Source organism: Diadema antillarum, unplaced genomic scaffold (genome assembly GCF_040938485.1).
Source record: "Diadema antillarum isolate AM-2024a unplaced genomic scaffold, OU_Dant_1.0 seq00000546_RagTag, whole genome shotgun sequence".
NCBI lineage: Eukaryota > Metazoa > Echinodermata > Echinoidea > Diadematoida > Diadematidae > Diadema > Diadema antillarum.
This window is the reverse complement of record NW_027271492.1, coordinates 2,072,525-2,144,613: the sequence shown is the minus strand read 5'-3', so window position 1 is coordinate 2,144,613 and position 72,089 is coordinate 2,072,525. Positions and strand designations below refer to the sequence as shown.

The 72,089-nt window shown below is 38.9% G+C and overlaps 2 protein-coding genes across 2 annotated transcripts; both read right to left on the bottom strand.

Moving 5' to 3' along the window:
• Nucleotides 1-14,983: 14,983 nt before the first annotated feature.
• On the bottom strand, nucleotides 14,984-18,331 carry LOC139734772 (uncharacterized). The gene is made up of 2 exons (XM_071645566.1): nucleotides 18,003-18,331; nucleotides 14,984-16,639 (listed from the first exon to the last, which is right to left on the bottom strand). The coding sequence occupies exon 2, from the start codon at nucleotides 16,538-16,540 to the stop codon at nucleotides 14,984-14,986; it is 1,557 nt and encodes a 518-aa protein (XP_071501667.1). The 5' UTR covers nucleotides 16,541-16,639; nucleotides 18,003-18,331.
• Nucleotides 18,332-35,946: 17,615 nt separating this feature from the next.
• Nucleotides 35,947-70,906, bottom strand: LOC139734771 (uncharacterized). The gene is made up of 14 exons (XM_071645565.1): nucleotides 70,555-70,906; nucleotides 68,568-68,816; nucleotides 67,895-68,001; nucleotides 64,697-64,788; nucleotides 62,909-62,938; nucleotides 61,132-61,224; nucleotides 54,750-54,866; nucleotides 54,298-54,339; nucleotides 52,999-53,517; nucleotides 52,352-52,527; nucleotides 51,626-51,782; nucleotides 50,840-51,115; nucleotides 38,796-38,992; nucleotides 35,947-36,000 (listed from the first exon to the last, which is right to left on the bottom strand). Exons 1-14 carry the CDS (start codon nucleotides 70,750-70,752, stop codon nucleotides 35,947-35,949), a joined length of 2,307 nt encoding a protein of 768 aa, XP_071501666.1. The 5' UTR covers nucleotides 70,753-70,906.
• Nucleotides 70,907-72,089: the final 1,183 nt, after the last annotated feature.

The window sequence follows — 72,089 nt, the reverse complement described above, 5'->3', positions numbered from 1 at the left end:
CATTTTGGTCAGGCTGTGATAATCATCCATCTTTCCTACAACACTATTAAAGTCACTGAAATCAGTCCAGATAAAATGACTATAATTACGCATATTCTATATGTGCGTATTTTGAGTGGTGTGTATGTTGTGTGTTTCTGTTTTGTTGTAGGTCCATGGTGTTATACACGAAATAGTGTAAAGGGTCATACCCATGATAACTATACATTCAATCTTTCATCTCTCAATTAAACAATAAACAAAAACTTTATTGTTTCAATGTTGGACGATATATATATATATATATATATATATATATATATATATATATATATATATATATATATATAAACAGTGTATATATGATTTAGGTCGTTAGCTGGATGCATAGCAAATATGTGGCCAAACGGGCATGTGGCAACACTTAGCGTACTCTGTCATGTCTGTAATGTAGCAGATCGGCAGAGATACAGTTCGACATCTCCTATCTTTTGTTTTTTTGTATTTCCGACCAATGGGATAGATGCTTGTGACGTAACGTTAATTCGCAGATGGTTTCACGGAAGTTAGATCATTTCTGCTAATCATGTTTGATGGTGGAATTGGTGAGCGGAACGTTTGTCACCCACCTTCCCATGATCGTTGTGCGTGAGTGTGTATTATTTTGCTTGTTGTTTAATGTAAATTGTGTATGTGTGTCCTCTCCTAGCATGCCTAAGAGAATAAGCAAGCTGTTTACATCTGGCCCTGTCTACTCGTAGCATCTTACCTGTTACGTACTTCTACACGTATACGTATTATTTGGCCTCTGTATGGGTCATGGTCTGTTGTTGAAGGCATATATTAACCACTTGCAGATGAAACAAAAACCCAACATTAGTGCTTTAAAATAGTTCTAAAATGTGAGTTAGGGATAGAAACAACCACTGTAAAAATTTGAATTGTTAGATGTACAAAATGAGAACAACAGTTATGATCAAATTGTTTCCAGAATAAACCGTCTACAGTTACGGTTTATTGAGAAAAACATTTCCTTATATGAAGGCTTTATTGCGAAAATTTTATTTGGAATGATATTTTGTGGTACAACAGATCTACGCATATGCATCAAATGTGATATCTTAAAATGTTTTTAAATCACTGATCTCAAAGGTAAACAAGACCTTTGATCATAAACGAGGGAAATTTATGTGCTAATTGCAGTCTCACCTGACCTTTGCTAAAGGCGCTGTCGCTGTATTAATTACGAGAGGAGCAGGCAAACGGACGTTTATACTCTAGACTATTGATACAAACCACCTGCAAAGACCTGGACCCATGCTTAAGGGCCTTTGCATAAGGCTAAGTTTCATCTGAAACGCGACATCAAACCTGCTGTTTGCTAACTGCCGACCTGCTTAAACTGACCCTCTGTCCAGTTTGCTTGTCATATAGCGATGAAGCTTTTTTTGCCCAGAGTCTGATTGCAGTTTTGCGAACTAGACTGCAGTAATCCAAAGGACGAGCAAACGGTCATAAATGCAGATAACTGATGACTTAAGAAACTTCATAGCAGCACTTTTTTCTCTCCCCAGTAAACCCTGATGAAATTTTACGAAGGGATATTGATATCAAGGGGAAAACAGCAAGTACGAAATTAAGTTTTGTCGAGAGGAAATTTACTTGACCTTTTCATTATGATATGATTTGACATGTCTATAATGTTAGCTTGATACATAAAGGGATATTGAGTGCGATATGCTATGAAATTATCCACTCAGAGACATCCGTATAGAAATCATTGTAAGCATTCATTGCATTATGAGAACTGTATAAGTGAAAGAATGTCTTTTTGATTTAAAAAAAGAAAACTTCTTTTTGCTTCGAGCATCATATGATGCTATAGACAAAACCACATTTACCTGCTTAAGTCTACCAGTACGACCTCCTGTCTGTAAGCTATATTATCGTTGACGTTCACAGACCTTGGGCCTCAAGGAGTTAAAACAGTTATTGCACTCATCATTACCACCATTTTCTTTTCTGAGTTCTCAAAGTCTAATGCAGGATGGTGACTGCAATGGGCAATCAGCAATGCGAGTGTCTCTTGCGGCATTTTACTCACAAAAAGTGTAATAGAAAACATAAAAGTGATCAAACCAGCAAAGAAAAGGTCATGCTTTGCCTCAGAGTTCATTCTGTTTGATGTTGTGACAGTGAGAAGCATGCCGAGTCAAAATAAAGTATCTGAAAAGTGAATCACAGCATGATCGTGCCTAGAAACAGGGATTTATCGAAGTTTGTATTTCACGTTTTTTATTCAGCACCGACACTAGTGACAATCACGCAACATGCAATTTGCATATCATAGTAGTTATGACAATTTATATTTACTATCATATACAATGATCGAACGTGGATGCACTTTACGACTGGATGCTTCTTTTAAAGAGTGAATCATCGTTGAGGGCGATATAGTGAACGATGTGAACGATCGATGTCATCAATCGGGTGCAATGTCACGCTCAGCTCCGACCTGATGATATCAGCAGCTAACATGTCAGTATTCTCTTTTTCTCTTGTTAGCCGAAGATGTTGATGCATGACTTCCTGGAATGTTGTTCGTGATTGTTCAGATAGCTTTCCAATCGTGCGTTGTTTTGTTTCAGCTTGGTTATCTCATCCTCTATGTCCTTCCCTTATTGTCTTTTTTTTTTGTCGAGTTTTTGTTTCAGGTCAAAGACTTCCCCTTGAATGGCTTCCACTTTCGTAGTTCACCAGCTTTGTTTGTGTGTTTGTTTGTTTGTTTGTTTATTTGTCTGTTTGTTTGTTTGTTTGTCTTTATTGCGTTGCAGATAATGGACTCCAGCAGGCAAGTAAATTGATGACAGTGATAACGATGATGAAATTAGTAATAATGATGATACGATTAATAATAATCATGATGATAATGATGATAATAATAATAATAATAACAACAACGACAATAATAATAATAATAATAAGAATAATAATAATAATAATAATAAGAAGAAGAAGACTGTCAGTATCAATGATGATAATAGGCATGAATTTCTTGTGGTATTCTAAATAGCGCCTCTTATTAAGTCTTCATGCTCTACTACAGGGCCCTACCATTACATTTACCCTAGAATTTAACTAAACTTCTGGGTCAAGAAGACCATGGCTGGGGAAACATAATTTAGTTTATGGAATAATTTTAAATTTGATTATCGTCATCATCCTGGTATCATATAAACTTGATTGAAACTTGCTAATGCATTATTTTTCGATGCATCGTGCCACTTCACATCTGAAGCTCATACCATAGGGGCATCCTTTGCCTGATTAATTGAGAGATACCAATCTGACTCAGTGTTAGGTTCTGAGAGGAGACAACGATTAATGATTGCAATGATTGCAGCCAAACTGGAAAGGAGTAGGGATGATTAAATTTTTGTCGTCAGCTGTTGGAAAGTAATTATAAAGTATGTGAATTTGCGTGTCGAGAGGGGGGCTGAGTTTTCGATCCTTTGACAGCAGAATCTTCTTCAGAGGCAAAATGAAGAGGCCTGTTCGTTGTGACTTCCGAAAGACATATTTTCTTCGTTTGTTTCATTTATTTTCATTTCTAACAAAGAATGTAAGTGTACAAAACATATTTTGCAAAAAAAAAGCAATATACATATTCTACATAGATCAAATGTAATATTAACACATCTTCATTGTTTTGTCAACTTTTCGACTTGTGAAGTTTCAAGCACAATAGGCTTCGGCGTGTGAGTGGAGGGATGTATACCTACTGATGTTTGTGTGCGTGTGTGTGTGTGTGTGTGTGTGTGTGTGTGTGTGTGATAGTTGAGAACCAGTTCCTTCTAAGTTGTGTAGAGTTCAATAAAAAATAAGACACAAACCGACCATGAGATAAGAACAGAAGACCAATGGTCAATTTGGACTCTTGCTGCTTTGGTACCGTTACGAGATGTTGTTTGTCCATGGCGTTGTCATTTCGTTTTGTTTTACCCTGGCTAGGAGCTTGCATTTTCAGTTGGTGTAGGGCCTACTCTCTTGTAACGCAATATCGCAATGCCTGTTGGAGTAGCGAACAAGAAAGCAAAGCGACAGCGGTATTAGTAATGTCGTTGCGGAGAAATATGAAGTTGATGATTTGGTTTAAGTTTTGATCATACGTAAGACTTTATACAAGGGAAATAAACTGTGTGTGTGTGTGTGTGGGGGGGGGGGGTATCTTCCCTAGCCCTCACGGAATTTACGTTGATGGGACCTGATTACGGTCAGCAGAGTGGAGATAACGCAGCGTATAAGTCAACACGTTTGTTGAGGGCAAACAACCTTTCAACCCCAGTACCAACACGTAACACGAAGATATAGGAATAGGTTTGGAACAAGTGTGTGTCTATGACAGCACGCTGGTTCCATCTCTTGCCTTCGCTAGTAGAGAGGTCGAGAAATGTCTAACTCTACAGACGGATCCATGACAGTCAAAACTTGTACTGTTTCGACTGTTTGAGGTTCAGTCTCATTGTGTTGGACTTCAGGTAAATATTCAGCAGCAGGTTGAAGTATGAGTATGCTGAACTAAAATGGCTGGTTGTCTTTTCCAGGACAATTCAAGGAGAAGGCCTCGTACTTCGAGGTTGAGGTAGCATGAATCAGACGTAAACATGGCTACCCTGACCTACTAATGCATCACGATTAAGCTCGCAGCATTTTAAACAATGGCTCGAGATGGACGAACAGTACAAGGAATGCCCTATCGACGACCACCGAGGCACGAGCACAAGGGATGGCATAACCTTCGGTGCAAGTCCTTTCTCACCATCACGTTTGGCGCTCTGCTTATGATTGTGTCGCCAATCGCCAAAGCTCCGGCTCTGATCATTGTGGGCATATGCGTCATCATGACGGGACTCGCCCTCCTCTTCATGGACTATGTGGCGAGGAATATGTACAAGGACCGGACGGCGTCGGTGGAGGGAGACGGCATATATCGAAGTTGGGACCGCCTTCATCGAAACCGGCGTGCACGTCGGCATCGAGCGTCGTCTAGGGCCGAGCCTAGCACGCCGCGAGCGACCACCGAGGAAACGAACAGCGGAGACAATCCTCCGACGTACGCAGCGAGTATCAGCGTTGAGGAATTGATGCGGTATGTTCCCATGGTCCTTTGAGTATTTCTCCCATTTTGTAATGTATGTGTTCTATACATGTTTCTTTGTATCTAGCGTTTCAGTGTAACAGTGTATAGATCATATGAAATCATCTGAAATGCCCTTTTCTTCACAGTCGTGACAGTACCATTACTGAAAAGAAAATAGTGAGAAAAACAAACAAACTAACACATTTCCGGCCAAGCACTGTCAAAACGTGTCCAGAATGTGCTGCATAAAGGCCTAAAATTGTTTGTTTTATACACCTCTTTTGACCGTTTTTTAAAGCTCCATTTCTGGTCGCTTAAGAATTGCCCAGGGAGCAGTTGGAATCTTCCTTTTTAATGTAACGGTTATCTAACCAAGGAGGTGTGAGAGAGATCTCACACCTCCCTAATCTTAACACAGCCACAAGTGGTCAGGCGGTGACTGATATGCGTGTTAATAGATTAGTCGCTTTCTTCTTACACTGCAATCCCTGCACCGTAGTGTTCAATATATTTTAGGTGAGGAAAAGACAAACGAACAAAGTGAGAAGTATTTCATTGATATCGAACATAAACTATGTAAGGTAATTAATAAAAATAAGAAAAACTTTATAGGAAAAAACTTTTAAAGAAAAGTTGTATAAGAAGAAGCACAAGCAAGCACCTTTTGCAAATGTTGGGAGGAGGTGATGATGATGACGAGGTTTCATATACTTATTGGCAATGCATAAGCATATAAATCTTCACTAAATTTAATATTCCTTTTATGGGGGATGGAATGCGAACATAAGAATAGAAAATGAAATATTGTACACCACGTATTAGATTTGTGCTATTTATCTGGCAGTGGCGACTTTTATTAGATATATGATATTGCGAAATAAGCAAATCATGATACTTCGTGCAATGAAACAGTGTGGGTATTTTGAGTTGAAGACGTCATTCCTTGATAGGTGATTTTACACAATGTTACGATCAATGTCACTGTTCTGTGAAAACTGATTAATTACTTTAATGTCTTACTTTTTTCATCTTATGTCTGATTTTGATTTTATTTTAAATACCCACAACAGGGTATCTATTGTCTTCATAATTACATAATTTCATAATTAATGACAGTTTCATAGATATCAAAAAGAAAAGTTTACAAACAATTTACAGAATATACATCATTTGCTTTGGTAAATTATACCATTGCGTTTTACAATTCAAATCTTCGTCAATTCTATCATGGATGTTTCTTTCGAATATAATTTGTAAATTGGATTCACAACAATCTTTTCCTGTTCTATTTGTTGATAGTATCTGTACATGTACCAAAAAAATGTCAAAAGCAAATCTAATTCAATCTCTTTATGAGCTTTATCTAATTCAATCTCTTTATGAGCTTTAAGTAAATGCATTCCTGTTATTTCAAAACAGCATCACATGTGAGTTTACCTGTTGCTGTCAAATAAAAAAAAAGACTTATGCAACTTCGTACATCTGACTTTTTTACATTTATCACAATCACCTTGAACACAGTGTTGTGTTGGACACTTCGCTGTTTGATTTTAAAATGTTTTATTGTAAACCTTGAATCATCTGTATATGACGAATCCGTTCTTGCAAAACACTTCTATTTGTATCATGTGTATCGTGTTAATAAGGATCTCCTGAGAAACCCTTTTCAAAATCATCGTATACTCACGCAAATCTACGAATATCTCAAAGGAGAGCTGACTGGAAGAATTACTAGATTCACTCAAATCATGACGAGCAGGCATGGAATCAGTCTGTTTCTGTGAAGATTGTACTTAATTGTACTTAGTTGTATTTTATCCGCACGGGCCTGCGGAAGAACAGTCTCCGGACTGAAGTATGTGCCGTGCTTAAATAAAAATGAATTAAATTAAATTGAATTAAAGTTGTTGTTTTTTTTTTCAAACGAACATAGTTGCTTTTCTAACCATAATAGTAATTGGTCTACAATATACAAGCATGACTGTATGTGCACCTCCCAGTTCTTTTTTTTCTTAAACATAACTTTGTACTTTGCCAGTATGCATGTATTATCTTTATTTGTTATCTATCATGTATTTTTTCAAAGAGTCGAATGTATATATGCCTATGATACAATTCCTGACTTATCATGTAATGTTTTGTTGGAAAAAAAAGAGTGAAAATGTATTGAATTGAATTGAATCATGACGAGGTGGCGTGTAATCAGTCAGTTTGTATGGAGATTGTACTTATTTGAAATCAAGTTATTTTTCAAACGAGCATAATTGATTTTGCATTGTTTAAATATCCAAATAGCAACGTTCCCCCTCCCACCCCCCCCCCCCCCCCCAAAAAAAAAACAACAAACAAACAGTAATCGTGAAATACAAAAAGTATAGAAGTTCACGTAGCAGAATAACAACAATCCTTTTACCTTTTATCTACTTAAGGTGTCCGGAACCTTCTGATTGGACATTCTTACCATCAGAGCCGCCTCCTGTGTACTTTCCACCAATCACGTCCATAGACAGCGACGACGCCCCCGAGCCTATCGACGACCCGATACTCACTGACCAATCAGAACGTCCCGTCTTCACCGTGAGTAGGCAAATCAGCGCGCTCACTTTCACATTGCCGTCGTACGAGGAGGCTACGACAACAGACATTGGAGGTGCAGAAAGTGGCATCCTCCCACGTCGCGGTGAAATAAGCTCGCCCAGTTTTACTGCAAGTGCGGACGTTGCAACCGCCGAGGTTGCCTCTCCTGGCCCTGACACTTACCGAACTGCGGGTACGGAGGAGGCCGTTTCTGTGGTTGAACTGAATATCGCTAGGTCTTCCGATCATGTCGCTCAAGGACCCGATATTACTTCCGAACCGAGGGCGCGAGATACTACTGACAGAGAAACTTCAGATACGTTTCAATTACCTGGTGTTGTAGCCGTCGTGATTCCAGATGAATGATCTGACCGCGAACTTGAACCAGAGACTTCCATTTGCCTTAGATATCTGCTACTGAATTTATAAATTTTACATCTTCCTGTCTACATTGTCATGACTTTATCGGTGACTGATGATTTTAACGTGTTGATTATGTGGTCACTGTTACTTACAATACTTATCTGTGATGCTCATTTTCGCTCTCTGGCCACGTATTTAGATAGCGTTTATTCCGAACATGAAATAATGAATTTTGAAAGTTGATAGGAGCTGTCTATTTTTCTATCCAGGCAATATTTTCTTCTTTTTGTTGTGCTGTAAGTTCCGAGACATCATTTGTTTTTTGTTGAGTGCATCTATTGACCAACTGATCATTTAAAACGTCATCCAAGGACAGGATTGTTATGTGGTCGCCTTAGCAAATTTATGTCCTTCAGATGAAATATCCATGTCAAAACAAATATGTCACAAAAAGAAAAAAAAATGTGTCCTTTCTGAAAGTGAACATATACCTAGAAACACTTGACTTTGATCGCTTTAAAAAAAAAAAGGTTAGCGCCATATCTAAACATCTAAAGTAAGTCCATCATTAGATATAGCGAAACAAATCCTTTACAGTGTTACCTCACTTGAAATGTAATAAAGGATATTCTTGATATTATGATTGATATATATCACATTATTTTCTCATTAATTTCTGTGTTTCCTACCAGGTTTTATCGCAAATGTCTCAAATTAACAAGAAAGGAGTTAACTCGTTTTGCGACCAGACCCCTCATATCGAAAGTTCTGCTTGTTTGTTAGTTTATTTGTGGCTCTCCTCTTTGGCCCAAATTTACGAACGTGGTACAAATGAAACCATGGTTTAAACCATGGACAAAAACCATGGAGCGCCAAGTGTCGCACGGAATATTTCGTTACGAAATTGGTCATCTCGTCGACAAAATGACCGTTTCATTAAGGAAATTATCATTTCGTGGACGAAATGTTCATTTAGTTACAAAATGTTGTCATTTCGTTAAAAATAATCATTTCATCGACGAAATGACTGATTTCGTAACGAAGTATTCCATGCGACACTTGGCGCTCCATGGTTTTTGTCCATGGTTTAAACCATGGTTTAATTCGTGAATTCGGACCCGAATGTTTGCATTCAACATACATAATTACTAGCGTGACAGGCGCTGTGTGTATACTTTGACTGCATGGACGGTCATCAAGGGCATTCTGTAGGTCGTTCGTCCTCATCCTTTCGTCGGCGTGAAAAATAAGGCATCCCACGCTCTTTATAGAGGTAGAAACCGTCATTTTCACCGAGCATTCCATTCGAGAAAAGATCTATTATAGCATACAGTAACACCTCAATAGGTATAATACGTAAATAACCACAAATTCATATTAGTAACATGGAAACATGCAACTTATGCTCAGTCGCTAGGGAGGACTGTTCAAATGTATTTTTTAAATATATTAGTACAGGTCGTGTACATCAACAAATGATTGACAGATGAGGTACGAGTTAGAATCTTTGAATAGGTGTTTGTTTTTTTAGCAAATCCAAGCAATCTAAAAAAAAAAAAACAGTAGAAAATTACTTTGAAATATATGGAACGTGTTGAGATATTCGTTTTGCCACAAACGTGATGCTGAGGGTATCATGATCAACTCAAGTCAACATGCGCTTGCACTGCATAGGTCCTTACGACTAATGGAATACGCTGGAACTGACTTGACAGAAACTTCCTGGTTAAAAGAAAAGCCGCCCTCTTTGCCACCATTCCGTTTATTCTATTACCAGTCGGCGGTAGAGGGCGTTCAGAAATTCTCATTAACCCAGACGTGTTCCAGTATTGAAGTTCGTATGTACACTATTATCCTCTATTAAAAGTTGCGCAAGAATCTTCTGTTGTGTAAAAATATGGAGAGTTAGAGATAAAGGGTAGTCTTATTGTGCTCATCATGACACTCTTTGAACTGAAATCATCAATAATCCAGGCTCTTTCAAGAGCCCATGGGTTTTGACACTATTGTCTTATTACTGTCATTTTCAAAACATGCAGTGCGTGATGCTTATTGTCAGACTCATTGGGAAACATTCCAAGAAAAATAAAAACTCTCCTTATTCAGCCGCATCTCCTTATTTTACGTCTGTATGCCTGCCAGTGTAAAAATTAATGCTTTTGCATCACTGCGCAATATCTGTGACAGTTATCCAGGGTAGTATCATGTATTGCAATATTATGTATTCATGTATTCGCACACTGATGAGATATGCTTTGACAACGCATTGAATGAGCTTCACCAAAGCATCTTCATAATATACGATCATATTGATCAATGCAACTTATACATGTATTTGTCTGTGTATACGTCATCGCCGTCTAAGGGCTTACATAAAGGAAACAATGAAAAACGTGGATTGCAATATAATTATTTGTTCATTGATCTATTTATCGAGTTATGTAGATATACTCGAGCAGGTATGCACCACGGCACCACTTGGGATATGATCACAACAGTATAAACAAACACACACACCCAAACACACATTCTCTCTCTCACACACACACGCACATACAATATACACAATATATATATATATATATATATATATATATATATATATACATATATATTATATTATATATAGTATATATATATATTATATACATAACACATTTACATATATACTGTATATATACACACACGTGTATATATATATATATATATATATATATATATATACATAGCAGCCATGAAAACTCACTTCGCAGGTGCGAGAGAATGAAAGAATTATTCTTACAAATAAAAGTTGAACTTATTACAAAATAAATGACCGCAGAACACGAACGGACAAGTGTGAATGAATTGAATCAATAACTTGTTGATTAACTGTTTCATACATTATGCAGACTACATGTCTAAAAGACGAGGAAGGTCGTAAAGGGAAGAACCAAATCTAGACCACAACGTCAAGAAGAGTCATAATTTTCTTATGATTTAATATCCTGTGAGCGATACTTTCATTCGTTCAACATATCGACACAAATGAGCAAAGCAGCAATAAGCTGCAAATTTGCTCCTCAAGTAAATGAAGGCACTCCCAGCGCAATCGTATTTGTAGGGATCACTCAAAATAAGTACTTATCATCCCAACTAACGGGCGTAGATCATTTCTGTTGTTTTTTTCTTTTTTGGGGGGGGGGGGGGCGAGGGGGGCGAGGGAGGGACAGACATGTTTACAGGATTAAAGGATTACTAATTGCTCATATGCTCTTACTCATAAAAGTATGTACATATTATTACATTTTATGTGTATGATATATATATCCCACATCATACTATATGATATATAAAGAGTAAAAACAGTCGTATAAAGGAGCTAAAAAATTAATACAATTTTTTGGCTCTTGCGGAGTTATTATACGACTGTTTATACTCTTGATAACTATTTATTACACACCGACGCTGAACTTTCATATTTTGATTAATACATATATATATGTATATATATATATATATATATATATATATATATATATATTATATTATATATACACACACACATATTTGCGCGTGTGTGTGTTTGTGCGGTGTGTATACAACCACTTTCTTATCAGTGAGATATTCCGTATATAGATAATACCGATTTCTATTTTAGCACATTTTTAACATATCATAATGATTGAAGCGCACTTAAGAGAAAAATCAGTTTCCCACTTCTTGCTGCTGTTACGTGAAAATCAGGAACATATTTGTAAAGAACTTAGATTGTGGCACATGTCAGTACAAGTGAGATGTATTGTGTAACAATGCTTGTTACACTAATCATTCCGTGCTGTGCAGAATGGGAAACACTGCACCACAATATCATAGTGTGCTTTTCTTCAAAACTTGTCGAAGATTATACGATATGAATCAATATTACTGTATGTACACCATTTATTTTTCCTGCCAAAATATATAGTCATAATAAGTCACTATTTATACATCATCAGTATAATCAAATTTATAAGAATATAATTGCAAACTATGACACCCGCGTTAAACATATTGGGAACGAGTTGATATAGGATTCCTAGATTCTCGTTCATATAGAGATGTACTGGGAAAGTGATATGAAACTATGCAAAAAGTGAAGATAAACAGAATTATTACCACATTATCTATGTCAACAAAAATACCATGAATATTCACAGTGCACAGGTGGAAAGTGCGTATAATAGAGAGCACTTCACACAGTCAGGTGGATAGATTAAATGGATGAATAAAGATGTAGTACATATTTTGTATCTGTGGCCAGCCAACAGTTTGCACCAATATTCAGATGCGTTATAAGCTGTACAGGAATTGCTTTTTGATGACGGTTGAATTTTGTCCCTTTCAACCACGAAACCTTACATTGCCGCTTAGAGTCCTTAACCCGTTTAAGACTAGTCCCGAGCATATTTCGGCAGGTGCCAATGGGAAGTGTGTGTTAAAGGAAAATCTGCTCGTCCTCAACGGGTTAACGTGTATGTTGCTTCATTTTATTTCACCTGTCCCGCGAGCGACACTATGTCCGTGGTCTGCACCGCTCGCACTGAGTACGTATCAATAATGTATGTATACGGTCTCCTCGCGAACAACCACAACTACATGGCTGTGTATGCTACATACAAACTACATTCGTGTGAGCAGAGTGTATGGTCTACACTGCGCGGTCTCTGTTTCAAATAGTCATACCTCTATCATAACAGTCCTTCATGAGTCAAAATACTTGTATAAATTATGGGAACCGACCATGCATGAAGAAAGGAAACGTGTACAAAAAAGAAAGGTGTAAATTATGAATACCATGCACACAATAACGCCACCTTGGTCTGTTGAAATAATGCCTGTTCCTTTGGATTTCAGAACAATGGCAAATCCTATTATAGAAACTCCTGTTTATCTTATCAAAGCATGGAATTCGTATTCTTTGCAGATTTGCATCGATGATTTTGAACAAACTCTTTCCATGTTTTTCGGATTTTGGTTCCCTTTTTCACCCCGACAAAAGAAACCAGCCCCCTCCGACATGTGCCTGGTCTACCACCGGAATCTAGATTTGAAACAAACCTCTCAAAAATGGTGTTGTTTTTTTTTTTCCGGTACAATTACCGTTACATAAATCTCAGATATATCAATCATTTTTATTTTTACACGAGAGTGGTAAATGCATAGTAACAATTATTATAAAGATGTGAGGTAAAATTCATCAGGCACTACGTTTACTATATAATATTATAATGTCTACTGCTGTACAATGTAACTTTGAAATAATATGAATCATCTTATTCACAAAAATCTTGATCCTATCCGAGATATTTGACAAGTATATAGGTGGGTGTTACCCTCAATGTTTTGTGTGACCACAATAAAAGATTAAAGCTCAACCAACATTGTTAAAACGAAGCAAAAATAATTATGGCAACATATCTCTCATGTGAAAGTGAAATTGAAGTGATATAGTCATGTTGTACTCCGGAAACTAATGATAGCTCGGTCACAGTAATGGTTCTCATTTTAGTTTCTTTTTTTCTTACTCTTTTTTTATCACATAGGCATACCCCGATTTTCTTATTTGGCACCATTACATCATCTGGTCTTATCTTCTATCCGTTCTCCGTTTCTTTTTCACAAACACTGATTACTCGGGGCTTACAGCCAAACAAGCTAGCTTTCATGTAGGTCCCGTCATCATGGTCATACTTCTCTTTGATCGACCCCATTTAGATTTCGATCAGTTATCATTACATGTAATTACTGTGTTATCACCATGTATATTGTTTGTGTTCGCCACATTGTTTACAAGGTAAAAGAAATTGTATGATTTCTGTTATAATGTTCATAAATGAGAAGTATGGAAATAAATGAATTGAATTGAAATTGAAATTGCTCATCTTTGACAATGTTAGTCTAATACAATATTGTGATTCAGAAACAAGGCCCATACCTGTATACTGGTAGATTAAACATAATCATGATACACATCAGTACACACTTAAAATTTACATGATATAATGGTAATATTGGCATATTAATGCATAAATTGATGTTTCGTACATGGTATCAATGATGGTTATGAGGCATATACATTATGGTTAAATAATAAACACACAAACACACACACATACACACACATACACACAACTGACAGACTCAACAAATCTGCAGCATCGAGTTAAAAACCAAATGCGCTAAAATGTTTAGCATATCTAAAAAAAAGTTTAGTAAATCCTGGACACATTTTGACCCTTTTCCTCGTGAGGATTGACGCGTAAAACGACCGACATCCATTTTCATTCATTTTGCAAAGTTGTCTTGAAACAAGTGCCGAAGGAAGTGGTAATTGTCCAGAAGATCTTTTAACGTTTCACGTTTACTTGACGAATTAAGCCTCATATCTTGTATACTACAAAAGTATCAGAAGCATTAATGTTTAATCATGTTTTACATATAAATAACCGTAAACACGAACGAAATAGGGAAATTAATGCATAGCTGATGTGGTAGGTGCTATTATAGACAGGGATTCAGCCAGAGAGTGACAAAGTTTGTTTGAAAGGTCAAGGCTTACAAACTCATTTCACATTGATAAAATATACATGTTGTAATGATTACAGCGAAGAGTACTAGTAATGTTTTAGCGCATCGTGTGCAGAAACAATTGAGATTACCTTCTTTTTCTCTTCACGGAGGAGCGATAGTGATAAACAATCTGATGTTGGCTACAAAGGCCAAATCAGACATCTCATCATTACACCACCGGTGTGTCTTTGGAAGAGAAGAGGATGGACACGAAGGAGAATAAGGAGGAGGAGGAGGAGAAGGAGGAGGTGGAGGAAGAGGAGGAGGAGGAGAAGGAGGAGGAGGAGGATGTGCAAGAGAGGGAAGACGAGGAGGAAGACGAGGGGAAAAAAACTAGTACAAGTACTCATTAGGAGTAGTTTTTGCGAGACTTGTAAAGGTGAGCTGTGAGGGCATCCCATTAGGCAACGAGTTTCCGCCATTCGGTATGTCACGTGGGTTGTCCACATCAGTCTCGGGAGTAATATCTTGTTCGAGAAATTCTTCAGTCGAGAACGGATCTGGTTGGCTTTGATATTCCATCATGGGGTCTGGTCGCTGGCTTCCTCTCCCGTCGGGCAACGTCTGCCACTCTCCCGAGTCTCCAATTCCTTTCCTTCCGATGTCGTCAAATCGGTCGAAAGAGGAAGGGTACTGATCTTCCTGAGAAGACTGGAGGCACCTATGACAGACGAAAATGCCACCAGTCGCAAACAAAAGCAAGCCAACCACAACTCCACCTAGAAGAAGACCACTCGTCGGCCACACTTCGGGTCTGAGGAATAAGAGGGCAACGAAAGCCGCGACAGAGGCGGCTACAACCAAGATGCCGAAAATTGTCAAACAGATCCCTACTGGTGTGGCGGCGCTTGACTTCTTCGAGGGTTGTATGTAGCGAGGGGGTCGCTGACGTACTTTGATGTGGTCTCGAGAATAGACAATGTCTGGCTGGTGGCGTGGTGGTATCGTAGTACGGGACTTGGGAATATCCGTCTGCATCGGCTGTTGAGTGATCAAGGGAACTTTACGGACTCCGTTTCTTTGTCTGTCCAAAGAGGATTGTGGAAGATGACCGTTCATATATCCGTTCCCTACGGGCTGCTGACGGCCACTCGTAGGCTGTCTGTCCAGGGGCACGTGCTGGCGACCACTGTGGTATCCGTTCGCCATTTGGCGTTGCTGAGTACCAGTAGGCTGTCTTCCCAAAGGTCGACGAACATCGTTATGCTGTCCAGTCAGAGAGCCCAGTTGTCGAGTTCCATTTGCTCGTCTCTCCAAGGAGTACTGTTGGCGACCACCATAAGTTGGTCCCTCTTGGTAAGGATGTTGTTGTTGTTGTTGTTGCTGCTGCTGCTGCTGCTGCCTATATCGCTGCTGCTGTTGCTCTTGTTGATGTGCAGTCGCACTTTGTAGAGGTTGGTGTGGTTGCGCTTGGTCCAGGAACAAGGCGAAATCCACCAGGGAATTCGTGCGCCTCATGGGTTCTCCTCTGGTCGGCCCTTGGCCGTATCTGTCCATGAGAGACAAGCCGCGTCTCTGCTCCTGAGGAGGTTCATTGTCGAAGTAATTCCGAGGAGCCCGGCGAGGGGATGGGACAGGTTCTGGACTCATCACGTCATCCTCCTGAATAGGATCGAACACTGTCTGCTGGACAGGCTGCAGGCTCGGAACGAACCCTTGCGACACACGGCTGTTCAAAGCCTGCGTGAGTTGCTCCCGCACTGAACTCTTCGATTGGCGATCAACCATGGGAAAGGTCCCAAAATCCCTGCCTCCTGTGGGGATTGGACTGATGTGCTTGAAGGGGGAATCATTCGTGTTGTAGCGCCTGGAGTTGCCGTTCAAGAGCTGGGAGTTCTGCTGCCCCTGCTTTCCAAACGGCCAGTGACTGAAAGGTTGTTCTAGCGCCATAGCGGTCTGGTTCTCTCTTGATCTGATTGGCAAGGATGGAAGTTACTCCTGCGCAAGCCAACGGCGGAAGGACGGTGGAGACGTCGACGTCGGTTAACCCTGTAAGATCACGACATGAACGAAAGCGTAAATGATTTCCTGACACAGTGCCCCTGTAATCAGTCATCACATTAATTAGAAAATAAACGAAGTCAACATACAACGAAATCGTGTTCTGAAAAAGAGTGTCGACAAATAACAAGTCAACCAACATTTTCAAAAGGTGATTCGTACGAGGATGTTAAAGTGACTGTACAGTACTGGTTGAGGTGGGGATTCATGTTTTGAACATTCCTAAGTCAGCTAATGAGAAACCTCTTATGAAATATGAAAGAGCATGTAATTTTAAGCAGGATTCAATGTTTATGTGATGAAAATTGGCTTTCAAATGGCTAAGATATCAAAAAAGTGATAACAAAAGGTGACAGGCCACGCCTTTTATTAGGATTTCATTGTTTCACTTTGTTTTTGGATATCTCAGCCATTTCAAAACCGATTTTTATCAAATAAACTTTTGATACCCCTTAGAATTGCATGCTCTTTGACATCTCATAGAGTGATTTCTGAATATCTCGGAAAACATTAAAAGCTAAATCTTCACCTCGACCAGAACTGTACACACCCTTCAAGCCACTTTTTTTTTTCACCAACAGAAAGTAACACTACCACTGGACCTACTTTACAAAAGTACAAACGAGTTCATCAATACTGACCCGAGTAAGATGCGCACCAGACACTGCTCATGGCAGTGTGATCAAACCAGAATTAAACGAACGTATGATTTTCTGGTATCTTCTCCAACTTCCGTCTTTCCCCCTACATTCTCCTGACTGGTTGTTCATATTTAGTCAGTCGTATTGGTATACAGTCAGAGTATGTACACATTTTTTTTTTTTTCAGGAAAGATTCATTGCGGTGGTATGACCCCGAAAAATCTCTCTATTGTCGTGGCTCCATTGTCTCCCGTTCGTATGCGTAGTTGAATCTTCATAACACGCAGTCTTTTTACCAAACAGTAACCGTTGTTTTTAAAACTCCTATGGAAGGATGTCACGACTAAATGTAAAGAGTAATCATCAAAAGTTGTGTTTATTGTTACATGCACATAACATGTGATTATTTATGAAGAAGGGCATATGAATTTCCACACACAAATATGATCCTAATTACATAATATATAAACAAAAGTATTCATACCATAAATCCGTCATTCGTGTTTGATTATATTTTCTTCGGAATGAGTGAAATTGTCGATTTCGATGTTAATGTCGATGCCAATGATAATCCTGTGAAGTGAATACCACTGTGCCCAGTTTTAGAACGGTCGAAATGAAGGCGTGGTCCTTTGTGCCTATGTCGAAAGCGTGAAAGTTTATAAGCATTAATTAAGAATAAGCAGCATTTCAATCATAATATGACTCACCGATTGGGCTGAGGAAAGTTGTCCGATGGTGTTTGATGAATAATGTTTGTTTTCCGTGATCACATAGTTGCCTTTTCTCTCGTCGGATTAGAGTGAAGATAACTCCTGGCCATCATTACAGAAGAGTAAGGAAGAAGGCGTTCCCGATAAAGAATACGAAATGTACCAGTTAATCAAACTCTCTGGTCCGTGATCTCCTCCTCCCTTTTCATGGTTCCACGCAAAAGTTCATATAGGAAGAACCTACGTTTGAAACTTGAACTGGTAAATTCCTGAAAACACGATGCCCTTGTCTTCTTCTGTTAGCAATATTACAACTCTGTAATATACTTTTTGCCATAAAGGTGTACACGCATAACGCTGTTGGAAGGTATTACGCGATGAACACCGTGGCATTGACTTGATAGGGTACAGCACTGCACCCGCGCGCACCGTTGGTTGGGAATGGGTTGCGTGATTCTCGAATGCATTGAACTGAAAAACGAGACGGGCAGATACCCATTCATTGTCGAGTTATGACGAATGTCGGAATTTCATCTTTTATTCTCAGGCCCCGCCTTGAGATCGACGTACTATTTGGGCTGAACGGAGGGTACAAAGGTCTGTCGGTGGCAAATGAAGCGAGGACAGCATTTGTCAGAAGATTTGCGAGTAAATAAAACAATATTTTGCTCACTCTGTTTCATTACAACCTATACACATACATACATACACACGCTCACACACACACACACACACGCATACACATGATGAATATTTCAGATCTAAAAATAATGATCATCTTAAGTTTTTTCATACTTTACCAAGATTTTTTTTCACGGAGTCGAGGCCCAGAACACTCTTATCAAATATCGTTTTCGATTTGCAATTGATGGGCGTCATAATTAGATGTGTGTTCTAATTGATATTACTCGTATCCGGGCAATTACCCCGAGAGGGCAATTACCCCCCGGCTAAATACTGGTTAGTGGTAAGCTTAGAGTAACGATTAGGGTTAGGGTTAGGGTTAGGGTTAGGAGTTTGAGTTAGGGATAGGATTAGGTTCAGGATTAGGATTAGGATTAGGGCCAGGGGAAGGGTGCGGGGTAATTGCCCAGGGGGTAATTGCCCTAGACCCGATATTACTGTATACCACTCAAGTTTTTTTCCTTTTAGTTTGCAATTTAACAGAATATATTATGCAAACGAAAATAAAAGCAACCGTAAAATTATATCGCGAATCCTATTCAGAAGCGGGACTTTAAAACTAACGAAAAAAAAAAAATCCGCATGTAATCATTCCAAACTTCTCTTCAATTTGGGACCGCAGTAGCCCAAGCACTGATCCAGTCAGGTTCACTCCACCACTTCGATTGGAAGTTCCCCCACACATAAAAATTCTTTAACTTATGAATAATCATAATGATTTATAATGATGTTAAGAACACACGCATGTGAGTGATTAGAGTGCATCATCTTAAACTACGATTTCTGTAGCGATGTGACCGCAGAAAACATGAACAAAAGTGCTCAATAAGAAAGAAGACTGATCTTTTATCCTGGCACAGATGCAAGACGCTTGTACAACAGAATAAAATAAAAGTAAACAGAAGCTACACAACACATCAAGACTTTACAAACACCCACCCACAGACACTTTTTTTGTTTATCAATAATCTTTATTTGATTTCTATAATTTCACATGACAAAAACATTCATCTTGAATGTATAAAAACAATATTGATCAACTAAAAAGAATGATAGAATAGATAAGTACACCCACACACACCAACACCCAGACACACCTACACGAGCACACATACACTCACTCACTCACACACACACACACACACACACACACACACACACACACACACACGCACACACACACATGGACATAAAGAAATAAATCATACACAAAACAAAAATAAGAAAAGCTGGGCCGGAAACGTGGAAAAAACAATAGAAACTGACTGCTATAAAGAGCAGTCAGCCGAGAAGTATGTTTGGTATATCACTGTTAATATTTAGAGGTAACGAATCAATTTATTCTGGCAAAAGAGCAGGCCCAGAGGCCTCTCATGGTAGACCCCCGACCACCTTGACGCCCGTCATTCTTTCCCTTAGAGGGAACATCACCCAGGAAAAACATGACAGGTTTGTTTAATCAGCGCCTTTCCCGAGAAAGACTTAAACATAAAAGGAACAAAATAAAACCAAACAATCATGCCATAAATAAAACACACAAAGTAAGACCGACAAGTTATGCAACAGGAAACAGAATCCTGTCAAGATGACAGAAGAAATTTAACACGAACAAACAAACAAGCAAACAAAAAACAAACACCTTCGAGCAACGGAATGATACTATTCACAAGTTACATAATACCACAAAATATCATTCCTTTATGAGTATTATTTAGGTTTAGCAACATTATCATCTGCACTCATATCGTATTCCCTCACATGGGCTGCGCAACGTTTTCATGGGAGTAAAATGTTACCCTCTCACTTCCCCCCCCCCCTCTCTCTCTCTCTTTCGACGGAAAGAATGTGCCGAATCCTCATGGGTTTTTTTCTTTTAATTTTTTCGATTTTCTTGAAGAGCCCATCCACCGCCACCCCCCCCCCTTTCAGCTGCCCCTGCTCCATGCCGTTCCATTGTTGTTACTGTTAGATCAAGGTATGTTATCAATATACATCAAACTATAATCAATGATGAAAAGAAGGCCAGATTCTTAGAATACTCAGAACATTTTCAGTGGCTTTGCGGACAAAAGAGACTACTGCATCTGATTAGCGTTGCATAATGAACATCTTGCACAGGAATTGCTGAAATGGCGTCAAAGGGTAAATTGATAACAGAAACGAAATAAAGCTGCAAACCATACAAGGAACTAACGTTAATAGATAATTCACAATGCAATTAAAGCCTGGGTCATTATTTCATTTTTTTTTTCATTCCAACAGAACATTGAATGGAAATTTCGATACACATGTACAGCATACTAGTACACTATCGTGTGGATCGCACAGTGCGAGGAGGGCTAGTGAAAGGTTTCACAGATCTTGATGTCTGTCCATCGAGACCATTCATTCATTCATTCATTCATTCATTCATTCATTCATTCATTCATTCATTCATTCATTCATTCATTTTCCATTTCCAACAGAAACATATAAATATTTTACATCATTGAACTGTGATGAGAAAAGAGATCACTTTCTTCCCTCGGTGATCTTCCTTTCATCATCCTTTGGCAAATACAAAAAAAAAAATAGAAAACAACGAAAAGATATCGAAAAGATACATTCCGTGGGGCTCAAAGCGATATTTTCCTCACTATAGTATGAAGTGTAAAGAGAATCAAAGTGGAAAAGAGCAAAGAAAATGATTAGATCTGCTCGTCCATCACGCTCTAACCACAGTAAAATTTGCAGAACGCTGTCTAGATTCTGGTCTCAACCCTTAGCATTATCATAATAGATTGATATTGATGAAGAGTAATACATTAACTGGCCACAGCACAAACATCTAATGCATGTGCTCCATACGCACAGCACTATACCTTACATATTTTCCTATCATGTACAGGTACTATTGCAAAAATTTACCTCTTGTGTGAGGCACACCGGAGTTCAATTCCCCATGAGGTCGTCAGCCCATTCATGCCATGCTCGTCCTGACAATCTCTTGCTTCTTTGTTGAATAAAATGTACTGCCTTTTATGATTTATAATAACCATATGCATGGCTCGACACTAACTTTTTTGTTTGGTGGCCCGATGGGGCCACCAAAATCCTAAATTTCAAATTTTTGGTGGCCCGAGAGAAAAATTTGGTGTCCTGAAAAAAAAACCAATAAAAAACATTAAAAGTCGTTTTTTCTTAATGAGTCAAATATTTAAGATTTATGATAGTAAGAATTAGAAGTTGGACATATCTACTCGTAAATAAACTTCAACAAACTTGCAACACTCACTCTCGGGCATTCATTCAGTCCTTTTCATCCATCCTCTGAACAAATTTAACTGCTAATTTCCGGCGCAAAAAGTTACGAATTTATTGACATACTTTTCAAAAAATTTTGGTGGCCCGAGGCGGGCCACCAAATTTGCCCTTTTTTGAAATTTGGTGGCCCGACTTTCATTTTTGGTGGCCCCGGGCCACCGGGCCACCATTAGTGTCGAACCCTGCCATATGTGACCCTGCACCACAAAACAAACAAAAAGTCGCCAGACATGAAATTTTATTTAAGAACAAATTCTGAAAGAGCAGACTTTTAGCTTTGAAATGATGTATAACTCATATCAAATGGACTCTTCTAACCTATCTAAATATTGGAAAGAAGGCACACACTCAGGAAAAGTGTGAACTGAGAAAAGAGGCTCTGAAGTACAGTGTCTATTCAAGCGCTTAATCTTTACCAAGCCGTGCTGGCTGTGCAATGAATGGGACAAAAAACAGGATGTGAACAACAATGAAGGGATTTGTAGATTAAATTGAAATTGATCATGCCTTATTAACACATTCTGTCCTTAATTAATGCCAACTTTCAAAGCAGTGGCGCTATCCTTTCAAAAGTTACAGGACTTGAAAGTTAAGAGTGTGTACAAGGTTTTTAAGAAATGAAAACGGGACTGTAAAGACACAATTAATCACACTACTCTGCCAAATAATGTTCTAGAAAAAAGGCTAAAAAGCACACTTTCCTGTCCGTTTTATTATCCCAAATTTTAGCATAATGTTGAAGAAGAATTGCTCTTTCAAAAAATATGAAAAAGTCAACATTGGCTCGGTTGACCCATTTCACCTATTTTCAGTCCTCACACAAAATCAGTGTGTGCGACTTTTTTTTTCGTTTTGTGGTGCACGGTCACATTATGCTGGAGTACATATGAGATTGTACTTTTCTTTAGTTCCATGTAATTCAATTACGCTTTGCTAAAATCTTTACAATAGAGTAATACATTATTTCGTTTTAATTTGTGAGGCATTGAAGACAATCTTTGTTTGACGATGCGCGGACTTCTGTATTGTTTGTTGCCTGTTCTACTAATGGCAAGGAACTTCAACGCATGTATGCAATATGGCTGCTTTTCTACATAGTGGGAATCTTAATATCTTAGAGCGTCATAATGCATGGCTTGCCCGACGTAACAATTTACGGAATTCATGTTCAAACAAAGAATGAACTCGCGTAGACCAAAAGTGACCAGAATGGTCCGTCAACTTGCTGGGAAAGGATCACTTTCTTTGTTTTTCATTGCATGCCTTAACAAACTTTTTTCTGTTAATCTTGCCAGAATACCAGGCCTGTTGTCAGGTGGATGTGCTGACAAACATTTACAATAACACGAATAATCATTGCATCACAGATAAAAAACCATTATGCCTGTTGGTACAAATTATCCATTTTCTGCTTATGCACAAAGTGAAACTAAGAACTGGCTTATACTGTATCGATAATGGACACTGATATAACGAATTCGACATTCCTATACATTAATGTCTTATCTCCTACTTTCTTTCCAAACTTTGTTCATTGTGTTACTGTACCTAGAGAGAAGATTACAAAAGTAAAAAGAAACCAACAATACTACTGAATAATGTTATAAAGGGTTCTTGGGCGACTTCAGCTAACACTCTTGCACACGAGTAACATTGCACAAATTGATAACCTTACGAAAGTGCGGTGTTGAGTGGAAGCATTACTTGACGCCAGTGCTCGAGTGACACTTACAGCGTTGAATACAGTGAAGGTCTAAAATAACAGTGATAATCAGAGTGTACATGCTTATGTAGGTAAAGGCATAAATGGATAGTTGCCCCCCCCCCCCCCCCCAAAAAAAAAAAAAAAAGAAAGGAAGAAAGAAAGAAAGAAAGAAACAAAAACAAATTTCATCGCATCCTGTTCGGATAGTACGTTCAGTGGTTCAATATAGCCAACTTGTGTCTGGAAGTGTCATCCCGAGTTTCTTGCAAACTTGTGGAAGCGCGTTCGTGTAAATATTGGCACGTTCAAGTCCGTCGTTTGTGGATAGGCTCTGCATGTTTTATCTCGCGCCCTGGGCAAATTTGCCAAATATTGCAACAAAAGGTAAGTTAATGCTAGCGATTATTGCAAGTTTTTGTGCGTCTCTCGTTCATGGTAGTGTGTCAGGTTGCATGTTTTGATTTTTTTCTTAGGGTGGGGTTGCACTTTACAATTTGTGTATTTACAAGTTATGTGAGTGTATATACTCTCTTTTTTCCCTCCATATACCTGCTCTGTCTATTACAAATATTCATACGAACGAGTGATACACACATGTATGTTGATCATTGACGCTCACAATGGCAAATCGTGATTCAAAGAATTTGTCTTTAAGGCACACAGCGAGTTTAAATAGTGTTCAGACATTTTGAAGTGTCTCTTCTTCGTACGTTACACAGCACACAACAGCGCTATATGCAACCGTACAGCACCTTGTATACAATGTAGAAGTCGCATATGAACAAGCAACGTGAACATGGCAAGAGTTTCTTGATGAAAACTGAAGATGAAGACCTCATTCTTTCTAGATGCACTTCGATACCATGTTAACATCTATTTCTAATATTCAAAATACACCAACTACGGTGATATTAATATAAAGCATTTGTTGATGCCATGCATCTGCAGTCACTCGGTAACATTTATCCTTGTGAACTTTGGAGTACTATTGTGGTAATAATGTCCTTTCTGGTCTGTTCTGACAACCGATCAAGGCTCAACTTCTTCCAGCCAATCATATCGTCCGCTATTTATATCTTTATAAAAACTATGGCTTCTGCTGGCTCGACGTTCCTCGAGCCCGAAGGTGATATCGATGAAGCGTCAGTTCGCGTGAATATTCACAAGGATAATTGACGGGGAGCGTCGGGTATGGCCAGCACAGCTCTTCCCACTGAAATGTCAATGGACCTATGATGAATATTGAGAAAGCACAAGGGAACGTTTTACCACCAAACGATGCAGAATGGGTGAGTTTCTTCAAATGAGAATTAATTTCACCTAATTTCTTAACGGAAAGGAATGCTCAAGTCGCCACGATGATGGCTGTCTGTCAGTTTATCTTTGAATGTAATCATCTTAACCCTATAAAGCCCAAGGGGGGGGGGGGCACATTGTGCCCCCCTACCATATTTTCGTTTGCCACTTCCACACCCTTTACTCGATTTCAACCAAATTTGGTGACTTTTCCTAGAATCTTATTGCAAACATTTTTTATATATAATTTAGCTATGTCCGATATTGCTGGTTGCCATGGCAACCGTAAACTGACAACCATGTTCGTCAGATTTTGCATGATTTTCTGTTCCAATTTCAGTTAACAGTATGATAATGGATGAAATGGGGGTTTTCTTGGCTGCAATTTGCTGGAGGACCAAAATGTGAAGTAATAATGGTTGTGAATTACCCTGAAATGCTCTTCTTATTATTTCTTTTATTTTTATACGACATAGGCATCAAACAATAGATATAATAGAAATAATTGAAAATATAGCATTTTTCAAAGACTACCATTTTATTTTGGGTTATTTTCACACAAGCTTTGCCTATAATATCATTAGTTCATCATATTATCAATCTGCAAACTCAAAATTTCAATATTTTGGAAATATGAAATGTTATAGCAATACATGTACCCATTCCAAGCAGTACATCATAGGTTTCATATATTTCTTTATATTGTAATGAATAGCGCCCCCACATGTTGACCTTGAGAAATTTCAACCATTACATATAGTGAAGGTTGACTTGCTTTTCCTTTGTGGTAAATATGAAAATGATTGATATAAAATACAAATATATATACTGGGGATAAAGAAATAAAAAGAAAAAACATGATTTTAGCATATTTTTTATGTATTTCTTTATATTTTGGTAAATAGCGCCCTCAGTGGATGACCTTGAGAAATTTCAAATGTCGGGTCATGTAGAGTATCAGTTGCTCTATCCATGTGCCAAATATGACGGTCATAAATAATATAATAAAGAAGTTATACAGCCCCCTTGGGCCTGGAAGGGGTCAAAATAGCTTGGGCTTTATAGGGTTAAAGGTAAGAACTTTGGTCATGTGACTGACATCATTTTTTTTTTAATCCATCAAGTCCTCGGGCACTTTTGCTATATAAGTTATAATTTTGTCCTCTTTCAGTTCAACTTAACTCAAATTTATTATTTCTTTATTCTATATTTATCACAATAACATAAACTTCACCACTTCTTAATACAAAGGAATAATGAAGATTATATATTATAACAACAGCGAAACATAATAATAATGAAACATTGTAATAAATCATCAAAGCATATTCAAATCAAATTGGTAACTCGTAAACTTACTGCACAGAAAGAATAAAGAAACAGATAAATTTGGCATATTTATGGATCAGTTTTACATCTAGAGATTTCCTTTTCACAATTCTGTAACAAAAAGTAATGAGGGTATTTAACCAAATATGGTCTCATATCATTCAGTATTTATGATAATGTTATCTTCTGAAATGAAACAATAAGTAACTGTAAATGGTGGCAATTGTAACAAAACAAAAAGATACAGTGTCAAACGACAGAAATATGAGTTCTGTTACTTAAAGGACAAGTCCACCTTCATATACATGTGGATTGAGTGAATGCAGCAATATTAGTAGAACACATCGGTGAGAGTTTGAGGAAAATCGGACAATCCGTTCAAAAGTTATGAATTTTTGAAGTGTCTGCTCAGTCACTGCTGGATGAGAAGACTACTACAGCTGATGATGCCACATGCGTACAACAGTATAAGGAAAATATAAAGAGAATTTCACAAAATGTTACTTTTTGAAGAAAAAAATATGCACATTTCCTCAACTTGTCACTGACGTATGTTAGGGGTAATATTATTCCCCCTGCCTTCTGAAAGAGGGAAGTCAAGCATTCTCTTATTATGCGAGAAAAGTGACAATATGTTGAATTTTCTTTATATTTTCTTTATATCGTTGTACACATGTGACATCATCAGTTGTAGTAGTCTTCTCATCCAGCCGTGACTGAGCAGAAACTTCAAAAATTCATAACTTTTGAACGGATTGTCCGATTTTCCTCAAACTCTCACTGATGTGTTCTACTAATATTGCTGCATTCACTCAATCCACATGTCTAAGAAGGTGAACTTGTCCTTTAATAGGTTAATAAACTGACTAACACTTACCTCATAGACAGCTGACATTCGAGACAACCTGATTTGAGGCTCCTCGTGGACGTATGCATCGTTTCTACCACCTGCCGTAGCAACCTCTCCTCCACCGGAGTCGTCACCGAACTCGAAAATCCGCATCTTCTTCAGCTTGTAGACGCAGAGAAACAGGGTACTGCCCAGAAACACTATAGCCGCGATGACGAACACGGGTATGCCAACGGGGAGGAGGTTGAACGTGCTCGGGAAGCCTACTGCACCCATGATTACGAGGGCGAGGCCGACAAAGAACAAGGGGGCCGATATCAGGAAAGCCACGCTGATGATGGACCAGGCTCGTTTCGTGGCGTCCTGCTCACTCGTTATGGATGCATCGTCTGCAAGCAAATCTCCGTGGTTGCTAGGAGACGCGGCTGCGACTCTCCGCGGAGCAATCTCTTCACGTGTGTGTGGAACAGGTTGGTGATCGTCGCCATTTGACTGCGTATTCAGTGACAAGTCTGTAAATTTGTTGTCTACTGGTTGTGAGATGCCATTCTCTTCAGTTTGTGAAATCGTGTCTGGATCTCTGGGCGCTGTTTCCTCCGAGGAAGAGGACTGTGGTGATTCCTGGTCGCTATCCATATTGATGATGCAAAATACCACACGAAACTAAGCGTCTGGGAGCTGGAGTTATCCTTGGATCAATTGCAACCCTACCAATGACAATTACCAAGAAAACAAGAATTTTATCAAAATCACGCCAATTAATAAAGCATAAAGTTAAAGGTTATACAAAGGAAAAGCTGATAATGTATACATGACAGATGAATTTAGCCTCGTGTAATAGATGTCATAATCACATGATCGTGTAAGTAAGACCTCAGCAGGAATTGATTTCTACATTTCTTAGCATGGCATGGCCTAAAAGTAACATGCTTGTTAATCATGCGAACTCATCACACTCCATTCTCAAATCAATAGTTAAAGGTATTGACAGCGAACCAAAAACAAAAAATAATGGTGAGTTATGTGCATAAGGTGGATCATATAACATTGCGTCCTGAGGACCTGAATTAAGGGCCTAAATCACTTGAGTGACGTCACTCAAGTACTAGAATTCCATATGCTTTGGGACATGAAGCGAAATCATGTCCTTTTCAATGAAACCAAGTACAGGAGTCAAATTTGGGATTTCGCCGTGAATTAAAGCAAACAGAATTTCAACAACCAAGAAAAAAAAGAATTGTATTTTTTTTTTTGGGGGGGGGGGGGGAGTTTCTCTCTTTCTCCTTAATTGTTTAACAGCTTCACTTTTCACTCCTTCGTCTTATCCAGCACACGTTGATACCTCCACACACAATCGGTTCCGTCTGATTATTCACTTGCTTTCAAATTGCCTTGGCGGTATCGCATTCTCGTCTGCACAGGGATTCTTTCTCATGCAAATTCATTGTACAAACATGATGTGGAATATGGTACAACCTTTCGTTTATGCATACATTGTGCATTTTCGAGTACAGGTCGAGCTAATACCTAAACACGTGAAGCTTGATTTTTAGGAGTATCAATAGCACTATCATCAAATAACTTATTCGAGTATATCATACACAATGACTGTCTTTGAAACACAAAGTAAATCTCCATGTAATAATAGAAGAAACTTACAGCATAGTGCCCATGATACTTACTATTCTGTAGTGATAAACATGTAATGGTCATTATGTTGACCAGTAGATGTTGCTACTTTGCAGTCGCTATTACCAGCTTTATTTCTCTTCTTTTTTTTTTAACAAAATACATCGTCATATCTCATTGAAGTTTATCTATAATGTGCTATCTTAGGTAAATAGGCAAAAAATGTTGGAAACTTTGAATCGAATCAGCTTCCTACCCGCCTTGCTACCAGAGTTGAGGAGACTTTTAACTTTTTTTTTGCTACCTTATTTCTTTCCAGACCACATTAATCATACTTCTAGTTGTAATATGGTAGCGTATTCTGTACTAATACGTAATACTTTATTGAAACTTCCTGAAGCGGTTTCTTTTCAATTCGTTCCTGGAGAATCAACATGCATGATTAAGATTATGTTTTATCCTTCAGGATTCCAGATTCCAGTACAGTAAATTAAAATGGAGTAAAATGGAGAATTAAAAATAATATTAAATGGAAAAGAAATTAAGATATTCAGCAACATGAACTCTCTTGTCTCTCCACGAGTTTCAGAATTTGGACAACACAAGCCTTAGGATCAGTACGTCATTTAGATGCCTATAGAGCCGATTGTAGGGTATAGAAATGTAAATGATATCATCATATACCCTTTGCAAGCTACGAGCTACGTATCGGATTACCACTCACCTACAATGTCATGAATGTAGCAAAGCGTTGGAAGAACACGAGTGTTGAATGTGAATTGAGTTTTCGTACCTCTATGTAACAGGTGCAGCTAACGTTGCAGGGTCCAGGCATTTCGATGTTCATTACAGACTGCTTATAGCAACAACGTGCACGTTCAATGCCTGAAGGACAACATCGCAGCTCCACGCGGGAGGTACCACTTTTATTTTTTCCCAGCGTACGTTCGAGACGAGACTATCACAATGCCAAATGTCAATAAAGGTTTGTCATCACGGTACGATTCACGACAATAGAAGCGCTGTGACGCCACAATAGGGAGGAGTCGTTTGAACTGATTAAGAGGACACGGGGCCAAGAATCTATTAAAGCAAGATGTCCGCGAGAAATTCTCCATCTCCTTAGCTTAATACAGCTGATGCGGAGATGTATGCCTGTATTCATGTGACGTACGCGTATTGATATGTGATTACTATAGAATTCTGCTTGATTCATACGAATCACTCCGTTCAGAGTTGAGGTAGTCGGTGACAATAATCATTATATTCATGGACAGTAAAGAACGAAGCAGAGAATAATCTATGTCATTGTTGTTTCTTTGGTATGACAAGAACAGCGACGACCTTTAAGAGTGTAGGGGAAAATAGTGTTGGCAGGGAGATGAAGTACGTCAACGTTTACCTATGTACATATTAGTGAAAATATGTTGTTGATAGGTAATTATTATGTCCTGCGATTAAGCGCGTATTATCACACTTTTTCTACTGAAGGCTTTAGTACGAGTTTCACGCAGGTATCACTTATTATAGTGACACACACACACACACACACACACGCATAATAGCACAATGCAGATACTATAAGTAATGCATGTACATCATGCATGTACATCATGCATGTATACATCCATCTATTCATGCATACCTTTAAATATGACTGCAATTGAATGCTGCACACCTACACATAATAATTTCTACTATGATTCCCTATTCGTATCCAATCCCTTAGCCCCACCCCGGTTTCAGCTACTGCATGCCTATTGTGATTCAAGATCTTATCTCGTCTGTAGTTGATCGACTCTCGCCCATAACGATAAAATCTTCGAGTAAAATATTGGAGAGGAAGAGAATTTGTGTATAGTGTGTGACGGCGAACAATGCCAATAATTTGAGAAATGACCTCAGCCGTCTGCTTTACCTATCCACATCATACAGATATTTCATGAATAATTCCGTGCGGCAAAGGCTTCTGTTATAAAACGAAACTTTATTAAAAAGCCTCAAGTCAAAAGGCCATTCGCATATTTCTTTTCTAATCTCACAAAAGACAAAACCTTGGGTAGTTCGTAAGAAATGGGCTGATTACATAATTCAAGTCATCATTTCCATCGTCTCGTAACCATGGGAACTACATAGAATAGGGTAGGGTAAATGCATAGCTGGTACTGAAAATTGCATTTTTCTTCTGATTGCAGTGGCGATAATAAAAGAAGAAAAGCAGCAATTCCATGGTCCTATTTACATCGGGTCACCTGTCCGCTGTAACCACTGTTATCCGACATGACCCTTCTCTCATTTTTTATTATTATCTTCTTCTTTTTTGAGGGGGAAGGGGGAGGGGGGGGGGGGCGAACACTTAAACCAGGTATATACAGAGCAAGAGCGACGGACGGTTAAAAATTTGGGATTTCTCTCCCAGTAAATACATTCCGAGGCTTGGAATCGAGCATAAGTATGATTATGTCAAGTAGGAAATCAACTTGATAGTTTATCAAGATATCCCCAGTGTACTTAAATTGATTCAAATCGGCGTATCGTTAACGGCGTTCACAGGGAGTCATCAGGCAGGACAGGCATTGGAACAAAATACTTTACAAGAGAGAAGAAAGATCTTATTGCATTAACGTATTGTATCATCGGTTGCCAAAGGGTCAAGCTTATAGCTTATCATTGGCAACCGTTCTGTATGGTAATTCATAACAAATGTATTGTAATTGTGTCACAAATGTATTTGTAATCAAAATTGTTGAAATTGTTGAAACTAGCTATAATGAGTTTCATATTTGTATATTATCATGTTTGATTATGTTGAAAAAAAAATTAAATGATGTCATACGGAGAATGAATAAATCAAATCAAATCAAATCAAAATCAAATCAAAACATGACAAACTTGTTACCATTGGTTAGTACATGGTGTCTCAGGACTGTTCCCAGCTGATGCTTTGAGGTGTAGTTTGGTATCAGCTTGTGACAGATGGTATTATACAAATGATGCACAGGATAGAGTGCGTTAGTGTAGGCGTATAGTGCACTCGAGGGTATTTACACACTCTTAAAACATCCGAGTCAGAACTGACCCGGAACTGGGTCCATTGGGGTCATACACCGTTCCGGGTCAGAAATGACAAGGAATGGGGTCAGATATGACCCATTCAGAGTCATGAATTGGGTCAGGGTGACCCCATTCGGGGTCTTCATGACCAAATTCCAAGTCATTTTTGACCCGGAACGGTGTGTGACCCCAACGGACCCAGTTCCGGGTCAGTTCTGACTCGGAATTTTTTAGAGTGCAATCGTGAAACATGCACGAGGCGAAGCCGAGTGCATGTTGCACTACATTGTAAATACCCGAGAGTGAGCTACGCCTCCACTAACGCCACGAAATAATCCTGTGCATCATTTGTTTTATAGAATGGGTCGAAAATTCGAAAACTAACAGCATTTTTCAGCGTTTTTCACGTACCTTTGTGGGTCAAGACGTCCGAAGATGTTCGTCCCAAACATTTACGCACGTCGCACTCGGAAATCCCGCACATACAGTATAAGTATGATGGGGGGGGGGGGGGGGGGGGGGTGGGTTTCCGGACACTTAAGTTCCCGCATGAAAACTTACTTATTTTACATAGAATATGCACCCTTGATATACCTTAAAGACTTGATATAGACTCCTCATATAGGCCTACTAGACAACATACTCTGAAAACGGCGTGAGAATTAACCTGCTAAATCGTTGGATTTGCCCTTCAAAGTGACTCCATGTACGCGTCCGGTCCCACAACGCTTGGTCTACTGTACTGTACAAAGTGTACGTATATAAGAGTATACGTACGCCACACATGCTATGCACAAGGGAAGAAAGGCCGGCCGGCCGGCAGCCCGAACTAGAAGTTGTTTACAGGATTGACAGCGCGTATGCATGCAATTCAAAGGAGCCGCCGCGCGCACAGACGATCGGCAATAGGATTTAACACGCAGTGCAATGGGACTAGAATAAAGGAAGCACATGTGACTCATTTCAGCGCTTCCTATTGGCTACATTCTTGAACCCATTTTATAAAATGTAAATAACGATAAGGCTCATTTTCAAATTGCATGTTCACAGTATGCCGCTTCACGTAAACCAATGCCCTTAAGGATGGATGGTGAAAAACGAAAACACAAAGGGCCGCGTAATCTTAATGGCAATTTGTGTTGTGTAGGAAGCTATACAAAAGAGTGAGATGAGTAATTTAAAAAAAAAAATAAATGTATCAATGATATTTCAAATAATATGGCTCCTTTTCCACAGGGAAAGCAAAGTTCGATGAACGTGACTTTCCTGTTTGTTTTGAAAGTAAAGCGGAACAAATAAACCATGAATAGATACAAAGAATATGCGAAACAAAATAAATATAGAAAGTTGACATTTCCTCATACAACTTCGTTGAAACCAAGATTTAACCCTGAAGATGTCACACTCCAGTTTCGGTTATCCTATCTCAGACAGGTCAGATTCTTCAGATTGCTGTATGCTTGTTTTTATCTATGCAGCATCGTTATTATTAAATTTCCTTAAGTTGCTTTTATTAAAACAAATTGTAAAAAAGAAGTATAAAAAAGTAGAAAGCGCTTAAAAATATTAATGTAAATCATTCTGGAAATATTCTTCTTACGTATTATTATCATAGACGTATAAGCTTTAGCCTTAATCAACAAGGGGCTCTCACGGTAATAGATCAAAATGAGAACATGACGATTAGTCTTACAAAAATGATCAGTTTCCTCAAAAGTTGCCATTTTTCCAATGGAAGTGATTGGATGTAAAATTCCCGATAAATTTCTCTTGGCTGGTTTCTGCAATCAAAAGATGGTTCAACCCGTCGATCCGTCGCCAGAAATGAACGGCTTAAAATGTAGTTAAAGTCATCTTTTGTATCATGATCAATGAATGAGCTTTACAGCAGGTATGTCAGAAACGTCATTATGCCCCAGTCACATAGACATCCCGGATCACCCCGGACCACCCCGGATCTGATCCGGGGTGATCCGGGAGGGATCCGTGTTGACGCCTTGGACATCCTTGGATATCCGTGTACAAACTGGTGTATGTCCATGTAGATCCGGGGACATCCGGGAGGCCAACACGGCAACTTTTGGAGGTCAAAAACATCCAGCATCATCCGGGGATTGCCGTGTTGGCAATCCGGGGTGGTCCGTGTGGCTGCCGTGTAGCTGCCGTGTTGATCCGTGTAGATGCCATGTTTGTCCGTGTAGACGCCGCGCTCTTCTGGCCTTATCCGTGTAGCTGCCGTGTTGATACAGGGTGTACAGTCATACCAACGCGGTCAATCGTGGTCAAAAGTATCCCGGATCTCCCCGGATCTCCCCGGAGGATCACCGTGTAGATCCTTGAGCATCCGTGTTTATATGTGACTAGGGCATTATTATACTCATGCCCAATTACCACTAATTTCCGAGACTCGCACCGTATTTTGGAAAAAAAATATCATCATATTAAGTCTCATCTCTATGGAACACTTATCAGGGATGGGTTTTCCCCGGCTCTCTCTCCCTTCTCCCCCACCCTCTCTCCCTCCCTCTCTCTCTCTCTCTCTCTCTCTCTCTCTCTCTCTCTCAGTACTAACAATGCTGATACAAAATCACCAACATGGTAACCATTGCGCTCCGAACTAAAACTCATTAAACAAAAGTGACATTAAACCCACCAAATTCCAAGAACTCGATATATCCTTCATCAAAATAAATTTTAAATGGGCTATTAATAGATTTTTAAAATTTTATTGTTTTATTATTATTATCATTACCATTACTGTTATTATTATTATCATACTTAATATTATTATTATTAGTAGTAGTAGCAGTATCATTCTTCTTCTCATTATCATTATCATTATTATTATCATTATCATTATCATTATCATTATTAAGATTATTATTATTATTATTATTATTATCATCATCATCATCATCATCATCATCATCATCATCATCATCAATATAATCAGAGTTCTTACCCACAGACAAAAACTAACCGGAAAAAAAAATAGCCAAAATTCAGCGAGCTGTGGGCTTTCATCGAGAGGGAAATAGCCCACAACACTGGATTCATCGCATCATAAGGTGAGTATAGAAGATCCACTCAACAGATTTCTGGCTTTGTATCAACACGATATGGGACGGACGGACGGATAACCAGAAAGCAAAAGTGCTTCTGGCACCCTTCCAGCATTTGAGGCGATGCGGAAGCATTCTATTCCTTTGTCATGTTTGTTGCAAGCGACTTTAAAGGTCCAGTTTACCTTTGGGAGCAGTGATTTAAAAAAAAAACACATAGAAATTCAAGATATCACATTTGATGCATATGTGCATTCTGTTGTATCACAAAACATCCTACCATATTTATATATTTTTTTTCGCAATAAAGCCTAAAATATAAGGAGATATCAGTATTTTTCTTTAAAAACCATAACTGTAGACGGTTTGGTCTGGAAACATTTTTATTATAACTATTGTTCACATTTTGTGTATCTAACAATACTTAACATTAATACGGATTCAAATTTTTACAGTGGTTGTTTCTATCCCTACCTCACATTTTAGAACTATCTTAAAGGGATCGTACAGTTTTGGTTGAGACCTAATCTCAGGTTTCTAACAGTTTTTGGTGAGATAATGCGAAACCTCTTATGAAATATGAAAGAGCATGTAATTCTATGAGGAATTCAACGTTTATTTGATCAAAATTGGTTTTGAAATGGCTGAGATATCCAAAAAAGTGCGATTCTAATAAAGTGTGGGACCCACACTTTATTACGATCGCTTTGTTTTACTTTGTTTTTGGATGTTTCAGTCATTCCAAACCGGATTTTCATCAAATAAACCTTGAATTCCTCTTAAAATGGTATGCTCTGTACTACATCAGAAGTGTTTTCTTGGTATCTCGCAAAAAGTTAAAAGCCCAATTCTCATCTCCACCAATACTGTACCATCCCTTTAAAGCATTAATGCTGGGTTTTTGTTTTATCTGCAATGGTAAACTATGCCTTTAAATTGTGAACTGGAGAATGCGTCACAATGTACTAAATTGACATACTGTTGCGCTCGTCCGGGAGCAGGGTAAGTCATTATACAATCCGTTGGGTGTCAAGTGACCGCAGTCTTCATCGCCGCTGTTGCTCGGCTCTCCGTTGCCCCAAGCTGGACAAAGGAAAAAAAAACCCGAATCAACATGAAAAGATTTCATCATGCAGTAATAAATGAAATACAAGAATATAATATAAGCCGCTGTAGGGTAGATAATAGATGGGTGAATCTAGTACTCAATAAACAAGGAGAAAATGACTAGGAAATCAGAGTAGAGTCTCGCCGAAAAAATTATCCCCCCCCCCCCCCAAAAAAAAAAAAGAATATATATATATATATATATATATATATATATATATATATATATTCACCATATCAAAGGAAATTGTCGGCACTATATTGCAGTGTCAAAAACATTTCATTTCCAACAAAAGTACAAATTACAATTTGATTTTCATACATATGCATACACGAAATCAATGCAGCTCATTTCTATACTAAAGAATAGTAAAGAATAGTTTAAGAGAATGCAATCATGATAGGCAAATTGTAACTGAATTTTATTAAGGAAAAGTTGTCAGAAATGGAGGGAACTGCTGAAAAGCCTGGCTTGTAGAATGCAGTCCCCTCATGAGCAGTAACTAATGGGCAAATGAAACAATGAAACGATGAAACGATATGCGGGAGATATAGAATAAAATTATATGCACACAACCGCACACAAAGACAGACACTGTAACCAGGGGACCGTTTCATGAAACTTTTTGTCAGTGATTTACACTGACAACTGTTAAAAGCTACTGAAATCCTTGCGTCTGATTGGCTGATAGCAAATTTGTCGGGGAAAATCTCCGACGAACTCGTTGATGAAACGCCCCCAGGTCTCTAGGATAGAGGATACGCAGTTTTCTAGTAATAGGGAGCTTTAGATTTTCGCGACGGGGACGTTCAGATGGGGGGGGGGGGGGGGGGGACCTGGTTTGAGCATGCGCAAAATAGCTTATCAGACGCACGCCTGAGTTTTTCACTACGCGTCCTGGGCTATTTTTGCGTCCTGGGCTATTTTTACGTCCGCTCAGTTCACGACGTAGAGAGCTACTTGATGCACCGATCATACTAACTATGGGGCGCCATTTATTTTTTATACGTTGCGTCTCAGCGTAATCTAAAGCTACTTTTCAGCACGATGCAGGGAAGAGGAGAACGTCCAGCTCAAGCGTCGTCTCAAACGTCCGCGCAGCAAATCTAAAGCTCCCTAATATAAAGCGGATATGCATTGAAAGAAGAAACATTCTTTCTGTTGATAATGCGCATTACTCACATTTTAGTCACTATTCTTAAAAGAATTGTCAACTATGTTAAGAATGGTGTCGACAAAAAGACGAATGTATCAAGGGGTAGAATCGAAATTCTCTCCAACCTGCAGCATCCAGCAAATAATATTCAGATAAAGATTTGGACCCATTTCCGGCAAAAAAAAAATAAATAAATAAATGAAGATTTTTCTTTGTTTGCTTGTTTAATGTTATCATCACATCAATCATTTAAAAGATAAAACGCCTTAAAGAATAACCATTCGATAATCAGCAAACGATGAATGATGATAAATTGAAACACTTTGTTAATGACGGGATAGCTTGTACTTAAGACACATCATTTGTGAATAACTCTGTTCTTGAATGATCCCGCTTACGGACAAATTGAGAATGAAAATTTTAAGACAATATATACGTATGGAATTTATATCATCAAGATATTATCAGGAGTTAGAATAAAACATGATATTTCTGATTAATCTGATTAATGTTTTGATATTCCAGGATGCTAGGATCCCTTTCTCTGGTTAGCCAAAATCATTTCTCTCTTCTTTTTTTTTCTTTTTTATAGAAGGGGCTTTATCATGTAGATCTATATATTCCTTTATTTGCCATTGGCTGGGGAAGTCACAATGTGACGTCCCCACCTTTTCAATGTCATTGAGAAGGCGCAAAGTTGGTAAATCATTCCAAGAAAGCTCACATCTTATGCCACGATACGACACTTTTCTAAAATATCGCAATAATTTCAAGAAAACCAGAATTCGATTCAAGTCAGTTCAATTCAATTTCATTCAATTCAATTCGATTCAATTTCATTCAATTCAATTCAATTCAATTCAATTCAATTCTGTCTTTATCATCATTATCAGCGTCATCATAAAAATCATAGAATAAAGTTTACATTAATATACAAAAAGTATCCCTTGTATCTTGGTTTAACATGCCTTTAATTATGTGTTTCCTTTCTGAGTAAAATGAAAACTTATCATTTCAGGTGGTTTGTTTCGTAAAAGTGATTTTATTTTACTTATAAAAATGTTCTTTGCCCATGGACACGTAATTTTAGGAAGGAGTTTGGTAAACGCTTTAAAAAAGGGCCCCTTTTGTGCATAAACAGGGTCCTTATAAGTTAACGTGCCCACCAAAACTTTCCAACAAACAAGACATACAAAAAAGTGTTTTTTTTTTGTGTGTGTATTTGTGTCATAGCGATTGAAATTACGCTATACTACGTGCGTTTTGTACTTTTATTTTTGGTCGGTGGAAGTGCTTTCGTCTACTTATAAATAAAAAGTATAAGCATATATTATAATCATTTATTTACATAAAAGCATAAACAAATATGATGTTGCAACGTTTTGAGCAGCGATATTTTTCATGTAGTATCTGCAGCTCAAACTTTATTACGATGTCAGCCCCCTTCAACCCCCCCCCCCCACACACACACACACACACCCATACACCACTCTAACAAAAGACAGGATGATCTAGTTTACCTCGGAACTCGGTTGTGGTACCGTTCCGGTCAATCTCGCATATCCAAGTGCCCTCTACGGCAATGTCATTACAGTTTAGCCAAAATTTCGTTACAGACGAAAAGAGCGCCCGGAAGTCCTCCAACTCCTCATCGCTCTCAAAGGCAACCAAAGATGGATAGCGTTCTCCACTTCCTACCGCGACCTTAGCCAGCGAGGAACACCACGTCCTGGCCCGTGTCCAATCAGTGTGTTGGTTGAGGTTCTTGTAGCATTTGTTTGTCCCAGCGAGCCATCCATCGGGACACACAGCTGCAAACACAGAACAGGACCGAATATTGTGTACGGCTCTTACTTCAGTTTTAATGAAAAAGTTTAATTGAAACAAAGAAAGGGAAATCTGACCAGAAACAAGTGATAAGTAGTAAAAACCGATTGAAACTCATTTTTTTTGCTCAAAGTTTTCACTATATATATTATATATAAACACTATACAAATATATATATATATATATATATATATATATATATATATACATATACTCTGATCTGATTTGATTTGATTTCTGCATTCCTATTCCAAGACAAGAATACCACATTCAATCGAACAAAGATATTGAGTTATAATTTGGGAGTTGCTTTAAACAAACGAATACACTTTGTTTTACTCGGATCTTTCATGCTCCAAACCCTAGCATTGCAGGATTTTTTTTCAAATGTTTCGCTAGAAGTCAGAGCAACAGAAACAACAACAGCAACAACAACAACAACAAAATAGGTCAAGATAGGTCAACGATATCATTGATTTCTCCACCACAGAAAGTCAACATATTTTTATATTGTGTAGGAAACCCATGTACCGAGGAAAGATGTTTCTCCTAACCATATTTTTCCAGGAATGTCGTATAGACATTGTTATTGCACCGAGAGATTGAAAATGTTAGGGGCACCACCCTTTGAAATTGAAAAAAAAAAAATGCATATATCCAAAACCTTTAATGCCTTTGTAGTTTTATGTTTAGGTTTTAGGTGTAGAAGAACAAAACAATAATAACTCATCGATATTTGGACATGTACTAATCATTTACTTGACTTGGCTGGTTTCCTATCGTATCTAATAACGTTCTTGCAAATATTATGTATCCCATGCACTTTACCTGGTTGAATGAATAATGAAAATAATGATAATAGTTATGATAACAATAATAATAATGAATAGGAAAAGGGTTTAAGGAATATACTTACAGCTCCCTGTGACGGTTATTGATGGGGTTGATAGAGTAGTTGCTGAGGTCTCAGAATGTGTGGTGGAAGTTGTAGATGATCCTGTTGTCGATTGTTGCTTTGTTGATTGCTGACCTAACGCCACTGATGACTCAATCGTTTCATAGGTCGTTGTGCTCTTGGACGAGTCGCTTGTCAATAACCCGGATGGTAATGAACTCACCGGTAGCTCTGTAGTCCCACGTGCGATTGTAGGAGTAGGGCCTGCCGCGAAGTTATTTGTTGTGGGTTGCTGTGGCGTCACCTGCGAAGTCAACGCATTTAAGCTTGTACTTTGTTGCTGTACGAGCTGTACCGCCGTTGAATGAGGCGAGTTACTGCTAGCAGACACCCTTCCATCTGTTGTTTGACGTACACCAGTTACTGTTACGGCGGTGGTGTCTTGATCCTCGGCGCCAGCACCAGTGCCAGTTGTTGGATAAGTTTGAGCCAAAGTTCCTTGGCCCATTGAGGAGAGAGCTGCTGAAAGTTCTGTCGCTGTGGATGAGACGACATTTGCCTCTAACGAAGTTCTTCCAATCGATGAATAAGTGGCCGATGTCCGTACATTCGTTGCAGTGTAGTGAAATGATTTTGAAAGAGCATTCGTGGAATTGGCTAATAGGTCGTCGACTGCAATAATGATAGTAATGCATGAAAAGTATGAGAAAGACAAATTAGCAAAAGTAAAACATCTAAGAAGAAAGGCAAAAGAGCATCGCGGGTGTAATTGCTTCTGCTCACATTTCCTATCTCTTTTTCGCCAGTGTTATTACATTGTACTAAGTTGACATTGCTACTAGTAATATTGTACCCTTGACCCTTGACCCGTAGCATATAAATTCTCTAAGTCTCCCCTTTGACACTCTTTACTCCTACACCTTATGAAACATGGAATCGTTTGTTGTTGTTTTTTCTGCTGAGAAATCTTATCCTTTTTATACCTTTTTGTGTAATGTTCTCAAAAGCTTACAGAATGCCTTTCAGTGTACCAACTCTTATATTCTGTTACCATTACTTCTTGCCTGCAACCCTCTACAATTTTCATGGGCTTTCCCTGTTTTGCTTTGCGAATTCAACAGTAATTTTTAGGACCACCGATTCATGAAACCATTACCATTAATCTTCACAACTGCCTTGCCTTTGTCTATGAGGGAATTAAAAACTGCCGTTGGCCACTGATTACCAAGTAACGGCATGCACGCGCACACAATTTGATGTCGCCGTGTCACTACTGGCGTTGACGCCATTAGAGCAGGAGCTTGACTTGGAGTCACGTATTCAGGTTGAAATCGTATTTCGCGACCGTCTAGAAGTCTGACGTTCCGACAATGAGACGCACCGATGTGCTTTGCACACAGTTTGTCGGCACTTGAAGATACTGGCAGTGCTGACGACGAAAAATAAGAGGAGTTAAAATTGAAATGAGAGTGAATATGAATTATGCTGAATGTAAAAAAATATGACGGTGGCGTTGTGAAATATACCATTTAGATCGCGAATGTGTTGATAGCTTTCTATGATTTCTATTGTTCATCGTGGAGGCCTACTTTCTCATATTAGAATCAGCTACTGTTTTCGTTTCCTATATGCCTGAACGTAACAAATTTAGAGACGTCTCCTCATGATTGAACGTGACAGATTTACAGACGTCTCTTATACGTCTCAACATAACATATTTACAGACCGGTAGGCAAAGAAAACTTCTTAATCATCTTTTGAGCGACTGCGTTCAGGGTGCCTTCGATTGTTGGAGAGATGCTCTGAGAATTCATTTATCAAACAAAACATGAAAACATTCAGAACGATTCAAACAGGAATGTATCAATGCATCAAAGAGAATATATTGAAATCTACGGAAAGTGTTGTTATAATTGACATCGGCATTATTAAAATAGGGGCAACTCGTAAACTTTAGATTATGATTTTATGTTGCAGTTTTCATAAAGTGCCACTATACAGTATTTCATTGTTGTGTTTGTCACATAAGACGAATCTTTTTCACAATCACAGTTAATCTCCAAACAGACCTACACAGGGAGAGATGGAGGGAGAGACCTTTGTCCTTTGTTCATTTAGGTTATGACGTCACTTCTCTAGCCACACTGATCTAAACATTTAAAAGAAACAAATAAACAAAAATTACTGTAAAATCAAAGTGAAACCTTAGGCAAATCAGAACACTTGGGTGTGCACTCACCAAATAACTGCGACGAAGCTCCAAGAATAGCCAGCAACAGAACGAACTTTTCGAGGAGAAATCAAATAATTTCAAAAGACCACCTATTAGATATATGTTCGTCTTTGTATTGCTTAAATTATTTATTCATTCTTTTTCAACTTCTTCTCAATAACGTCAAAGCTATACAGCAGAATGCAGGCGAATATACAATTTGCGAACGCAACCTCATCCGACAATCAATATTTTAAACATCTAATCTCACATCAATGTAAAACGTTACAGGTATAAATCATGGAAAGGCTGAAAAGCCTCAGAACTTAAACGTGAGGAAGCCCGAAGTAGAAACACCAGATTGAATACAAATTAAAACAATATGATAGAAAATACGTCCAATTCTATTCTACACTCAGTCTTACTCGTCCGATTCCTCCCCAGCCCCCTTCAGTTATGACAATGATTAACTGCATAATCGCATAACGCATTATATAATCACGTGATAAGAAATAATTTAGATATACATTGTAATTTGATGGATTTGCAGTGCATTGAGTTTTCAATTACACCATAACTAGTAGTACGCCCCTTTCCCTTATAAAGTATGCATAGTGACGCATAAGTTACAACAACGGGGGATATAATATATGGCATGCTAAACTGTACGATTGCAAAATGATCGAAGGTCCTTGTACTTATATGAAAGGATTTACTTGCCAATTACGAGTAAACGTAATGGGCGTCACCCATCAAACAGCAGTGATAAACATTTCTATAAGAGACTAACTCTTTGGTATTTCTCTACTTCTCTCCTCCCCCCCCCCTCTCTCTCTCTCTCTCTCTCGCTCTCTCCTGGTACGTTCGTGTGGTCTTGGATTGGTCAATGCTTCAACCTACCGTGATTATCAGATCCTCTTTATCACAATGATCAAAGAAATGTTAAAATGCAGTGACAAAAAGATCAATTCTTTAAGGTTTTCTTTACAGCTTAGAGGCTTGCTTGGAATTATCATAAAACCACATTCATGCAACTTTCTCTTAGGTGGTGTTTTCGTTTCACAACATGAGTATGGAAAGGAAATATTGGGAAAGACCTCAAACAAACAAACAAACAAACAAACAAACCTAAAACTGAAAGATATGTGAACAGACGAATAGTGCACCTGACCTCCAGAGAATGAAGTCAATCACTGTCTATCAAACCCTAGAAACACTGTGTCTCGCTATTGTCCGCGGGTTATTAAAAACTGATATCATTAGACATTTTGTACGTGGGTGCATTGACATGATAAATTCACTTAAAATTTAAAGTTGTCTGGCTATCTGGTGTGCCTGCAATTCGTCGATAATCTTCTGTGGCATTCACTTTCGAGAAAAAAAAAAACCCATCTTGGTCGATTCATCAATTTCCGGTTTATCGGAATATTCAATCAAGTGATTACACTGCAACCCTCGGGATAATGGTCGTGGTTGGTCAACATGATCTTTTAGATAATTGAATTTTCGTGATTGAAAATGCGCTTAGAGCACCATTTCAGTATAATTAAAAAAAGCGAATTGAAAAGAACATAACAAAGCAAATAAAGCAAAATGAAGAATAAGAATGAAGCGACGAGATACTTCATTTAAATTAGGTTTCTGTGTATAGCACATATTGATTTGTCTGTTTTTATTTAATGCCATATTTGTTGATCTTTTTAACAAAGTGAATTTGTTAATTTCACCTTCGGTTGCTCTGCTTCAGAGCGTTGGTGAGTTTGACTGTGAATTGAATTACCTATTCATAAGAATTCCTGTTTCCAGTATATTTTAGTACCGAGCTTTCCTGATTAAGAAGCCCTAACGGGCTGTTGTGATATCAGCCACCTCATACGAATTTAAATATCAACAACAATTAGAAATGAAATTCAATTCTTGACTCTGGATCTGATATTCCGCGGTACAAATGGTCATAGGACCTGAAGATGGAATGTTGGAATTGGCGAACAATATGTCCCTTGATTACCAAGAATAACATAATACACGTACCAGCGTCGCTATATGCTTTGTAGCTAATCTATTGCCACGTATATGCCATGCAATATTGCAACCGCTGCTGTCACAGCAGGGCCGAAATCAGCCAGCTCATCTTCTTTCCCCATGCAATTAATTTTGTATGGTTCCTTTTTGGGTATTCAGCTTTCTTTGTTGTTTCTAGGTGTCACCGACAATCAATTTCTTCAAACCGACTTTATAAAACGACATGTTGCAACTGATTGTCAAATTGCCCTACATCGACGTGAATAAGCACTGAATTGATCAATGTAGGGCGATTACATGTATATGTCAATCAGTTGCAATGAAAACATCTCGACAGAAGAATTTCATGAATTTGAATAATTACGCAGTACCCGCTGCATGCTACAAGGATTAGAATCAACACTTGCTGTTGCGAGAAATCGGTGGTCTAGTCATTGCTAGTGGAGATGACGCCTGTCCGGAGATCAGGAGGTCGTACGTTAGAATCCTGCTCGAGTATGTACGCCCATGATTTTTGATCATGGTTTCTACTAAAACACTGATCAATTCAATGCTTACGTCGACGGAAGAATTTCATGAATTTGAAAACTACATGTGTTAAAGTTTTGTTTAGTTTGATAGTTTAATTATGTAAGTTGCGTATCATATCTGATGTCTAATATTGAAGTGCTTCTCTCAATCATTCCTAATGATACTTGTATCATTGATCATGTTCACGGACGAAAACATAACATTTTCCACTGTAATAATGACGTCATACTCTTTTGTTTAAAGGGATGGTTCAGTATTGGTGGAGATGAGAATTGCTCTTTTATTTTTTTTTTTTGTGAGATACCAAGAAAGCACATATGAAATAGTACAGAGCATACCATTTAAAGAGGAATTCAAAATCGGGTTTAGAACGACTGAAACATCCAAAAACAAAGTAAAACAAAGCGATCGTAATAAAAGGTGGGTCCCACACTTTATTAGAATCGCTCTGTTTTGGATATCTCAGCCATTTCAAAAACCTATTTTCATCAAATAAACGTTTAATTCTTCATGGAATTACATGCTCTTTCTTATTTCATAAGAGGTTTCTCATTGATCTCATCAAAAAATGTAAGAAACCTGAAATTAGGTTTCAACCAAAACTTAACGATCCCTTTAAATAATATGATTTTTGAAGTTTATTGTGTTGGTCAGTGTGAGACCATGCAGCTCCAGCTGTGAGTTGTAGTTCCATGTTGAGACTTGTAAAGCCATGAAATCTTCCCACATCTGTTTGCATAATACTTTGTTGCTATCACGATGGTCACGATCTCATTGAAAAAATAAAAAATGAACAAAAAATGTACGTGTGTGTGTGTGTGTGTGTGTGTGTGTTTGAAAATTCTGAACATTTCAATTCAGTCCGGTTTTGATGAAAGGGCTACCATTCTTTTTACCTAATTTACAATGGTAAGAGATATGCATGGTGTGGAAGCACACGTTCATGTTCATGAAACCATTTATTGTTAAAAGCCTAGCTTTCTTCCCGATGGATAGACAAAATGTACCTCTCGTGACTCTATTGCCATCTCGTACTTGGAATGAGACAGCGAAAGTGTTGCGGAGTAAAAATATCTGTTTATATTTCAATTATGATATCTCAAGGCATTGATTTTCATTTTGAAATATTGACAATTCTCAGCTAAAACCTCAATAGACAAAGATGTATTCTTTATGATACACCAGGAATTTGTAATTACCTGCAAGATAATATCAATTCCAAACTACGAATATGTCGCAAAGCAGGGTTTTACTAAGACGTGCAGGACTTTGTGCTACTTTATACGTGATACAAGCTCTTTCAAACTGCACGCTTTAGCAATATAATCTTAAATGTCGCAAAGCGGCGGTTTTTCTAATAATTTGACGCGCAAGACACTCTTGTGCTGCTTTATACAATTCACAAGCTCTGTCCAACCAGGGAGGTGGCGAACAGCTCTTCCACCTCCCTGGTCCAACTTCACGCTGAGTTCAATGTAATGAACTCGTATTCATATTACATCAATCTGCTCTCCGATATACTAAGAGCTAAATTAGATACAACACAACCACCACGACTGCAATCAAAGGTTATTAACAAAACTAACTTACCATGCTTGAGTCCATCACAGTTACCAAGCTGGACGTTGTCAAACATATGTTCTTCTATCTCCAGAAAACACTGGAGAACATCAGCAGTTTCAAGTCGAATAAAAAATGCTACGATTAGCAGCGAGATTATGTCCCTGTCTGGTTCTGCCCCTTGTTTCACCGAGTTTTATCAAATCGCGATCGATAGTTCCGAGAAAAATGCGTGTTATGAGAGCCGGTTTTCGTCATTGGCATAATGAGTTGTCATTATGCCACGCTCTCATTTCTTCTCTCCCTCAATACCCCCCCCCCCCCCCCTCTCCCCCAGGGATGCCAAGTTCAATTTTTTTTTTTTTTTTGTGAGTGAGATTTTCATGACTCGGCATCTTGGCGAGCAATGTGCGCGCGAGCGAGGGTGTGGGAGGGTTCCCCCCCCCCCCCGTGGCCTCCCACGGTAGGGAGCTTTTTTCAATTTTTATCTCTTAATGGTGCAGTCAGGTGCATACTTAAGTGACTATTTTTCACTTATTTTGAAAGACAATAGGAAAATACACCTTCAATTTGTAACTATCACTTTAATCCTTTGAGCTACGCTCCTTATTATAGGCCCGAATTGCAGACTTCGCCCGATGCGTGAGAAAAATGGGTGCCATGCATGAGATCGTGAGACGTCCCCTAAATGCTTGAGTCTCACTCAGAATGCGTGAGACTTGGTAGCTCTGCTCCCCCTCTTTGCGTAATTTTCTCTCACTCTTCTCTTCATCTAGCAATGTCTCTCCCTCCCAACCTGTCATCTTCGTTTCACATTTCGGTTTATTAACCCCTTTTAAAATGCTTTTACCACTGCAAACAAGGCAAGTGCTTAATTCTGACATGTCGTAACGAAGACGCAAACTACTAGTACATACATCTAGACCAAGGAGTTATCTGATAACTTCTTGCATAGACATACCACCAATGACCGTAAACGTCCATGGACCTACACGTATAGTTGTCGGGGTGGCATAGTAGTATGCTTTGCAGAGAATCGTGCATGATTTGGTGTGCTTGCCACTTAATTCTTTGCTCTCTTTTGATTCAGTTTAATCATTTTGATTTGAAATACACGTATTTATACAAAATCAAGCAAAACTGTTCAAATTTTTCATATTTTTTTTTCTTGGGGTCAAAACGGTGTTAATATGGTGCCATTATTAATCACTGCTATTAGAAAAAAAAAACTTAGTGGCTGAAAAATCGCTATTACAGATACTACTTGTATTTTGAATCTCGATAGCAACATTGCATAATTTCATTAATGAATTAGATACAACGCATATACACGTGCGTCTTTCATACATATACATATAAGATCATAAGGGAAACATGTGTAAATATAGCAATTCATTAGACGTGACTGGTGTGTACAAATGGGGAGGAATATCTTCCCGTCTTTTATTTCTTTTTGGAGCTTTGGGGTTTTCTTAATATCATTTCCACCTTCTGCTACATAATATGGCCAATAAATAAGTCCACAATGCAATACAAGTCGTCAATCTTGTATACAATAGGCCCTATTGATGCATATTGCTTGTAACACCAGGTGTCTAGACATGCTAGACATATAAGCACTGAACCATTTGAAGCAATTCACTTTCAAACACTGAGATCAACATAGAAATTTAAAGTTTGATGGGATTTATTCAGCTTTTTGCAAATCTTAAAGTTAAATCTACATGATGAGAAGCAGACATTCTGGACATTGAGACGACGCATTCTTATTAAATATTGGGACGTCCATCTCTCAAGATCGTCTATTCCATACTCTTCCTATTTCACTTTCATAACATACATATACGGGATGTAAGACGGGGGTGTGGGTTTTGGGGTGCTGCCCCTCCCCTTCCGACTTTATTAGTTTTAGATCAGAAAGAAGAACACCTCCAAAGCCCTTAGACTCAGGATTCTCCGGAGTAGCTCAAGGAAAGGAACTTCCTCTTGATAGTACACCATCAGCAGGGGCCATTACTCCACCACCATCTCCCCTCCCCCCACCATCCACGTACACAACGTTCCACAGCCCCCTGAAAAATAACTGCCGCTAGTTTCATCTAGTAGGCCTATGTTATAGTTCTACGCTCACAATGTCGTGATATATTTCTCGAATATTACAACAACGCAAATGCATGGCAGGCCATGCGATACGAATGAGAAACACTCTTTCCTTTTCAGGATCTGCTCTGGCTAAGCTACACCACTATGTTCTTAAAACACCATTAAAGGACAAGTTCACCTTTATAAACATAAGGATTGAGAGAATGTAGCAATATTAGTAGAACACATCATTGAAAGTTTGAGGAAAATCAGACAATCCGTTCAAAAGTTATGAATTTTTAAAATTTTTGTGCAGCAACCGCTGGATGAGAAGACTACTGCAGTGTATGAATAACTTGCGTACAACAATATAAGGAAAATATAAAGAGAATTTCACAAAATTCCATCTTTTGAAAAAAGTACACATTCCCCTGACTCGTTACCGACAAATGTTATGGGCAATATTGTTCCCCCTGCCTTTAGAAAGAGGTAAGTCAAGAGCTCTTTTATTATGCGAAAAAAAATGAAAATATGTTGAATTTTCTTTTACATTTTCTTTATACTGTTGTACGCATATGACTCACAAGCTGTAGTAGTCTCCTCATCCAGCGGTTCCAACACAAAAATTTTAAAAATTCATAACTTTTGCATCGATTGTCCAATTTTCCTCAAACTTTCACTGATGTGTTCTAATATTGTTGCATTCTCTCAATCCTTATGTTTATGAAGGTGAACTTGTCCTTTAAAGAAGAAAACATCTATTCTGTGCTTTCCATATTCTCTACAACTAATGACGTCATCTATTACATCAGAAACCACTAGAGCTAATCCTCATACCATCATATATTATGTCATTAATTCCCCTGTCACATGTTCCTGTGATACAAAAGCAACAAACAACTACAACAAAAATTCCACTTTTCACACTTTGAAAACTTTCTCCTTCAGGTATTTAAAATCTCATGCCAGTGGAGAGTATCTGGCAGTACCTCTGCACGTGCTGCGGACGCCTAGCTGCTTCCTCTCCAATACAATTAAAGCAATTCTTTCCTTCATTCCTTCCTTTCCTCCTTTCTTCTTTCTTTCTTTCCTTCCTTCCTTTCTTCCTTCCTTCCTTTTCTTTCTTAGTGCCCTTCCCATTTTCTCTTGTTGTTCTGTCTCAATCTTTCTTTTTCCCCGAGCGTTTGTGTGCCTTGGTACTCTTCTTTTTTTTTCCTTTTGTAAGTTCAATATGATATTAACCCGTTGAGGACGGTTTGATTTTGCTACAACACGCATTTCCCATAGACACCTGCCCGAGTATACTCGGGACTCGTCCTCAACGGGTTAAGTGGCCAGCATCTCTACAAGCTTGTCTTTTACATGGGCCTCTTTTTCCAATGATACAATGATTTTGAAAATATAGTATCATATGTGCATGTTTTCTTATTGTTGTATTGCATTTTTTGTTTGTGTTTTTCTATGGAATCGAAAACAAAAATGTGATATCGGAAATCAATTTGAATTGAATTGAATTAAATCAAATTGAATTGAATAAGTGACGTCGAGTACAAAGTGGCATGAAAGCAAGATAAAACTCTAAATGCCAAGCGACTTTATGCACCCAATCCAGTTTCCTACGAAAAGATAGGACAGAGCTGCAGTGATCCGAATGACTTGCATAGATGACTTTCATAATGACCAGGCCGGGGCAATTCCATCAAAACTTGTCCCAACCTCCGCGGGTATTTTGTATATCTTCAGTCGCGAAATAATGTCCCCTCGTCGATGACCAACTACCCATGAAGGTAAGCGAAGTATGTTCATCTCTGCTACGACCACACATCCAGGCGTTCCCTGTGACATAGAGGGGATCTCTGATGGGCGTGGCCTACTTTCAAGGCTGTCTTCCTTTGTAAATCCAGCTGCACGTACGTCAATCCGTAAAGAACGAAATGGTCGCCTGCATAAACGGAAAATGATTGCGTGATTTCAAAGACGTATGTTCCTGTCGATATACCCGTCCGTTGTATGATACAATGTTTTCTTCAGAAATCATGTAAATCGTAACTGCGTGTAACAGAAATGAGGATCCATCTATATTTGTATATAATCCTGTTCTCTGCAATTTTGGAAAAAAAATCAGCAAATTAATTGTACCATCCATAGAATGATTTAACATGACACTTTTTTACATTAGGGAAAGAAAGGACACTTCTCACATGCGACGGTTTCTTTCTTTGAGGTAATCAACTCCTCATGTGTCAATGGATACTACTCGACTCTTCAGAGAGAGAGAGAGAGAGAAAAAAAACACACATAATATGGAAGAACATTAAGTACATTTGTGTCCACTCTTGCTATTCATGAAATTAAGTTCATCCCTATACAATGTGCGTTCAAAAAGGCAATTGTCTGTTCAATTCATGTTTGCTTAGTTGTTGTTTTTTTCTTCGAAAGATAACATTAGTCCATCGCAAATGACAATTTGAAGAGGAAAGATGAGAATGATGTGAAAAGAAAGAAGATAACTTCGTGCTTATGCAAACCTAGGTAGGAGAATGCTGATGTGGGGCGACGCCTCGTCAAACCAGAGAACTCCCGATGGCTTCTTCTTGGATACCCATCATCCATCACACCTCGCCTGTTGTCATAGCGCCACACCCAACGACCGGTGAAGAGGTACGATTTGTCGAGCTCGGCGTCGTAGAGGGCAGCATCGATAGTTACGAAAAGAGGAATTCCCGTCTCCGTGACGCGCTGCCAATGATGAGTTCCGCCAGCTGAACCGTTCGTAACATTCCTGATGACGTGCATGTCGAGATCTGGGGGCACATTACATTTCGCAAACAACACACGCTTAGCTGCTGTGGTGGCTACAGCATATCACTCAAGAAAATGAATGGTAATTAGTAAATGTAGGCCCTATACTATGTGAGACAAGTTGTTGTTGTTGTTGTTGTTGTTGTTGTTCACATAACGTACGTTACGCATTTGCCCGATTGCGTTTTGATTACATTATTATGTATGATAATCAACGCGAAGAATTACAACTTGGTCGGTTGATTTTGGAACCTCTAAATTTCAAATAAGGCAGCGTATGATCGGATAATTTTATTGTTCCTCTCAATAAATACAGGATTTGCCACCATAGACTGAGTACGACTCTGATTACCAAAGAATAACAACTTACAAAATCAAATAGTTGTTATCGATTTGCTGGTTCAGTAGACACTAAATGGTTAACGTAATAAGATATGTTAAACTGTATTTCATGCTACTGCATATCTTAAGTTCTTGAGAGGTACTTATGCATTTTCTTTTTAACTCCTTACAGGTGAACAGGACCCATTCGTCGAGGGCGCTGCGATAAAATGCCGCTGTCACCTTCTGACCTTCCAACTCGACGCCGAAGTACGACCGGAGAGTTTCACGCTGGGTGGACGCCGCCCTCTGCCGGTCAGAAATGTTCACCCGCCAGAGATACTGGCCCTGCAATGAATGAAGACGGAAATGACGCATTGGCACTGTTTTTTCATTGAGACAGTACGTGAGCTTCCGAGGCTTAATTAACACTGCACTTCGCCATGTTAAATGAATTGACGATTTACGAGATTTGATTTGCAGATACTAGTAATGACTTACTGCCGTAGGACCTTTAGTATATACCCAGTTAGCCATGGGCAGCCTTGTCGAAAAAGAGCAATTCTTTCAGCTTCCTATATCTTAAAGAGGACACAAATATCTAAGCCTACATCCCTGTACCTTTAAACACACAAAAATCTGTTTTTGGTTTTACTTTTCTGCTTGGATTTCCCGTATGTCTGTTCACATAGATTAATTTTGTGAGGGAATCAAAAGATTTCACCGTATATTGGCTCTTAAAGCATGATTTAACTTTGCTATACCACAGGAAAACATTAGTCTACAAAATGTTTGATGATGTTGAATGACAGCTTGCCATTTTAGACCGGAGAAAAAGTCCTAAACCCTAAAAATCTTGAGAATCTTGAGATCGTGAGAATCACAGTGTCGAAAGTGTAAACGTATAAGCGTCTCACCCGGAAAAGAAAGAGAGTCTGTCCAACCGATTCCATCGCCGTGAAATGATCAACGCAAAGCTCTCTGGGAAGGGCATTCTGATTAACCCCATTTTCCCATGGTAGAGTCAGATAGGTTTTGGCGCCCGAGTTCGGTCGTGCGTTGTAATTACTCGTGACTGGCATCCGGGCAACAGCTAATGGCGTCACAATGGTGCTCATTACATATTCAACGTTGTCTTGATCTTTAGAGTACTGCGTTGTTCCTTCGATTGGGTGTTCAAATGAACTGACCCCCTGCGGAGTAGAATGTGTTGTGATAATGTCCGTTGTCTCCTTTAAAAATGTCGACTGCGGATCTGAACCCGATGACGTAATAGAGTGGGATGACATGGACACAGAACTTGACTCAACGTCGGAAGGAGTATGTTGGGTCGTAGAGACATCATATCCGAGGGTCGTTTCACTGTCATTTTCCGGGGTTTGTGTGGATGTAGATATGTCTATATTACGTGTGTCAGGTCTATCTCGTGTACCTGTTTCAACTTCTGGAATGATTGTAGGTCTGACTCGATTTTCAAAATGCGTACCCATGTTTTTACTATTTGTTGAGCTGCCACGCGCGGTAGTTATAGAGTTCGTGTGAGAATGTGGCAGTAAAGTGTTACTCGAGGACGTTGCATCTGGGGACACTGTTGAAACCTTGGATGACATCCACTGAACGGTTTTTGAGGTAGGCGAACCATCTACTGTCATATCACTGGATGCGGTACCACCATCCCCTCTTGGGAGTGCCGATGTTCCAAACTCAGGTCGAATCCCATTATCTGTAGCATCTGTGATGAGGCCTCGAGGTTCTTCATCGAGTTTCTCGGGAGCACCGTCTTTGGCAGTGGAGTTCAGCATTTGTCTTCGAGCGCCCTCCAGCGATGATGGGTGGGGAATGTTTCCCGGGGTATATTCACTGTCTTCACTTGTCTCTTCTTGATTCGAATATCCGCTCGAAGCACCACGTGCTCCATCATGTGTGGTTAAAGTTTCTGGAGATTCTCCCAGAGCGCTTCCTGCTCTTGTCGTGGGCGACAAAGTTGCATCTATTCCAGTGGTCGTTGCCATGGCAATGTCTGAAGATGTAGCGCTAACTGTAGCTTCTGTCATCGTAATGACATCTGTCAATCCAGTAAAATCTGTTGAAATATCACAGTGATAGAAAATCACGGGACCTCCCATGTTATTAGAAGCAGACGAGTAGACCTCCTACACAACATAGTTTTGAGATAAAGTCAAATTCTTCTTATGGCAAACTCGGAGTGATCGTGCATGCCTAATCTGTCATTACAGCGTGCAATGTGTTTCTGTTAGTATGATTACTGAATTTACCAATTCTCTTATTGGACATTACCGGCGTTAAAATGATATTGTAGATCCGACATTTGAATGTCTTCGTTAATGGTGATTCAAGGTGCTCGGACATTTTATTGGCGATGCTACTTAAACTTGTTGTGAAAGGAAAGCCTAGTATCAATTCCACCTATCCCCTCCTTCCTTCACACCCACATAAATGATTTTATTGTTCAAACATGGAACTACATAAAGTTACATTATTGCAGCTCCATGGTTCAAATCATAGCAATATAGCGTTGTATAAATTAGTCACAACGGCAACCCAGACCTTACGAGATTGAAAGATATTTGCCCTGCTTTCAATGGAAAGTTTTAGCTGCATGGAGTCCAGGAAAATTGCAATATGTTTATAGCTCGACATTTTTCGTGCATATATCGATTGTGAAGCGTGTTGACATTTTGCATCAATTTCGGACAAACTGACTATGTTACAGAAACTATAACAGGTATGATAATGTACAAGTAGGCCTACGTACGTTGCTCTACCCGTTTTCGATATTTTTTTTCCCACTAGATTATGATGTAATCGACTTTTAAAGAGTCGTAACTTCAAACATACTCACCTGTTGTTGGGGATTCGCACGTAAAATCCGGATCCTCGGCCTCTAATTTAATACAGAACAGAAAAGATAAGAGGTTTGAATGTCTCATTATATTCTAATGTCGTTTGGGTAATCCCATTAATGTCACAGTATGATTTTACAAATTTCCTGTCGAATGCTCTCAACTAGTTAGTCTTGACAGAAAATGACATGACTAAGTGACACAGAGAAGGTAATGAGGGGTTGAAATAAAAGCAATGCTGAATAGCAAGGTGTCCCTTGTGGTAGTGGCCCTGCGCTTTGTTGTTTCTAATAATGTCGATACCTGTGATCAATGTCCACGATGTACCAAGGTGTGACCGTGAGTAACGTCACAATCACTTGCACCCCCCCCCCAAAAAAAAAGAAAAAGAAAAAGAAAATAAATAAATAGAAAAGATTTGAAGTAGACACGATGAATGATTTTGACGTACCACAAACTCCACACATGAGCGGACAGTAACGGGGAATGTAGCTATAGATGGGGCACACGAACGGACCAGGCCAGCCGGGGCTTTTCCAGCAGTATTCGTGAGTGTCCACGCACGGCTCTGCAGCAGGAGTCAAGACATGAACACAAAATAGCATGAATTATCTTGAGTGACATTTTCTGCTCTTGGTCGGTTAAAGTCCTTTTTATCTCAATCATAACTCGGATAGAGTTCATAGCAAAACCGAGGGCAGCCTTTTTAGCGTTAGCACTGCTTTTCCAGAAGATCCTGCTAACAAAACTTCTCATGCATATAAGTCAATAACCCATATCAGAGCAACTGGGTCAAATGAAACATTGTGGGTTGTTCAAGGTTGAAAGCACCTATAGAGAGGGACTCGAACTCTGGGTCTCAAGTACAAGAGTCCGGAGTCTTAACCACTACACCTCAGAGCCCGTAATTCCCATAATTTAGCTGATTTGCCATTCGGAAATGCCCATAGATCTGGAATAGGACCAACCATGCAGTGTTTCCGATGATAATGAGTCAGGCAGGTACCTCGTTTACACTGTTTCCTTCGCAGCGGTCCTTAGTCTGACACAGATAATATACTGGTTTTTCGAAGTTCATCGTAAATCACTTAGTAGTTCAAAAAACTCGTGACCATGTCACACAGGCACAAGGAAACAGTTTTTCTCTCCCTTTTAGAGGGCCATATCAGTGTAAGAAAAGCTTGAAATTTTGATGGGAAAATTGGAAGCAGATAGAAAACATATCATAGTAGGAGATGTTCTGTATAAAAACGTGCTTCTCCTTTGAATAATAACCTAGGCATATTCCGTCTAATATTTCTCTATATTAATAGATGCAGGGTTTTTTTTTTAAGATGATTTGATGAAATAAGTTTGAATGTGATGCGCAATGCGATAGAGTATCAACCCTTGACGCATTCATCAGTGCACATGCAGCTAAGTTTCAGTAATACCAATGATATTCTCTTACTCTTACATGCCCATGTTTCTCCCGCTATGCAGTATTTGATTGTTTGTTTGTTTGTTTGTTTGTTTGTTTGTTTGTTTGTTTGTTTGACAAAACCGTGTTTGTAATCTTTTCCTTTCGTATCTAAAAATTAGTTCATATACATGTATTTCACTTTTCCAATACCGGTATTATATTTGTAATTGTGGTGTTCTGTATTTCTAACCTTTCAGTGTGGACCCATCCGACAACCAGCCTTTGGCTGACGAGGGTGTTCCACCCAATGAGTGGAAAATGAAAACTGAATCGAATTGAATTGATCATCTTTGACACACGCTGTGGGTATACATCGTCTCGTTCTATTTTGATTTCTCTCCTCTTTTTCTATTAGAGATTTATTGGACCTGTTGAGAAAGCTTGCCTTCTTTGCCTCCCCGCGTTGACGACAAGGAGTATCAACGAACATTATGAGACATCAGCGCCGCAACAGCGCAGCACACGAGATTCTTGTCTAAGTTTAAAGGGACTGTACAGTACTGGTTGAGGTGGGGATTCAGGTTTATAACATTAATAAGTGAGATAAGGAGAAATCTCTTATGAAATGTGAAAGAGCATGTAATTTTAAGGAGGATTCAACATTTATTTGATGAAAATTGGTTTTGAAATGGCTGAGATATCCAAAAAAGAGCGATTCTAGTAAAGTGTGGGACCCACACTTTATTACGATCGCTTTGTGTTACTTTATTTTTGGATGTTTCAGTCATTCCAAATCCGATTTTCATCAAATACACTTTGAATTCCTATTAAAATGGTATGCTCTGTACTATATCATAATTGTTTTCTTGGTATCTGGCAAAAAGTTAAAAGCCCAATCAGTGGCGTATCTAGGGAAAACGGCGCCCGGGGCAAGCGCGAAAATTGCGCCCCTAATTTTTTGAAAAAGTGTTCAACCCCAACCCCATCCCGGTAGGGACTTTAAACAAAGTCCACATGATATGCTTTTTCAAGCACTTAAAAGGGTTCTTTTGAGGGTGATTTAAATGTAATGAATTTTGATAAATTTTGGCGAGCGAGCGCAGCGAGCGAGCCGAAAATTTTGTTATTTCAGCTTAGAAAACAATGAATTCTTGTCATTTTTTGCTAATCAAATCTTACAATTCCTATCAAGATATAGTGACGGCCTTATAGATAACGATTTATACCAACAAACTGCATTCATGAGGAATTTAAAAAGTACTCTAAATTAGTACGCGCGAGTTAGCCGAAATTTGTATATTTCCACGTCATCATCACGTTTTGTTCTTTGAGGGTGATCTAAATGTAATGAATTTTGATAAATTTTGGCGAGCGAGTGCAGCGAGCGAGCCGAAAATTTTTGTATTTCTGCTTACAAAACATGAAATTCTTGTCAGTTTTTGCTTATTAAATCTTACAATTCTAATCAAGATATAGTGACGACCTTATAGATAACGATTTATACCAACAAACTGTGGACTTATAAAACTAGTACTCTAAATTAGTACGAGCGAGTGAGCCAAAATTTGTATATTTCCGCGTCATCATTACGTTTTGTTCTTATCTTTTTTGATTTGTTTTTTTTGCGCCCCCCCCCCTCCCATGTTCGAAACCGTTGGCGTCCTCTCTTGATCCAATCGGCGACCGCTTCAGACACGCATGAAATTGCAGCCGCTGCTCCGTGTAACATTTTTCCTGCTTAATATAAAATGACATGTGTGAACACAATAGACATTGTCATTTTGTGCGCGTCATCATCACGTTTTGTTCTTATCTCTTTTTTCTTTTTCTTTTTTGGATAAATTTTGGCGAGCGAGCGCAGCGAGCGAGCCGAAAATTTTTTGTATTTCAGCTTACAAAACATTGAATTCTTGTCATCTTTTGCTTATTTAATCTTACAATCCTAATCAAGATATAGTGACGGCCTTATAGATAACGATTTATACCAACAAACTGCATGAGGAATTTAAAAAGTACTCTAAATTAGTACGCGCGAGTTAGCCGAAATTTGTATATTTCCACGTCATCATCACGTTTTGTTCTTATATCTCTTTTTTCTTTTTCTTTTTTGGATAAATTTTGGCGAGCGAGTGCAGCGAGCAAGCCGAAAATTTTTGTATTTCAGCTTACAAAACATGGAATTCTTGTCAGTTTTTGCTTATTAAATCTTACCATTCTAATCAAGATATTGTGACGACCTTATAGATAACGATTTATACCAACAAACTGTGGACTTATAATACTAGTACTCTAAATTAGTACGAGCGAGTGAGCCGAAATTTGTATATTTCCGCGTCATCATTACGTTTTGTTCTTATCTTTTTTGATTGGTTTTTTTTTTGCGCCCCCCCCCCCCCCATGTTCGAAACCGTTGGCGTCCTCTCTTGATCCAATCGGCGATCGCTTCAGAACGAATGAAATTGCAGCCGCTGCTCCGTGTAACATTTTTCCTGCTTAATATAAAATGACATGTGTGAACACAATGGACATTGTCATTTTGTGCGCGTCATCGTCACGTTTTGTTCTCATCTTCTTCTCTTTTTTTGATAAATCTTGGCGAGCGAGCGCAGCGAGCGAGCCGAAAATTTTTGTATTTCTGCTTACAAAACATTGAATTCTTGCCATTTTTTGCTTATTTAATCTTACAATCCTAATCAAGATTTAGTGACGGCCTTATATAGATAACGATTTATACCAACAAACTGTGGACTTGAAAAAAATACTCTAAATTGTACGAGCGAGTGAGCCGAAATTTGCATATTTCCGCGTCATCATTACGTTTTGTTGTTATCTTGCTTGATTTTTTTTTGCGCCCCCCCCCCCCCCCCCGTATGTTCGAAACCGTTGGCGCCTTCTTTTGATACAATTGACGATCGCTTCAGAAGGAAAGAAATTGCAGCCGCTGCTCCGTGAAACATTTTGCCTGCTAAATATAAAATGACATGTGTGAACACAATAGACATTGTCATTTTGTCCGCGTCATCATCACGTTTTGTTCTTACCTTCTTTATTTATATAAATTTTGGCGAGCGAACGCAGCGAGCGAGCCGAAAATTTTTGTATTTCAGCTGACAGAACATGGAATTCTTGTGTGAACACAATAAACATTGTAATTTTGTCCGCGTCATCATCATATTTTGTTTTTATCTTGTTTGATTTGTTTTTCTGCCCCCCCCCCACCCCACCATTCTCCTCCCCCCCCCCCCCCCCCTTCCGGGCGATTTGTTTCTTCTTCTTCTTCTTCTTTTCTTTCTCCTTCTTCTTCTTCGTTTTTTTTTTTTTTCGTTTTTTTTCTTCGTTTTTTGCGCCCCCAAGGAGTGGCGCCCGGGGCACGTGCCCCCCTTGCCCCCCCCTAGATACGCCACTGAGCCCAATTCTCATCTCCACCAATACTGTATCATCCCTTTAAACTAGACGTGATGGAACTAGATTGTCTATAGGCCTATACATATAAATCTCCAATGCATTCGATTCTTTTTTCAAAAACATGCATTGGCAAACTGATACAGAAAATTTGCATAGGTTGGGGAAAGATAAACCACTACCAAAAAGAAATCTAGAGGTTTAGCCAACCTAAATTTGGCTGGCTAGCCTTTTTTGTTGTTGCTATGCATTCAAAATCATAATCCTTCTTTGAATTACTGAAACGTAGTGGAACGGCTTCATGTTATGTGTTTCACACAGCCATATTCTTATATCGATTATTATTGTTTTCATATCTGTAGCTGACCAATTGAGAAGTAAGCCCTACTTTGTTTTTCGTCGTTTGTGATTTTGGTGATGGCGGAAGCTGTTGATAGGGAAGGGTTTCACATGACGTAGGCACGTTTGTTGATATTTGTTTTATTGTTGTTGTTGTTGTTGTTGTTGTTGTTGTTGTTGTTGTTGTTGTTGTTGTTGTTGTTGTTGTTTGAGAGAGAGAATGTGTGTGTGTGTGTGTGTGTGTGTGTGTGTGTGTGTGTGTGTGTGTGTGTGTGTGTGTGTGTGTGTGTGTGTGTGTGTCTGCATGCCTTGCTCTGCGCGATCCCGTCCTTGTGTGGGAGTCGCAGTCGCTCACGGCCTCATACTTGAACGACGTCGACGAGCTCATTAAAGCACGGATGTGGTTTGTTCTCTACAAGCTATAAAAACAGAAAAAAAAATACTTTCAGCTACAACAGTCATGGGAACAAAAGCTAATCCAAATGATGATTTTTCAGTTGCAAAGTCAAGGGCTTTCCATTAGCTCACTCTATTATGAAAACAGAACGCGAGGCTATACTTGCAGTGCGACCGCCTTTATAGTGTGACAATGAGCATTCCGACTCGCCTTAATAAAGTTCCAGAAGCTATTATACATAATACGAAGTCAAGAAGAAAAACATGTTTTGTATCTTTTCTCTTTTCGTTGGAAGGTTTTAGTTTAATTTTGTTTTTCTTATTTTGGTTTGTTTGCTTTGGCAGCAATGATGTCCATCAAAAACTTTGGTACCATACAAAAAAAAAGCTTTTGATGAACATCATTCTGTAAATACTTACGGGTAACTGTCAGTTATATTTTCATCTACAAAAGAAAGGATACTAGGGTCTACTTGAGTGACAGGAATAGAATAATCCGCGAATGATAGATGGTATTCTACTGTAAGCCGTAGTTGTCAGAGGAGAGAGATAGATAGAGAAAAAGAGAGTGTGTGTGGGGGGGGGGGGGGGGGGTGGGGTAGAGAGGGAGAGGGAGAGATCACACAGAAAGACAAACAAGTTAGTAGTAGTACAGGAACTGAATTACTGCGTGTGGTGTGTGTGCATGTGTTTGTGTGTGATAATGGTGGGTGTGGAAGTATGTATTATGTATGCTACAATTACAGTATTAGTTTCACATAAATTTCTTCTTCTCCATAAAAATATTAGAATAATTAAATATAGAACAGAGAATGTCTTTATTGTTGACCAAATTATTCAATTTTGTTACTTTGTACAGTCAAACCAGATCAAATTACTGTCTTCGGAAGCTATGGAATTTAAATAAATAATATCATTGAAAAAGAATTGTATTCTATGTGTTGATCGTGTGCATAGAGCAATCATCACACCTGTTATATCGTACCAGTAATGAATGGCGAGCTCTTCCATATAATATTTAACAACGGGAAGCTGTCACGGAGAGAAGGGTTGGGGAACGAGAGAAGTGGGTTAAGGGGGATGGGGTGGGGAGTCGGGGATCCTGTACAATAGATCGTGCGAATCGAAAGTCAAGGTCACTCAAGGTTAGCCCACGATGACAGATCGAGGGATCGAAAATCAACTCAACGCACGACAAACTATTTCACAAGTTTTTCCGATTCACACTGCCGCTGCACTCGGTCTGTTTTCTCCTTTTTCTCTCTCTCTGTACTGAAGACATGCCACCACTCACTTTCACATTCGTTGCCATGCCAACCCTTCGCGCAGGAGCAGGTGCAGGTCCGAGCATCCAGCGTGCCACAGTTCTGACATGTCAACCTACATTCTGGTGTGTGAGAAAGAAAAAAAAAGGGGGAAATGAAAACGGGATTTGCTTGCTGGCCTCCCCTTGCGTTTTGCCCTGGTGAAACGATCGCCAGCTAAAACGGGAACATCTTTCAATACATCCTGACGTGTGGGTTGTTTTTTCCTACCCCTGACCCCTCCCCTTTTTTTTTCTCTCTGTCTTTCTTCTTTATTATAACAACAGTCAGCGGTTGCTTTTTAGCAGATAACCGTCACAAAATGTTAGGCATAAAATTCATATGTGGGAAAGCTTACCAGCATCCTGTTAACCCTAGAATACAAATTTATTTTGTCATTGCCCAAAACCTAAGCTGTTTTCACTATATCGCTTCGAACTATAGGACATGCTTTTGATTACACGTTGAATGGCATGGGTGAAGACGGTGTATTACAATGATGTAGTTCCACACTTCGCTGGCTTCTGGAAGTTCTTCAGCCAAACCATTTATATAACGTGTGGGGCATAGTTGTATAATACGTTTTCAAGCCTGAAAAGCAGCTTCGACGTATGATGGCGTGGTATTAATATCATTATGAATTAGGCTTAGATTACTAATTTCATTTCACTCACTCTTCCTCTATATTGCAAAAAAAAAAATACAAACATCGCTTGAAACATTAACGAGATACGAAGAGTAGATTGAATTTAGCATCATCTTTTATAAAATATGGTGCAGACATGAGGGTTTAATCACATAACCGCTGTCAGATGAACCCACTACCGCCTATCATTTCATTTCAATCAAATTTATATTAATCTATTTTCCTTCCACAGAACAGAAGTATGGAAGTTACAAATGATCTTGTGGGTATAAATTGATTGAGTTCATGACGAAGAAACGAATTTCAATCAACAAATTAAATGCTTGCATACATGGTTTTAAGTCAGACTTATGCCATTACTTATATTCTAACAAATACGAGTGATTAAGTAAAAAAAAACCAATAATAAATAATAATGCAAATGATTGCATTTATAAGGCGCTTTATACTGGTGTTTCTAAGCGCACAGTGGTAGCAGCAGCAGCAGCAGAAACAAACAAACAAACAAACAAACAAACAAACAAACAAACAAACAGTGCTGGTATATACCATTGAAAATGGAAGTATAACTACCACCCAGACTCCTCCTTCTGCTATACAACGACTACTGCAATTACTGTACTACTACTACTACCACTACTATACTACTACTACTTCTACTACTACAACTACTACTACTACTACTACTACTACTACTACTACTACTACTACTACCACTACTATACTACTACTACTTCTACTACTACAACTACTACTACTACTACTACTACTACTACTACTACTACTACCTCTACTAGGGCGCTGCTGCTGCTACTACTACCACTGACTGCTACTACTACTACTGCTTCTGCTGCATGCCGCTGTCTGTTTATTTGTTTCTTTGCTTTCATTTTCCATCTGACAAGATAATTATAGAAGCCCAATGAATCACCAATGGTTATACTACCACAACCCCCGGAGTACAGTACAATATTTTGCTCAGCACTGCAATCACCACTTCATGCTAACTCTGTGACTACAACTATATACAGTACTATACTCTGAGATGAAATCAGAAAGATGGGATGATAAGTTATTTTCACCATGGACCTACAATGTTGTAGGCTCATGTTTTCACTCACCACATGGTCCTGAATGGTCGGCGCACGGTCCTGAAAATGTAAAGGAATGTAACGTTATCACTTTTTCACATTTGAAATTGAGTTGAAATAATGAACTCTGGTTGTTTACATATTTCCTAGATTAATGAAAATAATCTAGCATTGCAGTAATATTCTTGCCAAAAAAAAAGGGGGGGGGGGGAGATACACATAAGACAGCACTATGAATTGGAGTTGCTAAAAGAATTTGAAACTTTTGAAAGTTTTTAACGGCCAAGTTGGAAATGATAGTTCAAATGTTGCCTCAGCTCCTATAACATAGGAAATAAAGTGGGAATAAAGTGGGAATAAAGTGGGAGAAAATACATGTATTTCAATCCCCCCCCCTTCCTTACGAATGACAAGAAATGGGGATATATAAAAAAAACTCAACACAAGTATCACATATACCCTTGATAGTCATAATCATAATGATAATTAAAATTCTAGGAAAGGATATTAATGATCCAAATACTGATACACATCATCATCACCATCATCATCACCATGATGCCATATTTGCATGGTAAATGATCTCAATTATTGTACAGAAGATGTCTATGTATTGTCTAAAGATGAAACCAATCAGGGACGAATAGACATTATCATAGAACTGTACACATCGGATTCCTTGAATCATGAAAGAAGTACCATCACTGAAACTTGAGTTTCCATACTACAAACACTATTCAGTCTCGTCTCAACGGTATATATTCTACCTCACCCACCCCTGCCGGTGACACTCTGTAACCATATTATCATTTCCGATTTCCAACGAATCTTACTGTAGAAATGTCAACTGGTAATGGCAATGCATGTGCCAATTTCTCGATCAAATTTAAGTCAAGTTTGGCAACGCGACGTGAAACTGTTATTAGGATTTCCTTCCATTTCCCCATAAATTTCAGATTGGCTCTCTAGCTGTCTTTTAGGAAAATTGCTAAATTTACATGGTTAAACAACAAAAACTCTCAAAACAAATAAATACCGTCTACATAAATCCTTCTGAAGAAAATTTTGTTATTACACATGTACATAAAGGGCTGTGGGCCCTTGACATTTGAAAAAAAGAAAAGAAAAGAAGGGTGAAGTTACGTTCCACTTCTTCGGAGGTTGTTTCGTCGTCTGAAGGTAAATTCATGTTGTTGTTTTTTTTTATTGGTAAATAAAATTGTTCTTGGCCATATTTCAAAACTTTTCATGTATTTAACGCATGTGTTGTAATTCTTTCCCAAGATTTCCCCACGTCCCCCCCCCCCTAAAAAAAAAGGTGGGATGACACTTATATGAAAAAGAGGGCGTCCTTTAAAAGGAGGGCATTAACTCCACGGGATGTTCATTTTTCAGATCCCAGACTGATACGGATAGATCGCTCCTCATATTTTATTTTGATTGACAGACGAGACCCGAAAGCCTTCCGCATTCTGCTTATTTGTCTCGTTCCGTTTAGTACTACATGCACGGGACAATCAATTGATACTATTGGATAAAGAGCGAAAATCCCAGGGGGTAATGTATCGACTGTTAACATTTTGACTACAGGAGACATGCAGTTTATGAGAGTTAATGTCAACGCTGAAATAAGGTGGACTTTGCCTTTGAATCAAGCGTGGAAACAACTAACCAGGACTACGACACCTATCACTAGCTGTGACGCTTTTCAGTGCAACATTTTCACTGATAATGAAAAAAAAGAGGGACTATTAAACAGCAGGGTTTTTATACTTGAAACCAAGTAATATCCTTCTGATGACAAAACGAGCGACTTACGGCACATATTCTCGAAGCATTCCCCGTTCCCCGAGGCACACCGCGTACAGCTTGGCCCGTTGACGTAGGGCAACATTCCCCGAATATTGCCTCTGCGTGTGAAGATAGGAGTACTAATATCTGTCATCGCTGTTATTATCTACTACGGTTTACACAATCGTTTGACAAATATGTATATATATATATATATATATATATATATATATATATATATACAGTGTATGTCAAATACTTTTTTCCCAAGACTGAGAAGTGCAGAATGATATCCTTGAAGAGAATGAGGCAGTATTTAATAATGAGTAGTAGCGGTAAGAGTGACAATAATAAATCATAATGATAGAAATGTAAATAATAATGATAGCAGCTATAATCATTATCATCATCAAAATGATAAAGACATGATGATATAAAACAACAACACCAACAATGATAATGATAATGATGATGATAATAATAATGATAGCAGCTATAATCATTATCATCATCAAAATGATAAAGACATGATGATATAAAACAACAACACCAACAATGATAATGATAATGATGATGATAATAATAATGATAATAATAATAATAGCAATCATATAAAAAAAAATATGCACTATAATCTCAATTCCCAGGAAGGCCGTTCTAGTCGTGGCACTGCTCTTACAGAAGGTTCTGCCATTTATCATGGACCCCACCAATGCCAGGCGTCCATTTATACACTTGGGTCAAAGTAGACACCGAGAACGTAATGCCCCAGTCACATATAAACACGGATGCTCAAGGATTTACACGGTGATCCGGGGACATCCGGGGACATCCGGGGACATCCGGGGACATCCGGGATTTTGGTATGACTGTACACACGGTATCAACACGGCAGCTACACGGATAAGGCCGGCAGAGAGCGGCGTCTACACGGACAAACACGGCATCTACACGGATCAACACGGCAGCTACACGGATCAACACGGCAGCTACACGGCAGCCACACGGACCACCCCGGATTGCTCTGCCAACACGGCAATCCCCGGATGACGCCGGATGTTTTTGACCTCCAAAAGTTGCCGTGTTGGCCTCCCGGCGTCAACACGGATCTCTCCCCGGATCAGATCCGGCGTGGTCCGGGGTGATCCGGGATGTCTATGTGACAGGGGCATAACACCTCGTCGAAGAATGAACGCGCCAACCGGATCTTTAGCAGATGACATCCGGTTTAAAATCTAGAGTCTTTACCCATGCCATGGATCTTCATACCCATACATCACGGTGGTCCTATGTCTCAGCAATTTTACCAACGATTGAGAGAGCAAAAACCTAGTGACTGCGTTTAAGAGTAACTAGCGATTAGATCTATAATTTGCTTGGTATAACTAGAATAAAAGTTTAGCTTATTTGCAAACACGTACTATACACAAATTACTACGTCGCAAAGAATGTTGACACTCCTTTACTGAAGTATGATGACATTTTTTTTTCAGACGTCAATATAGTGTAAAACTTGACTTTCTTTCCACGATCATGTGCACAAACGTGTATGCAACGAAAGACCAGAAATGTTTTCAAAGTGCTCACCTATTTCATAGCTTTTTTTTTTTTTCCTGTAAAGGTCTGTGCTTCTTCCCAACTCAGCCATATCTTGTGGAATAGTTTTCTCTCACTCACTTTATCAAGTCTTCATCATCGTGAACTAACCAAGTTGTTTCCTGATTGTAATGAAGAGCCGATGTCCTTTTTTTATCATATCTCCCGATTTACTTCTTGCGTAAACCTTGCACTGCGACACCAGTAGAGTTCCGGTTTCTAGTGGCATTATTGGGGGTCAAATTGAGTTGAAAGACAGTTCCTACGAAGGACTAAGCGACGAAGTAAAAGTGTCCTGCCTGAAAACACTACCACTGTTACCATGGGAATCGAACCAAGGTCCTAATGATATCGAGTCTATGGTCTCGATTCAGCTTCAAAGGGCTGGTCATGATATATTTAAAAAACCCAATATATGTCGTTATTTGCGTCCTGTCATAACTATTTAATAATAATAATAATAATAATAATAATAATAATAGTAATAATAATAATGGTAATAATAACAATAATAACTGTTATTATTATTATTATCATTGTTATTATTATCATTATCATTATTATTATCATTATCATTATTATTATTAGCATCATCATGAACATCATCATTATGACGATCACTACTACAGGAGATAATACTCATTGATTATATGCATCAGAGATCATGGCCTCGAGAATTGCTTATGGTAGCAGGTATTTCCGGAAAAGTCCATTTCACCTCCCTTTTGGGACTAGTCGAAAGTGTAATCAATTGAGTGATTTTGATTTGATTTGATTTGATTTTATTGTTCCACATCTCAAACACAAATAACATGATACAATCGATTGAACATAAGACTGTCGTAATTACAAAGAATACAAGAGAAGACAATTTTACAAACATGAAATGTGGGGGACCTACTAAAAAGCAGAGCTTGTAATGTACAGGTCCCTATATAGATGAGAATGTTGGTCTTCTTAAACAACCTAATAACGAAAACTATGAAAGGAAGGAAAGGGACGTAAAGGAAAAGAGAGCAAAAAGAGAGAGAAACAAATAAAATACATCAGAGCATAACGAAATAGCCACCTGTATTGCGCTTGCAAGTTTCCTCGTCACCCGAGCAACATAAATTTAGTTACGTAACTGTAAGAATGCGCAAAAATGCACATGATACATAATGATTCATTAATTCAGGAATCATTATGTATCATGTGCATTTTTGCGCATTCTTCGTTTGTCAATGAAATCGTTAATCTGTTGAATAACACTTCGAAACGGGAAACGCAATAGGCGTACCCGGTTAAATGTGTGTGCGCGCGGGTGCACGTAATCGAGACCGACACCCGCGAGTCATACAGCCCATGAGTTCGACACTAAGCAAACAAGGCCCACGAGACCGACACATTAAACCCTGTGTTGCACCTGTCGAACTCATGGGCTTTATTTGCCTAGTGTCGAACTTGGGGGCTGTATGACTCGTGGAATGTATTATGACTCATGGGTGTCGGTCTCATGGGTTGACCCCGTGTGCACGACATGAGTGTATAGTGCCTGTGTACAGTGTATGAGCGCTTCTGTCGTTCTGTATTGCAGGGTTTGAATTCATTAGCTTTCTGTTTATAAGCTTGGATTCATATTCTACTCACCCGGGCAAATAGTTGCAGACGACGATCCAGCGATCGAAGAAAATGTTATCGCCGACGGAACAGCGAGCTCTGCCACACCCAACCTTATTGGTCGACGCCCACACGATCTGCGTGAATATTAAGTAATAGATAAATTTAAGAGACAAAAGACAAGTGTTAAAAAGCAAAACTAGTGTTTTATGCTTTCATTACACCGTGAGCTGCTGCTGATTTTTCCGACAATAATTTACACGTGAGCGAAGTCATGGTACGCCATAAAATTCGCTACTCGATAATGTGAACTTTTTTGAAAGATAAAAATAGATAGTCGAAATTTACTGCTATAAAATGTAAGATCGTATATTTGCTTATTTTTTCTTCTGTTTTTATTTTCATCAGATTCAATTTGTAACTTGTTGTTTGTTTCTGTAGTAAAATTCGGTATATTTAGTTTTGATTTTATTTTTTTGCTTTACTTTATATGTAATATTGTTATTTGATTGTATTTTTTTTTTTGATACACGGACTCACAAGAGGATGACTATTGACTGAAGTGAGCGAACCGTTGTAAGATAAGATCAACTCGAACTCTTTATGAATTCTGTTGCTGCTTTAATTTACTTCCAACTATGACATACTATGGCGTAGTACACTAGGTACTTTAAAGTATGTCACTTATCCATTCGTTACGCACCTGCGTGTAGTGACCACAAATTTGTCCTTCTGCGCATGAATTGGTGTCGTAGTCGTAAAACCGGTCTTCGTTAATCCAAGCCATGAAAGGACTGAGAAGATCTGGAGATCGGTTCCCCGCCAGCACGTAACCAGCCCAGATGTTCTGGCCGAGAAACCGCGATATCGTGGAGTTCTCTGGAATGCCATGCGTCAACGTGCAGCGCGCAGCCCATGCCAGAGCTGCACTAGCAAGGTCTTCGTCCCAAGACTATATGACAGGGAAGACATATCGTTGAGGTCAAGTGTGTATTTTTATGAGACGTTACCCTTTCTAAACGTTCATAAAAGCGTCGCGGATTCAGCCACTTAGAGGATGTACAAATATTTTGGTTATCGATCACCACATTTGTCCAATTCTGCGTCGTAACGTTGTGTAAATATGCAACGTGATAAACAACGTCGTAGCATGCATGGCCATCAAACATGGTTGTGTGAAAGAGAGCAAAGCAACCTACAGACCTTCGGAAAGCAATTGAAAAAAGAAAACATGCTGATGATATTTTGATCAGTCCCGAATCATATTATGAACACATAGCCCCTACCTCCTACTTCAAGTCTCCCTAGTACTGAGTTCTAAAAAGTTTATTAAACTTGACTTCATGCTATGTAGTTAATAAAGTACTCCGTAATAGAAGTTGCATCTGCTTTCAGCGCGATTTAAGTGATTAAGTGATTGCAGCAATGTTAACCCGTTCAATACAGGAACCTGGTCGCCTGTGTATTAAGTCTATGAGGGGTTCAGAATTTAGTATCGAACGGGTTAATTGAACACATCAGTGAAGTTTGAGGAAAATCGGATAGTTCGTTCAGAAGTTTTGGATTTTTACAGTTTCTGTGTCCCCATCGCTGCGAGAGAAGACTGCAACAGTTTGTGACATCTCTGCAGAGCAACGATAAATCATTTTTTTTTTTTAAATAACTAAAATTCAGGAAAACTTCATTTTTTTCTGGCATAATCAAAGATCAATTGACTTACAGTAACTCTTTTCAAAAGTTGGGCATATGATATTACCTTTAACATTTACAGGTCAGTAACAAGGCAAAGGGATTAGTGTTTTTCATTAAAAATTTCTAATTAGAAACACTAGACTCTAATCCCTTTGCCTTGCTACTGACCCAAAATGTTAAAGGTAATGTTACAACATTCGTTATATCGTAGCTCTGCAGAGAAACCATGAACTGTCGTAGTATTCTCTTCAAAGATTTGAATGCGGAGTGGAGATTCGGTTGAGCCCATATCTTAAGTATCAAGGCTGAAGCTTCCGTTATGAAAAGGGCTAAAATAAACGCCGATAAAATGGCACATTCTTACACACGATAACGCGTTACGAAACCCAGGGTCCCACGCGTCAAGTTATGAATGACTTTTGACCGAAGCGAAAGTGAGCTATGACGAGGCAGCAAGATAGAATATGGATGTATATTTTGCGTATAATCATAAATACAATGCAAGGTTATGGTAAGTAATGTAAATATTTTTGATGGCTGCGTTTAACAACTAGCCACATCTTGTCAATTTGTCTTCCTTGAACTTCCGTCCCTCCCCTCCCAACCCCTCCCCCGCCGCACCTGTTAGTCCATTACACATGTAACGAGTTTGACATCTACATTACTGTCCTCCTTTTTTTGAAGCAAGTTGGATGCGGTTAAAAACTGAAGTAACATTGACCTGCGGCTTGCAATGAACTGGACATTTTCTAAAGGGCCGATGAGACGTGAAATTTTGACGTTCAAAAAGAAGAAATCTGGCTGGAAGGTACCTTTTCTTAAAAGAATAATTATGGATCAGAAATTAGCACGGCAAAAGTTTTCACCGATACGTACGTCGAATCTATTCGGGTTCTGTGACCTACAATAGAGCTAGGATAAGAGATGGAGGGGTAAGGGGAGGGGCTTCAGAGAAAATAACAACAATTAGGTTATTTCTGTAATAAGTTTCGACCTACCATAAACTCCATGTTTGCAGCTGACGGTGTCACGTTGCCCCGTTTCTGGTTATGGATATCCACGATTTTGCGCGCCTCTTCAGCGCTGAACGGGACAGACCGCCCATTGTCTCCCATGGCAACTGCTACCCTCCTCCATCCAGGTGGAGAAGAGACGAAAAACAGGATAAAAATCACGAAGCGAACCCACGGAGACATGTCCAAAACCACTATAATAACGCCCAATACTCACATTTTTCTCAGGTAAGGGCCAGAAAGAGGTAGTCGTTTGCAAAACGCAGTGAATTGCCGACAGTGCATTGTTTTTTGTGTTAAAGCACCTGATAACTCGCGATTTCCTGTTCTCCTGTAGAGTTAAGTCCACGAGTAATCAAGGAGATAACCAGACGATTGCCGCTTTCACACTGGTAACCATAGTCACAGACTTATGTCATGCGCAGAGCAAAACGTCATAACACTTACTGATAGTCCACATGACTTTCGTTCGTATTCTAACGATGTGATATGTGTCGATGTGTGTGTGTGCATCCACTGGAATCCCTCCCTCGCCCATTCATGTTCCGTCCCACACACGCTCTGGCGGAAATTACAAATCCTTTAATGCTAGCTCGGAGTAGCAAAGTTATTCAACTCACTGTCTGCGGGCTTCCTCTACTGAGCCTATGAATCTGCGAGGGAAGAATTTTCAACCCCATGCATGCTCGTATAAAAGGTTATCAAAGTCCAATGACTAGGAGGCCGTGGGAAAATATTGCTGATGTTTACAACACAACGGAAATGAGCTCGACGTTACAGTAACAACAGCAACAACAATGACAGTGTAAAAGCAACTACGTTTGGATTTATTCATGAAATGAAGGGGGGGGGGGGTGGGGAGCACCAAAATTGAAGCGAAACTTGACTTCATTATATTGAGGACACATGCCTGGATCGGTGCGAGTGAAATCTTGGCACGGGCCGAGAAGATTAAGTCTTTACCTCCCCACTGCACTGACACTCCAGTTTCACTCTAAGGAATTGGTATGATCCCCGGGGGTGCGACGCCTCGAGGGTGCATCACCATTAACCTCCACGGAACCCTGAGGATCGGACCAGAGGGGTTTTTATTATCTCTTTTTTACCCCACCGCAACTGGTTTATCGGGCACGATTTGCCCGTATAACTCCTTTCTGAGCCGGTTGAAATTGCATATCTAACATTTCATCATTCACCAAAATATGGATACGAGTTTACTCGATAAGGATATATTTCTTTGAAGACATATGAAAGTTCACTTACTCTAATTCTTTGTATCGTTCTACAATAGTTGCTGTGACATCGTGGATTGTTGTTGCCGTCACAACTATAGAGGGCAGCACACGGAATTAGCTGTACATCATTGTGAGGAAATGATCCTATTAAAAGTGCCTACAAAGGTATAGTTTATTTTCATGATATGTGGATGATAACGCTCCTTCATAAACTTAATCTAAGACTGAACAAGAACGGAAAGCTTAGAAAGCCTGCATAATGCGAAAACAGCTGTCCTTAAATGT

Bases quoted from the DNA above. Each gene is read 5' to 3' on its own strand.
- LOC139734772 (XM_071645566.1), bottom strand. From the start codon at position 16,540: ATGGCGCTAGAACAACCTTTCAGTCACTGGCCGTTTGGAAAGCAGGGG.
- LOC139734771 (XM_071645565.1), bottom strand. From the start codon at position 70,752: ATGTCTCCGTGGGTTCGCTTCGTGATTTTTATCCTGTTTTTCGTCTCT. The intron at 51,783-52,351 runs GTGAGACGCTTA...CATTCATTGCAG, and splicing joins AGACTCTCTTTCTTTTCCGG to GGCCAGTATCTCTGGCGGGT. The intron at 38,993-50,839 runs GTTTGCATAAGC...CTGTGTTTGCAG, and splicing joins ATCAGCATTCTCCTACCTAG to CTGTGTGTCCCGATGGATGG.